The sequence below is a fragment of the Triticum urartu genome, chromosome 2 (genome assembly GCF_003073215.2).
Source record: "Triticum urartu cultivar G1812 chromosome 2, Tu2.1, whole genome shotgun sequence".
Classification (NCBI taxonomy): domain Eukaryota; kingdom Viridiplantae; phylum Streptophyta; class Magnoliopsida; order Poales; family Poaceae; genus Triticum; species Triticum urartu.
Genome location: NC_053023.1, coordinates 33949941 through 34022029, shown reverse-complemented (window position 1 = coordinate 34022029; position 72089 = coordinate 33949941). Strand labels below are relative to the sequence as shown.

Below are 72089 nucleotides of genomic sequence, written 5' to 3'. Positions count from 1 at the left end.
GAAGCTAACTGAAATAATTTGTTAACAACTTCTAATGAGTGATGATCAACAAGTAAACAAATCCCACAACAATTATTGAAAAATAAAATCACGCGGCCATTAGATTTGCGTGCTTATTCAGATCGATCAACTGCCTTAAGTTCTTGTTCATCTTCTTCAATTCCACCTTGAGTTCCGCATCCGCCACCATCAGAGGAACATTGGCATAGCCCTTATTATCCACCGCCGATGGCAGATCTGCCTCTAGGGTCGCCCCGTGCCTCAAATCAATGGGCAAATCAATTAAGCCATCCGTTTGAAGCCTCTCAACGTATTCATCCAGCCACTCAAAATGCTTGCATGTTTTCAGCTTCTGAAAAAGGGAAGGGAAACCCTAAATCCCAATTCCGAGGAAATAAATATATTAATCTGGGGTCAGAATTCATAGCAAAAAGACACAACAGAACATAGATTTAACCTTCCCCGCTTCTGGTTTGCTCTCGCATTTCACAAATTCCCACCCATGGTTTCCATTCTTCTCCGATATGGTTGTTAAACGCTTCAGTGGCGCGATGCGTGGGCAGTCGGGGCATCTGGTCATCGGTAGTGAACCATTCCGCGGCCATGATGACGGAGAGGCCGAACTGGACATGGACATCTCTCGTCTCTCACCGTCCGCCGGTGATGGCAGGCTTCGTCGCCGGAGAAGAATAACAGTTTGGTGGGGCAAGGGAAAGGGAGGCAATTGTGGGCGGCGGGTTGGCACGGGCACGGCGATGGCTCGGGCTTCTGTGATATGTGGTTGGACCCGCGGTCAGTGCACATGTTTTGGAAGCCCCGAAAAGATCACGCTCATTAAAAAAAACTTGCATCGAAGCGCATTACTTCAAAATAACTAATTAACCCTACAATCACGGATATATACCTTCCCATTATACCGCATATCTACCCTATCCTAACCACCCCCATCTACCTTGTTTCTCCTCACATAGCCATCGCCGGGATCGCGCCATCGCTTCTCAAGCGACCACGCCGACGCCGGATTAAAAAGGTCTCCTCCACGGCTCCTCCCATCTTCGATTGCAGTGCTGATCATTTTTTCCATTGATTCGACCAAGAAGTCATTTCCGAAGAGATTAGAAAATCCAGGTTTTGCCATAGTTGAGTAGTTCTGGTGTAATTGGAGTACAGGATGTCATGCAAGAGCTTTTTGATTGATAGTTTGTAGTAGTTGATCATACGAACTGGTTCTGAATATTTTTTCACGGTCGTATTGTTTCGAATTAGTTGGATGAGGTTGTGGATACAGTTTTCATACTATGGGTATATGTGTTGCTGTAGGGACCATGGTATCAGAGGCGCATAACAACCGTGCGGAGTACGACAAGTCTTTGCATGAATCATGCTGGGAGATCGACTTGAAGGTGCAAAAGGATCGCAATGAGGTAGATAAGAAACTGAAAAAAGAACGTTCATACGTGGACAGGATGATAAAGGAGGAGCGTGAGGAGTTTTCACGTAAGATGGCGAAGATGCGTCTTGAGATTGAAGAAAAGTATAAGCAGGACTGTGAGTACATGGAAAAAAAGTTTGTCCTTGGCTACAAGGAAATGCATCAAACGTTGCAGAAGGACCGGAAGCTTGTGGACAGTATTATACAGACAGAGCGAGCCAGGATGGATGCGTATGTGTTGCAGGCACGTGCGGATATGGATAGTAAGCTGCTACAGGAGCGGTCGGACATGGATTATAAGGCCATGCTGGAGAAGGTCCGCTTGGAAGGACATATGTTAGAAGACCGTGCGATCTCACGGCCACCCCGACAACATGTCTTCAATTATTCTCCCCCTGTAAGTATCTCGCACCGATTCTATATATTAAGGACCTACGTATTCTATGATACAAACATCTTCAATTTGTGGCAACTTTATGTCGGCGATTGTATGTAGGCTAAGCATCATGAGACGGCACAGTCGCCATTCACTCGAGACATTGCGATAGAGTCACCCGTTCAATGCCACATCAGTCCACCCCAACAAATATCGTCAATTATCCCCTTGTAAGTACCTCGCAACGATGCATACCCAAGATATGGTATGACCTTTCAAAACTTGTGTGTAAACCCACTGTCGATGTTTCATACGCAGGATAAGAAACCTGTGATGGCAGAGTCCCCAGTCACACCACATGAAGGCACTAGTGCAGAACCGGGCAATAGCACCGGTTCGTAAGTCCCTTTAGTGCCGGTTTAGGAACCGGCACTAAAGTTTCGGCATTAAAGCCCCCCCCCTTTAGTACCGGTTCAGCACGAACCGGTGCTAAAGGGGAACCACGTGGCACGAGCCAGCTCCGGGGGCCGGGAGCCCTTTAGTACTGGTTGGTAACACCAACCGGTACTAAATGGTTGTGGGTTTTTGTTTTATTTTGTATTTTTCAATTAAATTTGTGTTATCAATTTAATTTAGGATTGTTTTACGTTATAATGAGTTGTAGTCGTCATCATCATCATCATCATCATCATCATCGCATATTAATAAATAAATAAACTCTAGCTAGCTAAAAATCATCATAGTCGTCTAATTACCACTATTTAATCATCATAGTCATTACCGCTAGCTATCTAATCATCATCAACGCTGGCTAGCTTAAAGAGGAAACATTCACTTTGTAACAGAAGCAAAGATATCATCAAGTTCAACATAATCATCAACATCGAAGTTCAGGACACGGACATGAGACAAGTACTAATTAAGAGCATGAACTAGTAGCTACTGATCCTGCTGCTCCCTCTCAGGTAGAATAGCATAGAACATGTATAGCTCTCCTGATTCATCATACTGGAGCATGCAGATGAATCTGTCTCCTAATCTTGGGTTGCGCTTCTCCTTGCTGCCCCCTAGTACTTCTCTGCGATCGTTAACAATTTTGCTCCAATCTTTCACTATTGAGCATTCTTCGCTTTCAGAAATCCTGAATGCACTCATGTGCAATGTAGGAAATCTTGGTCGTAAGCTAACCATTGACATGCGACCTTTTGTCTCGATCCACTGAGGCACAACTGTCATCGGAAGTCCCTGTTGAAGAACATCGTATAGTAATTAATATACTAAGCAATGAAAGTTTAGCTTCAAAAATAATGTATGCAAAAGATGCACTAATTAAGGACAAATATTTAAAATCTTACCATCTTTCAATTATAGATGTGACCGTAGTTCAATACGATCACCATTGGTCGCACGTTTTGAGTACTAACATTTCTAAGTTTAGGAAAAAAATTTGTCTTGACAGTATTAAGATCCTCAAGCCATGAAACATAATGACTTATCTCCTCGCAGTTTAGTTGAGCCCCGGGGCAGTAGTAGGTCCTGTCCACCAAGCGCCGGACATGTTTGCTTGAACCGAAATAAGCTGACAATACAAATTAGTTGTCAACTATTTTTGAATAAACTGTATGAAAGACATAAACATATGCATGCATGGTTGAGAAAAACTCACCAAATGGTAGAACTGGAGGCGTTTGCACATCGACCCAGATGTCTATATTACCTTCAATATCATCTTCCGGACGAATATCAAAGGTGATAACCATATCAGGCTCAAATGCATAAGCCTTGCATAGTGCTTGCCAAGTTTTGCATTCAAAATGGGTGTATGTGTCTCCATTATATAATTTGACGTTGAAAGTATACCCATGCTCCGTCTTCAAGTAAACTCTCTTTACCTCCATATCATCTATAGCACTAAAACCTATCTTATCCAAGACATAAATTCTTGCATGGCAGGGGATGCGCTAGTAGAATAGTGAAAATTTAAAATTATAAGTTGAAGCAAATGAAGCATAAGTTTTGCATTCAAATAATAATTGACAAAGTGACTGTACTGTATCAACTTCGAATGTCTCATCCAGCTTAATGCTGAAGCGCCTACCATCAACAAGGAAATTTTGGTCGCACAGGCCGCGCTGGTCTTCACAGTGTTCGCACATAATGAAATCTTTTTCGTCGTCAGATGACATTTCCTATGCTCATATAGGTGAAACATTAAACACCTATATCTAGCCAAATATATATTCATCTAACATTTGACATTAATATATCTAACTATATTCATCTCTAACAATTGACATTACTATATATTTAACTTTTCTGTCGAATTCATCTAACATTCGACATTAATGTAACATTTATATAAACTAAAAATATATAAAAAATTAAATAAACAGAAAAACTCATTAACAAATAATATTTTAATTAGATCATCAAATCTCAGATACTTAATTTTTTTTACTAAAAATAAACTAGTTATATTAATTATTCAACTAGTTCAAATCTCATATACCTAATTAATATCTAGCTATACTCATCTCTAACAATTGACATTAATATATATTTAACTTTTCTATCTAATTCATCTAACATTCGACATTAATCTAATATTCGATCATCTAATTAACTTTTCTAAAAAACAGAAAACAGAAAATATGTAAAAAAAATGTGTGTGTGTGTATGTGTGTGTATGTATGTGTGTGTATGTGTGTGTGTATACTGCAGTGCCGCCCCGTACGCCGCCGCCCCGTACGTACGAGCGGGGACGCCGGCGTACGGGGCGGGGGCGGCGGCGTACGTACGGGCCGGTGCGCGCGGCGCGGGTGCGAGAGAGACGTACGACCGCGGCGATGACGATGGACGGCGGCGGCGTTCGGGGCGGCAGCGCGAGACGACGACGACGACGGGCGGCGGCGGGGACAGCGACGATGACGACGGACGACGGGCGACGGGCGGCGACGACGGGATTGAGCGGCGCGCGCGGCGATGTCTCGCGAGAGGTTGGAGACGAAGTGGGGAGATGAAACTGAAATTTTCGTAAGTGCTATATATAGGATGGGTCTTTAGTACCGGTTCGTGGCTCCAACCGGTAGTAAAGGCCTATTTTCTCCAGGCCAAGCGGCGGGAAACGAAGGCTTTTAGTACCGGTTGGAGCCACCAACCGGTACTAAAGGCCTTGCGCTGCCACCCCAAAGTTTAGTCCCACCTCGCCCGGCGAAGGGCAGCCGCACTGGTTTATAAACCCAGCTGCGGCTACCTCTTCGAACTCCTCTATATAGCAGGCTTCTCGGCCTAATTAATTAAGGCGCGTTGCCCTGTGAGTCTGCTGGCCCTTCTGGGCCTGCATTTGCACACCCTAGGTCTGGCAGGCCCACTGGGCAGCGCGCCAACAAATTTTTTATATAGTTTTTTCTTTTCTGCATTACTTATTTTCTTCTATTTATTTTTGAGTAGTTTTTTATATAGTTTTTTCTTTTCTGCATTATTTATTTTTTTCTATTTATTTTTGAGTAATTTTTTTGTATAGTTTTTTTATTTTCTGCATTATTTATTTTCTTCTATTTATTTTCTTCTGGAAATTGAATGTTGCATACTGAACAATTAGGTAAATGACCGAAAAACAACAAATGATGTCAGAACATGTTGGAAATTGATGACATCGCTTTAAATGCTGGATACTGAACACAAAAGAAGTCCGGAGTTCAAATAAGTTTAAAAAACATTGAAGTGGCCATGTAACAGATGAAGTGCGTCCAGTTTTTGCCGTGACCCTCTCTACTCTTTCGCGCATGCTATGCGGGTGATATGATGATACCATGCCAAGTTTCAACATTTTCAGGATTCATTTTGTAGTGATTTTCAATTTCACGGTCATTTAGCTCTCTAAACAATTAGGTAAATGACCGAAAAACAACAAATGATGTCAGAACATGTTGGAAATTGATGACGTCGCTTCAAATGCTGCATACTGAACACAAAAGAAGTCCAGAGTTCAAATAAGTTTAAAAAACATTGAAGTGGTCATGTAACAGATGAGTTCTCGTCCGAAACCCTGATACTCGGAAAGAGTTTGTCCAGTTTGTACACGAAGTGCCTCCAGTTTTTGCCGTGACCCACTCTACTCTTTCGCGCATGCTATGCGGGTGATATGATGATACCATGCCAAGTTTCAACATTTTCAGGGTACACGAAGTGCATCCAGTTTTTGCCGTGACCCTCTCTACTCTTTCGCGCATGCTATGCGGGTGATATGATGATATACCATGCCAAGTTTCAACATTTTCAGGATTCATTTTGTAGTGATTTTCAATTTTACGGTCATTTAGCTCTCTAAACAATTAGGTAAATGACCGAAAAACAACAAATGATGTCAGAACATGTTGGAAATTGATGACGTCGCTTTAAATGCTGCATACTGAACACAAAAGAAGTCCGGCGTCCAGTTTTTGCCGTGACCCTCTCTACTCTTTCGTGCATGCTATGCGGGTGATATGATGATACCATGCTTTAGACTGCACTGCACATAGCTCAGTGCAATCTATGCTATTCCGCAAGGCTTGAAGCTAATCAACATGTAGGTGAGCATTGCAACTCTTCGTCATTGTCTGTGCACTCACGGCTTATAAACCGCTCATACTGCCTCTCTCTTGGCGAAGATCACAAGATAGTTTGGTTAAATTGCATTACTTGTAAGTCCAGTTAACATGGATGCTTATGATGCAAGAGCAACAGCAAAAGTGAAAATTTGGCACAAATAGGTAGTTGTGTAACTAAAATAGGTAGGAGGAGAGATAGCTCTTATGTCACAAAAAAGAAGTTGTATCAAACCTTTTATGTCGGATCTAGAACAAACCAATCGGTATCGCCATCATACAGCCCAACCGTGGCTCGTGATGCATATATATGCATATCAAATGCAGGGTTGGATGTATGATGGCGAATCCGAATGATTAGTATTCAGTCGATGAACTGGTAGATGTATGCAGTCGATGAACTGGTATATGTATGTAGTCGATGAACTGAAAGACTTATGCAGGGAAGGCGAGAGGTGGGCTATATATAGGGTCGTCTGGCTCACAAAGTGATTGTGGTAGTTTCGATCCAACGACTCACATGAGCTAGGAAGAAACACACCCTTGATCCAACGACTCGCAAGAGCTAGAAAGAAACACACGATCCGTGTGATTCTTCCTGATTGGTGGGATGCACATTAGTACCCACTCCGGACTCCGAAACCCTGATACTCGGAAAGAGTTTGTCCAGTTTGTACACGAAGTGCGTCCAGTTTTTGCCGTGACCCTCTCTACTCTTTCGCGCATGCTATGCGGGTGATATGATGATATCATGCCAAGTTTCAACATTTTTAGGATTCATTTTGTAGTGATTTTCAATTTCACGGTCATTTAGCTCTCTAAACAATTAGGTAAATGACCAAAAAACAACAAATGATGTCAGAACATGTTGGAAATTGATGACGTCGCTTTAAATGCTGCATACTGAACACAAAAGAAGTCCAGAGTTTAAATAAGTTATTAAAAATAAAAAAGAGGTGCAATGCTGGTTAATTTGCTTCAAGCCATTCGGAATAGTGTAGACTGCACTGCACATAGCTCAGTGCAATCTATGCTATTCCGCAAGGCTTGAAGCTAATCAACATGTAGGTGAGCATTGCAACTCTTCGTCATTGTCTGTGCACTCACGGCTTATAAACCGCTCATACTGCCTCTCCCTTGGCGAGGTGGGACTAAAAATAGCTTGCCATAACCTCATTAGTACCGGTTCGTGGTACGAACCGGCACTAAATGGTGATGGTGGGGCCATAGCCTGACCGCAGGCTGACACAGCCTCTTTAGTACCGGTTCGTGGCATGAACCGGTACTAAAGGTTCTCCACGAACCGGTACTATTGATTGCCGCCACGAACCGGCACTAATGTACACATTAGTGCCGGCTCTAATTCAAACCGGCACTAATGTGCTTCATGTTTGACCCTTTTTCTACTAGTGAGGATACATTCCACATAACAAGGTGAGAAGGTTTGAGATGGCACAATCCCCAGTCACTCCACATGAAGGATACATTCCACAAAAGCAGGTAACAACGCCGCAATGTTGCTATGCAGATAAAAAATTATGTTTGCCCCTTTACTCATTGAATGTATTAACTCTGATGTGAGATACTAGGTGCTGGTCATGGAATTTTTTGTTAGTAGGGATGATGAGATGTCACATGTCCCGAGAGCATACTTTGATGAACACCCGGCAGAAGTCAGCATTTTTGAACCCGCCAAAGTGACCTACGATCTCATTATGAGTGAAATGAGAGATACTTTTGGTTGCAAACTGGGAGCAGAACTGTACTACTTCTTACCCGGGTCTGCGTGGAAGCTGCCAGAAGGAATGTTCTTGATTGCAGGACCAGATGATGTACAAAAAATGCTTTCTGATATGAATGGCAGCAAGACATGTCACCTGTACATTGTGTACAATAAAACTACGGGTTGTTTTCCCGAGGATGACATTGATTCAGAGGTTCAAATTTTACATGTTACATGCATCTAGTTTATGGCTACGTCTTTTTTGAGTTCTTCCTAATACAATTCCTATGGTTTTCTACAGGAAGTGAGAATCCAAGAAATGGAGGGTCTTGCTAGAGAGTTGGCAGAGAAAGACCAAGAACAACTTAAGTTGTATGGTTACATTGATGTTAAAGAGAAAAAGATTGAAGCACATGGGTCGTCACCAAGCCCGACGCAATCTCCAACGACGCAACGCAAGAGGTCACTGGATTTTGGCAGTGCAGAAGACAATATGGAGTAGGCTCAATTGTTTTTCAACCAGTTTAAGCTTCAAACCAGGATTATTTTGTTGCAAACAAACATTTTTTTTCTGTTTCACACTATGTTCGCAATTATGGTACAATTTATTCATGAGACAGTTCTTTGAACAACAATGCATGTGTTTTATGATCAATCATACAGTTGTTTCTGAGTTGTTTGTGAGATGGCATTGCATCTAAAGAAGTTTCCATCTATAAAACTTGGCACGCAGTCGCATCGGAATCACGTATCACGCGAGAGGCGTGCGTCGCACGGGAGCGCGTCGCACAGGAGCTTGTTTTTTGGTAGAAATCATAACATAGTTCGGATAGATAAAGTTCATGTCCGCCACCCGCGCATGCAAACCCACATCGCCACCATTCCCATGCATGCATGCCTCAGGCGCAGACAACGAGATGGCCCAAAGGTCCATCTAGCGACCCAGCGGGTGAGGCTGGCGTGGGATGGCCCATCCGAATTAGGCCCAAGCGAGCGTCGTGCCGAGCACATCCCAGGGGTGCAGGGAGTTTAGTCCCACCTCGCCGAGCGAGCGGAGCTAGCACCGGTTTATATAGCGGGCTGAGCTTTCCCTCTCAAGTTCCTTTCTAAAGCGGGCAGCACATTGCCTAACCGTCTCCGTCCCTGCCCTGTGGAGCCTACTTGCTACCTGTTATCACAATCTGACGGGCCTCTGCATCCTGGCCCAATAAATGATTGGGTTACTAGTCATATGCAGGTCGTTGAATTGTGAACTTTAAGCGGCAAGTTGGCGGGCTTTTTTGTCATATTTCATTTTTTGCATTTGTCACCATTATTTCCATTGCAGCCAGTCCATCATGCGGCATTTTGCACTACTAGGAAAAAGACTATAGATGGAATGGACACTAATGGCGCACCTGTCATGTGGTGCGCCACTACTATATAGCAGTAGCATCACATCACAACCATAAGTGTTCTGCACCAGTATCATAACAATCACATAACTACATAACAAAAGCAAACTTGTTCATCATTACAAAAGCAAACTTGTTCAACATAACAAAAGCAAACTTGTTCAACATAACAAAAGCAAACTTGTTCAACCACATAACTACAAACTGAGACACATAATACAACAAACAACTCAATATCCCCAGTAGTAGGGGTCATCCCAATGATCCTCCGCCTCTTGCCATTGCTTCAAACCTTCTTTGATGGTTTCGATTTTCTTCCATGCCTCGTAGGTGACGTACGCATCTTTCGTTGCGTACTCGATGAGGTTGTTTGGCAGTGGGCTGTCCCCCCATAGTTTGTGGTCCAATTTCTTGTTGATCTTCTGCTTCATTTCCTTGTAGGATGGGTGGATGAGGCTGGCTGCAAACTTAGCCAAAGACTGCCACTTCTTTCCATTGTTTGGAACTCTCCATTTGCGCTGCATGTCGACGTACTTGTCGGGGTTGATCTCCAAACCAGACAACTTCAGCTTCTCCTTGTCACTTCCAATGGAGAAGCCAACAAAGGTGTACAGTTTCTTCTCCTGCAGGAGCGGGCGGAGTTCCTTGGGCCTGCATCAAATTAATCTGGTGCATCAAATTCATCTACTTCAAAAACTTCAGAAACTACTAATTAGACAGAAACTTCAGAACTAGTATTGCATCTACTTCAGAACTTCAGAACTAGTATTGCATCTACTTCAGAAACTTCAGAAACTACTAATTAGACAGAAACTTCAGAACTTCAGAACTAGTATTGCATCTATTTTAGAACTTCAGAACTATTGCATTTACTTCAGAAACTTCAGAAACTTCAGAAACTACTAATTAGACAGAAACTTCAGAACTTCAGAAACTTCAGAACTAGTATTGCATCTACTTCAGAACTAGTATTGCATCTACTTCAGAACTTCAGAACTATTGAATCTACTTCATAAACTTCAGAAACTACTAATTAGACAGAAACTTCAGAACTTCAGAAACTTCAGAACTGGATGTTTTTACCATTTGGTTGCCGCGGTGATGTGGTATACCAGGACGAGATCCTCCACGCATAACTGCAGAACTGCAGCCATTTGCGGAGGTTCGTCTTCCCTGGTATACTCGACATCAACGCCGATCGACCGAGAAAGCATGCCGCTGAGCCTCCTCCTCATGTCGCGGATCCTCTTGTCGACTTCGTCTGGATTGCTGGTGCATATGACATCCAGCTTCTCCTTCAGGTGGATATCAACCATGAGCGGCACGGTGTAGTCCTGCTCCTGCCCGGGGAACGGAACGTCGTCGTCGACCACCAGCGGCTCCTTGCCAGACGCCTCACCACGGTGATGCTTGGCAGATGGAGGGGAGTTGCTCCACGATGCCTCCGCCATTCTCTTGGCAGAGGGAGGGGAGTTGCTCCACGATGCCTCCGCCATTCTCTTGGCAGACGGAGGGGAGTTGCTCCACGATTCCTCCTCCATTGCCCTCCTGGCCAGCGATGGTGGAGGCAGAGGGGAGTTGCTTGATGGTGGAGGCAGAGGGAGGAAGATGGAGCGGCAATGGAATGAGGAGGGAGGCAGAGGGAGGAAGATGGAGCGGCAATGGAATGAGGAGGGAGGCAGAGGGAGGAAGATGGAGCGGCAATGGAATAGGAGGGGAGTTACCTGCGTTGTGGTCGTGGGCCAGTGGAGGGGAGACGTGGGGAGTTGCCTCGAAAACTCAAACGTCCTGCCCTTTGGCCCTCGAAAACTCTGGAGGGGAGACATGGGCCCTTTGGTTTCTCCTGTTTCTGAAACAAAACAAAAAAATAACAGCCATATTTTGCTCTAAAATTAATGATCACTGCAACCATATTAGGAGATCAAAAATGGCACCAAAACAGTCACTGCAGCCATCCAAAATGGCGCCAAAACAGCACCAAAACAACATCAGCCAAAACAACATCCAGTGGCGCACCAGTAGTGTACCATTAGAAGGCAAAATCGGTGCGCCACTAGCATGCCTTTTCCTAGTAGTGTTGGCAAGAACAAGCTAGAGTTGTACACACCCTGATTTAATGCTGCATTTTCCAAGTTTTTGTATTTTTTTGAATTTTTTTGAATTTATAATGCCCTCTAGACTGACTGCTGAAAACATCGGTCTATGCCTCAAGGGGGCATTGTAAAATAATTTTTTTCAAAATTTTCTTTCATAGACATGTTTGGCACATGTGGGTCACCATGTACAAGAAAATTTGGATGATTTGGAGGTGGTGGAAAAATTCACCTTTTTTCAAAAACTGGCTTAAGTTAAATGGTCCCTCCGGAATGGGGGCATTTTTTCGACCACCTCCAAATCACCTCAATTTTGGCACAGATGATCTCTTCCACAAACAAAACTAGGTTTCCAAGTTTTTGTATTTTTTTGAATTTATAATGCCCTCTAGACTGACTGCTAAAAACATCGGTCTATGCCTCAAGGGGGCATTGTAAAATAATTTTTTTCAAAATTTTCTTTCATAGACATGTTTGGAACATGTGGGTCACCATGTACAAGAAAATTTGGGTGATTTGGAGGTGGTGGAAAAATTCACCTTTTTTCAAAAACTGGCTTAAGTTAGACAAAATGGTCCCTTCGGAATGCGGGCATTTTTTCGACCACCTCCAAATCACCTCAATTTTGGCGCACATGATCTCTTCCACAAACAAAACTAGGTTTCCAAGTTTTTGTATTTTTTTGAATTTTTTTGAATTTATAATGCCCTCTAGACTGACTGCTGAAAACATCGGTCTATGCCTCAAGGGGGCATTGTAAAATAATTTTTTTCAAAATTTTCTTTCATAGACATGTTTGGCACATGTGGGTCACCATGTACAAGATAATTTGGGACCTGCATGCAAGAGTCGGGGACCTGCATGCAAGAGTCGGGGACCTGCATGCAAGAGTCGGGGACCTGCATGTGAATAGTGATTCATCAAGGCCTTGACAGCTACTGGCACAGCGGCTGCCGCCCGATTTGCAGGCAGCGAAGATGAATGTGCATGGAGGTTTCTCAAAGATTTCCAAGCACACCCTAGTGGGCCCCGCTTATTTAAAAAATACGTCAGTCATTATTGCTCTGTAAATGAAGAATATGCATGACAATCATAGTAAGGGTGAAGAATCATATTCATCCTACAATGAGGACCAACGCTTGCTAAAATCACCTCGATGAAGGTATTTAAGCAGGTAAAGGAGCTGGTCGAGGGGCGAGGTGGGACTATTTTTAGTTAGACGAGAACAACGCGCGAGATCGTACGCGACGTGGGCCGTCCAGAGCTGCAACCTCGGATGGGCCGGTGTTTGGGTCGACGTAGGAAAACGGCCTGCCATGCATGCATGGCGTCGGTAGTCTCACCTAAACGATGGACACGCACCGAGTCAGCCATGCAGACCGTGGGATCGCGCGGGAGATCCGTCTGGCGGCCGTGTGTGCGTGCAGAATACACCACAAAAATTATTCTCCTCGACAATAACAAGTGCTCCATGCTAGCCCTTATTCCTGTTCGAAATACATCATCATTCTTAAAGTTGGACATCAAATGATACACACAGAAAATGGAAACGAAAGATGTCGAACTAATACAGTAACATGGCAGTACAACTGCACTTCACTAAATTACTGTCACGATGAAATAGAATGTAAAGACCACGTCACACAAAGCTGAATGGCACACGACTTTCTCTGGCTCATCGTCGGTTCATGCTGTATGTAGATATCACAGTTCAGCCTCGAGATCCTACACAGAAGAATACAATAAATCACATGGACATCAATTATGAGTAAAACACATGCAAAAAATAAATATGAACATATTTCGTACCTCTAGCAATTTAGCGCATTTACGTCGATTGTGACCTGGTTTCTTGCAATAGCCACATATATTCTGTGATCTTGACTTCTTTGTCTTTGTCTGTAGCCTTTTCTTCAGTGCACCTCGTCCTGGCACATGCACGGGATCCAGAACCTTATCAACTTTCTCCGAGTGCAGCATCAATGGGCCAAACCTAATGCTGTTATGCTGAGCATTAGTTGACTCCTTGCTGTCAGCTTGTTCAAAACTTGATTGCTTGCCATGATGTTGTGCTTGCAAAAGCATCTTTAGACGGTGATAGTCCTCATCAGAGTGGCATGCCTTGAAACTTGCGGCGTGACTACAATTCCGCAACTCGTGGTACCTCTGCAGGCTTACCGAATAGTCATACATCTGGTTTTTTTTGGTAGGTGCATATGCACATTTTGCATTCATAGTCCACCTAGTGGGAACGCAACAACCGGGCAGAATTGTTTGTTTTAAAATCCCCAATATGTAAAAAATGTGGGAACATGGTGTGCCTGCGCATTCCAGCTTACGGCAAGAACAACTCACCCTATGCAAAAGACCTACTTGCTCTTCAATGTGCACTCCAAACTTTTTATCCATTCTTTCCTGCTTGGACACAACATAAGTGGAATCTTCTGATCCATCTAGTATCTCTCTCTGACATTTGCTGACAGCATCTATGCTCCATAAGACCATCTTAAAGACACTCTGTCTGCTCGGCCGGCGTCTAGCAGTACAACCAGAGGCGGGAGGACATACAGATTCGGTCCTTCTCTGAAGAGTCCACAGAAGTTACCATACGAGAGGACCCCGGAGGAGAACGCGAAGATCGCGTGAACCGAAGTGGATGACTGGTTTAAAGGGCTGAAAGCAAAAAGACATCCACCTCCGGAGGAGAAGGTAGATCCGGTGAAAGTGAAGCGCACTCTAGCTGCCCTGGCAAGACCACCCAAGTCTCCGCCGAAAGGCAACTATGAGCGCATTATTGCAAAGACATGGGCTGAAGCGGAGCGGTCGGGAAGTACAGTCAGTGATCAAAGGCTGAAAGAACGACGAGCAGCTGGGAAACAAATTGCCCAGCTCGGCGAACAAGCGAAGCAATCATGCCCCCCGCTCAAGGTGCCTAGCGACATCGTCGATCTGAGGATGGTGCCCGGTTATTGCAATGTTGACGATTACCTGCCCGACGATGTACATTATGATCCCATGGAGGTGCAGATACACAGATACGAGTACGGGAAGCCTCTCGTCAAAGATGAAAAATCTTTAACAACGATGATGCGAAGATTACATGATTGGTACTTGAAAATCTGTAGAGAGTCTGAGGGGAGGAGTACTTTGTATGCGAGAGTTAAACCGGAGCATGACCTCGTTGGAATTGAACTGTTGCCTATTCCATTTGAGGAGTTCTATCAGTTTTTCAATCAATTGGCCCTCGATAAAACAACGGTCACCTGCTACTGTCTGTAAGTACTACTACTTCTGTCATTAAGTCTCTCTATATAGCTCATCTCTTTCATTGCATGTATTTATAATTATCCTCACTATATTATGCAGATTGAAGATCGCCGAATTGAAGAAAAGACAAATCGATGATATTGGGTTCGTTAACACATATCTCATAGATGCAACTGAGGTTGAACATCGTCCTGAAGATACCGAGGCCAACTTGCTACGATCATTCAAAAAAATGAAAACAAAGATATAATACTCTTTCCTTACAACTTCAAGTGAGTGTTACTATCTTGTGCATATTCGGTTTCCCTTATATATTAGTCCAGGTTATAGTAATGTAATTGATGAGTTATGCATGCATGCGCAGGTACCACTATATTCTCCTAGAGATTAGGCTTGAGCGGGGAGTAGTAACTGTCTTGGACTCTAAACGAAAAGATCCCCAGGAGTATGCGGACATGACTGAAATCCTCAAGAAGTAATTTAAATCGATCATTATCCACCATATCAGCAACTTTGTTCATTTCCTGATATCAAGTAATTGTTTTCTTTGTCCGGCAGGGTTTGGAGAAAATTCACCAGAAAAGTTCCGGGACTGCCGAAGGAGCTGGAATTTAGACACCCGAAAATAAGTACTATAGTAGCATGTTCCGCGTAACTCCTAGCTAGTGATTCAAGCGCTAGTTTCATCAATACCATTTAGCATTCTTGCTTATCAGTTTGATTGACCTCTATTTCTTGTAAAATGGTTGTGGCAGGAACAAGGGAATGATTTCTGTGGATACTACGTCTGCGAGTCCATCCGCCACACGACCTGTGAGCGAGGCGGGTACCCTGACGAACAATATGAAGTACGTAAATAACAACATTCACAATTTTATTTTATTACCATCATCTGTGTTGAGTTTCATTCATTCATATATATATGTATTGACCCCCTTCTTCAAATTAGATGTTTTGGAAGCGGGATGAACTCCTAGCACCAGCTCTCATGCGAGCAATTCAAGAGGAATTGGCGGCATTCTTTCTTGACCACGTGATCGCTGAAGACGGAGAATACTATGTGAACCATGAGTCCGTATGATTATATTTGTAAGAGATAATTATTGTATATATGTAGCCGGTAGTGTCGGATAGATATACGAGAACTTGTTGCTCAACCAATCTCTCGGAGAAGGAGAGGTGGTCGATATCACTTCTCTCTGTATGCATATATGTTCATGACGATCTTCTGTTTCCTTCGTTTGCTTACTAGCTAGCTAGCGTGTCTAGTCCTCTCTATACGTATGTATAGTACGTAGCATCGACCAAGCACGGACATAAGAGAGGACACTTCTCTCTATTAATTATAGCTACCTAACACAATATATGAAACACCTAAATTAACCCCCCAAAACCCCCAACCCCCCCCCTTTAAAAAAAACAAAAACCCCAGCCACAGAAATGCTGACGCGTGGATGCCTATTGGTCCCGGTTGGTGCCACCAACCGGGACCAAAGGGTCTCCTGCCTGGGCTCCGCGCACAGGCCACGTGGAGGCCCATTTGTCCCGGTTCTGGATTGAACCGGGACTAAAGGGACAGGGCATTAGTACCGACCCTTTAGTCCCGGTTCCAGAACCGGGACAAAAGGCCCTTACGAACCGGGACTACAGGCCCTTTTTCTACCAGTGGGTGTGAAAATTGTTGCGGCGTGTTTCTCAAGCGGCGAAGCATTTTCCTCTGTAAATGGAACGGACTGCAAGGCTTCGACGTCATGGAGAGCTTCGTTAATCCGTCGCGACGCAAGGCAACGCTCGTAGTGCTCTAGCATTTCAAACAACGACATCTTACCCTCAAGATGCGTATGTAGCACAGAGTTCAAGCTCTCACTCCTCCGATTGCTGCTCAATCCTAGGAAACAACGCCCCTCAAGATATGGAGCACACCACAACTTTCTCATCTGATACATTTGATGCAGCCAAGACTCCTCACTGGTTACTTTATTCCATTGTAAGAATTGTATCCATTTTATCTCATACTCTTCAATGGAAGAAGTATCATAAATGAAAGATCTGAATTCCTCCTTTACGTCGTCATCATGCAGATGGCGTACAATGTTCTGTTGAATGTGCCATATACATAGTCTATGGTTTGAGTCTGGCCAGACCACCCTTATTGATCTCTACATTGCAAGGTCCCCATCTGTGATCACAGATATCGGATGCTTCTATGCCATGCAATCAGAAAAGGTCCGCAACATCCACTCGTATACCTGGCTTGTTTCATGAGAAATTATACCACAACCAAAAATAACAGTGATGCGGTGGTGATTCAACCCGACAAACGGCACGAATGGCAGATTGTATTTGTTGGTTCTGTATGTGCTATCGAAAACAATGACGTCTCCGAAAGCCTCGTAGTCAAGTCGCGATTGACTATCAGCCCAGAACAGTCCCTTCAGATGGCCATGCTCGTCTACCAAGTACTTGAAGAAAAAATCCACATCTCGCTCTCGCCTCGCCATCATGTGCATGATCACCGTATTAGCATCACCGGCACTGATTGTCTCCTGCTTATTAGCATGGCAGAAATTATAAATGTCCCTCTTTATGCATCCAACCTTATCAAATCCACCGTATTGAAAGCACAAAATATCCATAATACGGTATTTGCGGATCCCACATTTTTCCATGTCCGCAATGTCCGCTTTCTGCTCATCGCTAATTCGTTTGTGCGAATGCAGCAGACAAGAAAGATCCGTGGGGCTAGAGGATGGCTGTGCTCATCGATGAAATCCTTAACAAACCACCGACCGGTTTCCTCCTGTCTCGTAATGACCAATTTAGCATTACACCCAACACGAGTTAAACTTCGTGGCCTCCTCTTTCTATCTTCCATATTTCTTTTCATGTGCTTCTCTTCGCGAAACCCTTGACGACTACACACAATTTTCCTTAAAATTATGTATTTGTTGGATCCATCCCACTCAACGTAGCTTTTCCTCACACTAAAACCTTTTTCAAGAGCATATTTGTTGTAGAATTCATAGCTTTCAGCCTCACTATCAAACATCTTGCTAACAACATTTAGATACTCGAACATACTCTCATCACTTGCATACGCCATGTCTTCCTGCATATGACATGTGAGGGAAACCAATCATCAACATCTTTCTGTTTATCAATGTTGCAGGTGTAAAATAGCTCATAGGCAAAGACAAGTGCATGGAAAAGACTTTGCTCGTTTGACATGTGAGGGAAACCAATCATCAACGTCCAACAAGTAGTATCTCATCTTCCTTTAAACTATATTTCATGCACTATGCAAACCTAAAGTGATGATGACTTTAATAAACTAAATTAAGTGAACTATGGAACCAGTATCTCATCTTCCTTTAGTATATCTCATCTCAAACGTCAAGTAAGTCACTTTTTTTCTGCGGTACCAAAGGAAGTAAGCAATACCCTCAACATCTTACTTAAACAAACATGATGCGATTAGCTCAAGAGAAACTATGCCATGATGAAGCTTTCCATTTGTTGTTCTAGTCCATACCGGATCTTGTGGGGTTGAGGTTGTACTGCATGCACGGTGGAGGGGCGCAACGGCCAAGAGAACAAGCAGAACGCCAAGCCGAACTCATACCTTAAGGATGGTACGCGCGAAGAGATGGGATCGCCCGCCGCGGTCGCCGCCGATTCAGCCGGCGCAGATCCGGCCTTCTTCTTCTTCGGTGACGGCGTGGGGGGCTGGGGTTGGTTGGGTGGAGGACGAGGACGATGAATTTATTCCTCTCGCCGGGCAGGTCGAGGACGGAGAAGGTCAGGAGCGGAGAGCGGCGCCGAATAGATCGGAGGAGGATTCTGAACTGGATCGAGTAGACATGGATCTGGTCCTCACGTGATCGGTTCAAGAAAAGATATTTCCCCCTGGACCATTATGCCCTTATCGCAATTAACATATTAAATTTAATCAATTAAAATTCCCCGCAAGATCTGACGGCTAATAAAAATCAGACGTGATCAGACATGTAAGTACTGCTAAGTACTCTGAGTACTAACCCAATCATCGTAAAACAGCTCAAAATTCGAAGCTACAAGTAGTTGGATAAATTAGATCCCATTTGAATATTCAACCTATACATTTTTAGCTATAATCAAGAAATTAGGGCTTGGCTAGTTACTCCCTCCCTTCTCAAAAGGAAGGCATATAACTTTTGGCTCAAGTCAAACGTTGCAAAGTTTTATCAAGTTTGTAGGAAAAGCTACAAACAACAACTACAATACAGACTTTTGGCTCAAGTTTTTATCATCAGCCGACTTGCCCGTGGATGATTTCTCTTGTTTTTTGTAGACAGCAGAAAACGAGGCTTTTTTCCCATTGTGTGTATATCCTTGTAGCCTTCATAATATGGATTAGTATTCATATCCCAAGATGAATTATTCTTCTGCTCATCAAGTTGCTTGTTCAATTTTAGGCGTGGGAACGTCTCCATGTCATCATCAGTGAACCCTCCCCGTCCTGGCATCGCGGCCGACTGCCTCTCCTCGCCATGCATGTTCACCTTGCACCTACATAACTGGGGAATTACATTTTACATCAGGCTTGATCTTGCCGGATTGTACCACACATATCCTCATGTGGCTGGTGGCCCATTTCAGACCTTAGAGGAGGCTTACTCTGCTATCCATTGCGACCTTCAAGACCGACGGGATCCAAGAATGTAACCTCCCTCGAATTTGCCCTATATTTTCATCTTCATCAGTTCATTCATCTCTATTTCCTTGTACACTTGCAGTCAGTTATCTATGAACAGGTCTATGTAGTCGCTTGCTTCTATGATGTAAACCACGCAACATAATCCCAATTTTTACAACATGAATCAGAAAAATTACCCAAAAACCAAATTTTAACTTAGAACTATGACCCAGCCTGCATTAATTTTTGGATTCCATTCCTGGGACCACTTGAGAGTTAAGAAGGCATTTTGTTTCAACTATGTTCAAGAGATTATTGTTAAATAGTTCATAAATTATAAGCATAGCCAAAAATTAATAAAGTACTCCCTCCGTCCGAAAAAGCTTGTCCCTCAAATGGATGTACTTAGCATCAAATTAGTGCTAGATACATTCATTTGAGAAACAAGCTTGAGACAAGTTTCCCAGACGGAGGGAGTACATGGCGATATGTTAGAACTTTGTTACTGTACAAGTTCAAAAAAATTGTTACTGTATGATTACTTGCTTTTAACCTGTCACACCCACATATCTCTGCTTCCTTGTGTACTAAACTAGACGATGGTGACAGTTTTTAACCATGTATTGCAAATTTATAGGCTTGTATACCATGAACTATGTTGAGATAATTCTTAAGTTGTTTGATGCATTTAAAAACCTTCCGCACATAATAGTTTAGTCGCCCTACGTCTCGCTTATATCATCAACATATTACTGTCCTTAGTATATATCACTTTGTTTTCGCCACTTTTGAGAAACTAAAATCTACTAACCACATTGAATGCTCTGATCTAAACTAGGTTCATGTGTCGGCCTAACGATTCTCAAGTGGATTATGTTGTACGGCAATGTCTTCACTGGCCTGATGGCACAAGGAAGAAGCTTTTGAAATCAGAACCAATTGATGCAATACGTGATCACAAGCGTCAGTTGGCTCAAGCTTTGGTGGACAAGTATAATGATTATTTAGTGGTTCGCTCTCAGTCACTCCTTCCCACCTCTACTCTATGTCCTGATACCACGGTTGCAATGCATCTTATTGTCTTATTCATGTAACAATTAATTAATTACTGACGGGATCCAATTTTCTTAATTTTAGGATACTGCATATGTACTCAAAGATGTTGTGCAGTACACATCAGTTCGCGTGCCCGATTGCTCTAAAATTACCAATCATATCAATTTCACCGCAAGGGCTAAAGAAGCTGAAGATTCTGAGTGTTCCATGGATGATCTATTCTTTGCTGAAGTCACGTCTATGATAGGAGATGACAAATTGGTAGTCAGCTATTTCTGCAGGGTTAAAACTACTGACAATGGTATTATATTATCTTATCCTAAGTCACATTTTGTTCAAATAAAATTCATGAGTCGAACTAACTTGAACTTATCTGATAGACAGTTCTGTAAAATGTTTGTAGCTCTAGTATGTTCAAAATTCAATATGGCTCGTAGATCCCTGTACTCACATTAAGCCCTAACACTGCGTCCATAGCATGTCATATTTGCTTTTTTGCTATACTGACATGTTTGTTTTCTCACATGATCCATTATCCTCAAGCTTTACGTCTGTCAACAGATTTATGCATAGCCATGTTGAATGTACATTTTTGTACTGACAATTATTCATGTATAGTTATGTGTTTGTGTCTGATTATAATTATTTGGCCATTAAGTCACAATTCCCCCTCGCATTGTTTTCATGAAAAAAAGGTCGCTGCTATGGTTGTGCTGCGAAGCACCCCAATGTTGCTGTATACTTGAGTGGTGAAGCAGGCTCATCTCCATTTGGTGGACCTAGTATAAAACGTAAAGTCGTTGATGAAGATGTAAGTATGATGATTTATTCTATGCTAGTGCTTGTCACCTTTTATTGCTTCACCTCACTTTCAGTTTCATGTCTTTTAATAGTTGGAAGCTGAGGAGAGAAGGGTAATACGTTACTACGAGAACCAGGTAATTGCATGTCTCGGTGGTATAGTATCATCTGAAGTAACATGGTGTTGGTTTACTTGATTGATGATTCCTTGTGTACTTGTTTCTTTGTAGGGCCTTGATGAGCCAGGATGTTTTGACAAACTGAGAGCAATCATGTCAGGGGGTGCGATTATGAAGGAAAACTAAGAAAGTTTAGTGGAACTCTCTTGTGTCGTGACTAAATTATTATGTATGTTTTTATTGTTGGACTTGGCATCTGTTGTAGTCAGATATTAGTTTATATATAGCGAGCGAGCTATACTTTCTGAAGTAGTTTTTTACTCTCACATTTAATGTGTTTTTTTCAGAGAGACACCTGTAATTTTACTAAAGGTACATTGATTTAGATCTAATTTCCAAGAAAATACAAATTAACTCCTATGACTAAGAATTACAATGAGATATCTTTGAAACACCTTCTCCGTTGTGTCAATCTCTGCTAGACTAAATACTCCTAAGACATCGATAAAGTGGTCCCACATTTGATGTGTTTTTAAGTACTACTAGATGACTAGTCATCATGCTACAAAAATCTGTTTGTAACACAGTGAGCCTGGTTGGAACCAGTCTGTCAAATTTGGAACATACAAGGGGATTGCAATGAATGGCGCGGCTAATTTAGAAATGGAAGTGACTATACAGCTCCATCTGTCCAAATAGCCAGCATTTTCACCTGATTGACATATAATGTAAACCTCTCTTTCCAACAAAAAAGTAAGAGAAAGATATAATGATATAAACCCGGTGCCAAGCTATGTTGGATGAAATACAAATATGTTGTCATTTCTCATTTTTATATAAGAAAAACAACGCCGTCATCCTAAAGAATGCATTTCATGCATGTGGAGTCAAGATTCTTAAAAGAAGAAAAAAAATGAATTCAGTTACATCAATATTATGTACGTCACAACTCACTACTGAGCTGGTATAAGTCAAGATGAGGGTCCCGCATAAGGTTCTCGAACATGAGGGTCCCGCATAACTGAAATTAGTAGGGATGAAGACTACGGCGTGTCCGCTTCTTCCCCATCATGTCCGGCCTCTTCTCCACCTTGTTCAGCCTCTTCTCCGCCACCATGTCCGGTGCCCTCTTCTTCGGGTCCATTATCGGTCATCTCTTCGTCTGAACCCATGTCATTATTGGCTGCCCGTCGGCATCCTCATCATCATCTTTGCTTATCCACCGAGTATAGCCATCCATGAGCAGGTGTTCCTTCACATGGCCATCCTTAAAGGGGTCAAGCCAGACTCCTCCTTTGCATCTTCGACACGGACATAAAATTGCCTTTGGTTATTTTCATACATGTCATGCACCGCAGATCCCAAGTATCTTTCCACCATCCTTCCACTGACCTTCATGATCGCCTGCGCGGTATAGGCAAAAGAATTATAACCACGCACGCATGCGTGCATGCATGCATCAAAGTAATACAAAAACTCGACATGACCTTCCCTAAAAATAGGACATATCGAGTTTGCCCGAAATTTCGGCAAAACGTAGGCAACTCATGTCACACACACATTTCGGCAAATCCACATAGGCAACTCATGCCACACACAGTTCGGTCATATCGCACAATTCGGTCAAATCACAACACACACACACACACACACACACATATTTCCATTCATGCAAAAAATTAATTCTTACTCACGTATCTAGATAGGGAGTTGATGAGGCCAATGTCCTTTTGGGATCAAAGTGGACAAGGATATTTAACGCTCCTTCGTTAATGAGAGTGAGGTAGCTAGCTTACTTCATTTAATGAGTAGATCTACTTGGGGAGGAGATCAATCTAACTAGTGGAGAGGGAGAGGGAGCTAGTGAGTGATGGAGTGGAAGGGGCAAGAGATGGGAAGGGAGGGGGAGAAGAAAAGCAAGTGAGGAATGTGAGCCAATAATGAAGGGAGAGAAGAGAGGGGGGAGGGGGAGAAGTAAAAGCCAAGAGAGCAAGTGAAGAGCAAAACAATCTATGGGAGAAGGAAGGAGGAGGGAGGGGGAGTGGCTGCTTTGGCTGGTGGGCCTTAACAATAGCACGGAGTAGAAGGCCCGCGCTACTGCTACGCCTATTACCTATAGCGTGGGTCATATCCCAGCGTTGTTGCTAAATGGGGCCCACTAACTGGCCCGTTGTAACAGTTGTGGCAGTTCCGGGTATGTGCCCCGTGCTACAGCTACCATGTTAGTTGTAGCGTGGGGCATATACCCGGCGCTGCTACTATGGCTCGGCCCAGGGGGTCTCATGGGGCCCACTTATCAGTAGTGTGGGATGTGTCCACCCATGCTACAACTAATATGTACCTATAGCATGGGGTTTGACCCACCCTACTGCTACTTAATTGTAGCGTGGGGCACTTATCCGACACTACTACTAAGCATCTACCTATAAGGCATTTCCTAATAGTGCCATCTTATTAAACTTTTTTATGGTATCTTATTATTGTTTTCCACACAATAAGAGATTAGGACATATGGTTAGTAACGTTGTCACAACAATCGTTAGTAGGCGGTGTTAATTAATAACACCACTTATCAAAATAGTTCATATAACAACGCCCTCCCGGTAGATAACTAAATAACAACACCATGACATGAGTTCGTGTTAGAAATATCAAAGATAAGAGAAATAAAATTCAAGAAAATATCAACTAAAAGAAAAAAATATGAGGGCTGAGAACAAAAATAAGAATCCTAATAATAACACTAATCAAAATAATTAATAAATCTTGTTAGGAATATCAAGCACCAAGTGAGTTGATGTTAGAAATACCAACGAAAGAGAAAACCAGCAAAATAAAAGAAACAAAATAAATAAATAAGCCAAAACAATGACTTGAGGTAAAAAATGAAACAAAACAACTAAGAAATGGAATTGCATGACATGCATAGTAGCTCTTCTAATATCCTAAACTCTGTGTCGGCTGTTGGACATGTTAACTAGCCAGGTGGTGACTGCTGAATAAATAGGCAATTTTTTGACTAATTTAATCCATAAATAGATGACTAGCATGGCATTAACAGAATTAGCAACATACTGATACTGATCTAACGAGCACGTGCTACGCAAACAGTAGACAGGTCTACAAATAATGCTACTACTGCTAATACGGAAATAATCAGGAGAGGGATATACGCTTTATACCCTCCAGTAGGCCATGCAGAAGCCGCCGCGGCGATGGTGGCAGCAGCGGTGTCCTCGGCTGCCTTCTTGTTGGCCTCGAGCTTCTCGGCGGCGGCACGTTCGGCGTCGGTGGACATGGTGATGATGAGGGCGACGCGGACGTAGAGGAAGCAGACGAACAGCGAGCAGTCGCGTAGTCGCTTCCCAAAAACCTATTCGCCCCTCTCCCGTACAGGAACCAGCAAAGGAACGACGGTGGGCAGTGCGCGTGAGCAGATGTGATCTGTTCGTGGCGGCTAGGGTTGGGAGACACCGCACACTTATATAGGCGCAGCCGCGCAGCCGCATGGAGAGACGTGGGCTCGACCCACGTCCGAGTCCGTGACAGCCCACAATCCGGCGAAGGAGGAGTGCGCCACGACCTCTTCTATTCTCAAGCTTCAATAGTATGTAGAAAAGAAACCCTTATAAAGAGGTCCAACTCTTTCTCCATTAGCCGGATGGGACTAACCTTTCCACTACGCCTAGTGTCATATACCCACATGGCCCCTTAGAAATTTTATTAGAAATTGCTAGGCAAGCACATCCCAAATTTCAGCAGTGGCGGCTGACCTCCGTGCCACCCCCACCCCCAAGGCGAAGGGACAAAGCGAGCTGTATACTGATTGGGTTCGGATGAACCCAATGAACTTGGCCATATCCCTTTTATAATTGGTACTTTAGTACTCTTTCCGATCCAAAATAAGTGTCTTGATTTTACTAAATTAAACTTACTTTTACCACATAATGAACCCAATGAATTCAATTATGTTTTTTCGTTTTAAAAATGGATATTTTTTTTTACCTACACACCCCTGCCAAGGTGCCAATTACAGCGGCACCTAACCCCTAGGGGGTGGAGGTGCATATTATTTTGGCCGAGGCCATTTGGCCAACTTAGTTGTGGGAGATGCCATTTTGAACCCAAAAATGGAACTCGATATTGCTCGAGTATTTGGTAGACAAAAAACTTAATGTGTGCCTACTATAGTTGATCATATTTAACATGTTTGTAGAAAAACTAGCCAGTGAGTTGACCTCGTACTATACTTGTTCGTGGAGCATAATGGACATACTGAAACAGTAGAAATTTGTAAGCATAAATCTCAGGTGTCACAGAAATCATGAATACGTGGTAGCAAGTACTCCCTCCGTTCAAAAACTATTGTCATAGTTTTAGGTCAAATTTGAAATGAAACCACGACAATAATTTTGGAACGGAGTGAGTAATTAAGTTAACTGCTCTTTGCTTACACAAGTGAAGCGCGATCCAGATGTCGTCCTAAGCTTACATATGTTGCATTGAACAAAGGTGAAGCACATGAGATGATCGAGCTGATCCCTGAAGTCTTCTTGGTAAGATGGCATCTAAAGAGGAAGGAAGAAGGACTTAGAAGTTGCAGATCGCATCGTTACTTGCATGTGGTATAGTCAACTAAACGCCACTTAAGCTCCATCGGCCACTGTACTTTTTTAAAGCCTTCTCCTTGCTACCTCCACACCACGGACGTACGTGATATTACTAAGATATTAGAGCCATTACACGGCCTTAACCACTATAAGTACCCTTGCAATCCTTCTCTTAAAACTCATCACATTTACACAGACGTCTCACAATGGTGGGCACCAAACCCGCAGCTCTTGGGGTCTTTGTTATTTTGAGCATTGGATTAGCCAGTGCTGCAAGAGTGGCCAGATACTCTAGTGCAGCAGAGACCAGCATGGGAGGAGAGGGAGGGGGCGGTGGGTATGTGACTGGCGGCGGCTCGGGGTCAGGGAACGGTGTTGGGTCTGCCGAGAGTGGAGGTGGTGGAGTCCGTGCAAGCATTGTTGGCGGTGGAGACGGAGGCGGCAGCAGCCAATATGGTGGTTCGGGATACGGCGAAGGATCTGGCTCGGGCATGAGCTCCGGTATGTATAACAAAGGGTCTCATTATGATTTTGGTGGATATTCAAGCAGTGCCGCGAATGGCGGTGGTGGCGGTGGGGGACAAGCTGGAGATCGCGATGGATCAAGCGGTCATGGTGTCGGCAGCGGCATTGCCTCCGGCTCTGGTAAGGCGGCCGGAGTTTCAAGAGGACATAGTTATCTAAATGCTAAATCCGATGGAAATGGTGGCGGCAAAGGCAGCGCTCAAAATGGCGGGAGTGGAAGTGGTCAAGGTGGTGGATCTGGGAATGGTGACGCACACCCGTAGGTTTTTATAACTAGCTAAGTACGAAGATGGTTTGCAGCCTCTAATGTTTCACATCGGCATCATCGCTATTTATTCCCTTTTATTATGTTCTTGTTTCATGTATTAAGGGGCCCGAATAAAGGCACATTGTTTGGATTAAATGTACTAGCTAGTGCATCTCCATGGGACTATGCATTATATGTTATTGTATGTTACTACTATATATACCACCCGTTTTCATTTTGTGAAAGTTCCAGTCTATAATCAATAATAAAGAAATAAAATGAAATATATGAACACTTAATAAGTCTGAATTTGATGTTTAAGTGTTAAGAGAGCAAATGATGTATGTATCATAACTTGATAGTAAAGATAGCTTAGATACCTTGAAAACATATCACACTCCTGTGTTTTAAGGGTGATGAGGCGTCTCACATGTGCCCCATGCAGCTTGTCTACCAAACAAGAACAATACTAATTGAGTATATATACATGGGAGTGAGAGTAATATCAGCTGGTCTCCGTGTATAATCAATGGGTGTACATCATTTTCTACCCCATATCTGTAAATTTGTGACCCCCATTATCCCATTTAAAATCCTGCCACACTTTACCTCATAATTACTTGGAACTTTGTGACCATGGCTTTTGTCAATACATATTGCTATTTTTCTCAAACCGGCAAATCAAACCAACAAGTCAAATGACGTGGTAGATGTCAGGGTGGACAACCTGTACTTAAGGGAGTACGTATAGGAGCAGTGCAGTGCAGCTGGCTGAACCATGTTCACCAAGATTTGACACAATTCATAGACTTTGACATAACTTGATATGCCACCAATGAATACGTGTACTACCACGTCAACCTAAAAGTGGGCGCTGCTTCTCAGTTTTCAGAAATTAATAGGAAAAGGTTGTCATAAACTCACAACTAACGAGCAAAATATGGCAAGCTAAATGATGTAAAAAAATCGCAAAGTCACGACATGAGGGGAAAATATGGAATATATATACTCGTGAGATAGTATACTACTAACTGCCAAGATGATTACATTCTATCAGAACCGAGTAATTAGATTGTTTTACCCGCATATGTAAACAAAAAAAGTTAGAATTCTTTATGTGAACATGCACTTGTAGTATTGTAGATAATATAAATGAGATTAATAGGGTAATACATGTTGTAAGAGCATCCTTCAGGAATACATAAGCTTCACACATCAAAGCATTTTTTCTGCAGGATACAGAGTTACATCAACATGAGCTTGGAGATGTTGCTATCGCTAGTAGAATTGATGTTACATTTCACTGAGATATCAGCGCTGCAAAGTAATTTAGAAAACTAAGATCCAAATGACCTCTGAGGACAAAAAGGCAAAAGGTTGAGATACGAAACAATAGGAGATAACATGCAGAATACAAAGAGATAACATGCAAAAATGCATAGTTAAAGGAAATATATTCATGATGTATTCAACTGAAGATGACTACCTAATAAAGTACAATTTTTCATGATGTGGTCTCAATTTTTATTAATTTGGCCATCCAAAAACATAATTTGACACTCTTATCCATCAACAAGGAACAAACATAATTAACCGGTTTCAGTAAATGGACAGTATACATATAAAATTAGGAAATGCATAGCTGCTTTTTTTAATGGAGGCAAAAGTTTGGCCTCATCACATTAGTTAAGAAGAGGTTTACAATTACAGCCAACAGACATGTCATATGGCCAAACAACAAGCCTACTCCCATGCGGTGTGGTATATAGCTCAAGTGTTTTTCCCAGCGATACCCAAAATAGCGGCCTCGCTCTTGATCTTGGCGGCTATGGAAGTGGCATGGAAAGAACATGGTGAAAGCAACATGCATTTCTCTCATTCCAGAGAATCCGAGGAATAAGCATCTACACATCAGTTGTTACTGTCATTAAAACAGAATCCAGAGAGTGGCTCAAATGTTCACATCTACTAGAAAGAATAGGACCAATGCATAGACTAGTTAAGCTAGATTGCCTAGATCCACTAACCATTATATATAATTTCAACGCTGTGCATTTGGAAGCAGCCATGAACACACGTCACAGATTGAAACGGCGGGAAGGATGGATCTTGTTGGCCATGAGGAAAATTTGAGCATCTATTTTGTCAACTATAATCGTGTACGTCACTAAATCTGGGTGCATGTGACGTATGGATGTTTCTCTTATGTGCAACACAATCGTACAAGGAACATAATAAACTAAGATGTATAGTAGTACGATGTATAGTAGTACGTACTCATTAGTAAGTAAATGAAGAAAGCCTCGGTGTCACAAATATCGATGCGATTATAATTTATAGTTTGAGCCTCGAATTGTTTTGTTTTTTACTGTGGTTATTTTTTTATGAGTTTGACTTTGTATATTGCTAGCGATGTTTGTTGGTAATCCTCAAGGCTCCATTTATGCCTTTATATTACCACTTTTCCCTATGTTGTTGGTTCACGCGCATGAACAATAGTTTGCTCATTTTTCACATTCTCCTAGACGACAACTTGTTTGTTTCAACGGAATATATGTGATTTTGTCACCAACCTATCAACTCGGTACATTTATGTTAATGTCAATCCAAACTCCCACAACTCATGTATAAACTATCGTATGTTGGTTTTAATTATTTCTTACGGCACACGACGACCCCCCCCCCCCCTGCCAACAAAAAGAGAAGGCTGACCGCGTCCTCATGCATGACGACGTTGATGTTAAAGTGACAAAGATATTTCCCATAGGAAGGTTGGGTAAATGAAAGATTTAAAGATAGCAAAATCAAAAGATGTACATGATAACAAAAATCAAAAGGAAAAGGCACCTCCATCGTATAAACATCACAAGTGTATTGTGTCTTCATGATGTGCTCATTTAGTGTGTAGGAATTTACATGATGATTTCTTGATTATATTAATTTGGCAATTCATAGCAAAATAAACATAGAACCTAAATCCTAAAATAATAAACACATGATGCACCAAGTTTGGAACAATCGGTACACATCATATGGCATTGCTATAGATGAATATAGAGTGAAGAATGGCTGACTGTCCCATAGTCTGATAGTCAGGGGCGGAGCCAGGATTTGGGTATAGGGGGGGCCAAGCCGATATTTTTTTTATTGGTTGATATAATTCTATACTTCTATACTATTATAGTGTATCAGTTTTAAACTTTTGAATCACAAAACCGGGAAGCAATATGAACTATCGATAGAAGCCATTGGAGAGTTCAAATCACTGGGATTCGCAGCTATAGTATCTGCTACAATGCAACGAAGATACTATAGTTTTCTTGAAAGATTGACAAGCTTGATGTTGGAAGAAAAGTTCACCTGCTCAGCCTATCTGTGCGGGTAACTATTCTAGCGAGCCACATGGATCTGTCAGTCCTTTCGTAAGGATGTCAGCGCACGCACCAATGGTGACAGCAAGGCTGGGTTCAGCAATGGGTCTGCAAAACTTATCACCCACCCTCAGTGCATGGTTTCATGTTTTGCATTTACGAACTTTTGACAATGTACTAGTAATTATAATTGTATTTGTTCCATTTAGACTCTACAATTTTCCATAATGCTTTAATCACACACAAAAAGATCAATATATTCCATTAAAAAATATCAATGATATTTGTAATTTCATTGGAAGAGAACTTAGCATCGCAGATTTCACAATTAAAAGAATAAATTAAATTGAAAGATGCATATAGATGGGAACTGATAGAGATTAATAAAAATAGTGCTAACCTTGGGGTAGTGAGCGGGAGCTTAGTAGAATCGATGGTTGTAGCCTACATATTCTCCCTTGCGAGCGGAGGCAAGCGGACGTCAAGGACACGGAACAGCGGCGACTAACTTCCTGCACACAAATCCCACGTATACGCCAGTTACCGTAGAACGCAACACGCAGGGCAGGGACTAGATCCAATCGGCTGGGCTTTTCACTTGGGCCTTTTTCTTTCTTCAGTACTCACGTTGAGAGATAGCCAGATAAGGGGGGCCGAATACATGTGTACGTGTTTTTTTATCGCTAATTGATACTAGCTGTTCGATGTTCGGTCGATCGTTAGGTGTGTGTGTGGGGGGGGGGGGGGGGGGGGGGGGGGGGGGGGGGGCAGGCCCCTGCTCGCCCCCCCTTGGCTCCGCCACTGCTGATAGTCACATGCTGTACAAAGAATAAGAACAACACAAACACTAAGCGAGACTAACTAGATCCACTACCATCACATATGAGTAGTTTAAAGGATCCAAGCGAGGAAACCATGCCTTTTGAAAGCAGCAAGGAACACCTAGATCTACTAATTCATGTTACCTTGCCTGCAGAATCGTACCCTTGGAAGCATATATAAGACTGGAACATCGGGAAGGGCGGATCGAGTCTGCCACTAGGAAGGAAGATGCGAGCATCTATTTTGTCAACTTCAACTACATACATTGTCAAATCTGGGTGGGTGTGAGATATGTCATTTTTCTTATAGAACTTGATTGTACATGGAACATAAGAGACTGAGATGCAGTATGTAGTAATAGTATAGTAATACATATTAATTATCAAGGACTATGGAATCCATGATGTGTTGTAATTATCAATGTAGTTAGAACTCACACACCTTTGTTTTCCAATTGGATAAAATCTCAAATAGTTTCACTTTTTTCAAGAGTAATTGATCTAATTTGATATGTGTTCGACTTTACTACTAGCGATGTTAGTCGATGATCCCCAAGATACCAGTTACCGGCAAACTCCCCCCCCCCCCCATTTTTGTATGTTGATGTGTTGGTGCTCCTAAACAACGATTTGCCAATTTTCACATTACTTTTAGATGACAACTTGGTTTTTGAATGGAACATATGTGAGGTTGTGAAGATACTCCAACATGCCAATTTAGTACCCTGACATGATGCTAAGTGCAAACACCCGCGCTTATGTACGAACCAACTTATAATGATTTCAATTAATTATATGTATACTTGTCTAATATCATATTGAAATTGTATGCCCGGTGATGAGATATTTTTTCGAAAAGGTGGGTAAACCTTGACCTCATGCCAAGCAGTGATGATGTTGTTAAGGTGACTAAAGATATTTCCAACGGGAGTGTGTGGAATACTTTGCTAGATTTGGTAAATGAAAGATTCTAGGAAGGCAAAATTTAAGATGTACACAACAAGAAAAAACACATTATTTGTGGTATAAACATCACAAGTTTATGGTGTCTTCATGATGTGTTCAGTTGAGAGTATGCATGATGAGAGTCGGAAACTACATGGTATGTTTTTAGTTTTATTAATTTATTCATTCAAACAGAAAAAATAGAATCTTAATCCATCAAGCAATAAACACCCAATATCCGATTTTGAAACAATGGGCAGTACATATAAATCAAGAAATATTGATAAATTTCCACTGTTATGAAAATATATTGAGTGAAGAATGACTCACAGTCAGAATAAGACTAACATATAGACTTAGCTAGACTGCCCCTAGATCCACTAGTTTAAACACTCGGAGCGAGGGAACCAGGCCTTTTGAAAGTAACAAGGAGAGACTAAACCACTGATTTGTGTAACTTTGCTTGCAGAATCGTACCTTTGAAAGCATATACAATATTGGAATGATGTGAAGGGTGAATCAAATCTGCCAGTAGGAAGATGCGAGCATATATTTTGTCAACCACAGTTACGTCACCAGATCTGAGTGTGTATGACGTATATATGACCCTTTTAGTACAATTCGACCATAGAAATAGTTAGATTATTCAATGTACTTAATCCAACCCAAGATTGGCTTGACTAATTAGTCGGTGATCGTTGGCATCTCTCTCCCCATGATACCCCTGTCTTGCCTAATTATCCCGAACTCCTCGTACAAACGCATGCAATGAATTTTTATTACTTGTTCCCAATGCTCATATGTGGGACGATTTCTAACAGTCTGTGTAAAATATCTTATTGTATAATATATAATTAATAATGAGAGACAATGAATGATTTTTATCATAAATATAGTCTCTTCACACAATCCAATATTGAGGTCATTACAATAAATACTCATTATCCCATTAAACTGACATAAATAGATCAGTAAAAGTGGAGCTACTGCATTAAATTCTGCCATATATAGGAAAACATGTCGAATTTGCATAAAACTAATAACTAGGCTACCTTTTGGGATCGACCTATGAGGAGTAACTTGTACCTATGTTTCAAAATATATAGATGACATTAGACCTCCTACGGTCGGGCATCATAACATCGCATGATACATTCTCATGCAATGGCAACTAGGCAATTGATAACATGACATAAATTAAATGAGGGTATCATAATAAACGAGTTGCTAGTATGACTCATACATAGTAAAAATGAGTTCATCTAACATACCAACATATATATGACACTATGCACACTATGAATATAGTATATTATACACTAGTATCATATATGTATGTTACTAAGTTATTATACTTCTGAATATCACAAATGTCAAGATGCAACTTAATTTGACTCTTGTTATAATTTTTTGATAAATGATGTTTTTATTAACTCATTATATACCACAAAGGTGATACAAAGCATGATGAATATACACCGGGCCTCTACATGAATTGGATGCACACAATCAACATGAATTCAAGCACACAAAATAAAATAAAAATGTCGGCAAGAACAATATCATAGTGGATCAAAACCATGCTTAATTAAGGCGAGGAGGGTGGAGGGTCTGTCTGTAGACTATGTCGAACGTCAGTGGTCACATGCTCCAAACGCGTACAGACCACTGTGACTAACGATTAGTGTGTCAATCATTGTATAGTATACCACGAACGAAAATAATGTACTTACCGGTAGATAACCAACATAGGAGATGAAATTTTACCATTAAAAACTATGTCATTTTGACATAGTTAACGTGACCATAATAAGACAGACACTTCCACTCATATAAGTGTACTAAACTTGTGAGATATACCATGGAGCCAGCGGCCATACATATTGACTCCGGTCGTGCGTGCTCATATTATCAGCCAACACGGCCTCAAGAGGGGGCGGCGCGAAGCTTCGATTTCTTATTGGTGTCATGGGACATGTCTATGTCAAGATTCCCAAGGCATTGATAGAGGTGTGGAGAAAGTCATGGCGGCTGCGATTGGAGGTCTTGAAGCTTTGGTGGAAGGGTGTATTGGATGCGATGAAGACTGTGTGCCAGGTGTTTGGTGACATGCAATAGCGTCCTCGGCAAGCGGGGGTGGCAGCACTTGAGGACTGCATTTTTTGTGGTGCTCCTCGAGTACCGAATCTCAATCTTCAGGGTGAAAACCCATGGTCTGGCCTTGGTTGTACCTGGCAATGGCCTTGTTGAGGGCATTGTTTTTGGGTGAACTCGGACTTTCTCTAGGATGAAAACCCAAGACCTTCGACCGGGCAATGACAACGTATGTGCATTGTTTCTTCTTGAAGGTGTTGCTTTTGAAGAACCTCTTTTGTAATCCGGGTGTTGTCTTCGTTTGTAGTAATAGAATGTTGTTGATGCTAGTCCTCTTCTCTTCTTTCTATTTATATTTTTGGTTGTGTGTATCTTGGATGCCTTTGGACATCTTGTTGGTACAGAGGCCGGGTGTAATTGATATCTTCGCAATATTAACATACGAGTGTGGTTTTCTGTAGCTCAGGCTACATGGTACCCTTTATCTTTACCATCCATTTCTGCATCGCGATCCGTGCAAACACATTTGTCTTTTTTGTTTCTCTCAAACGACACAACATATGAACTTCAAATTTTGCAGAACAACAATACATTCTAACTACAATCTGGAAAAAAACTTTCAGATTTTTTCATGCATTTTAAATACTTAAAATAATATTTTTAGTCAAACAAAATCTCATTTTATATATTTATATCAGATCAAAAAATCTGAAAGTTTTTTCACACATTGATGTTCTAATGTTTTTTTGATCTGCAAAGTTTGAAATTCATATGTTGTTTTATTTTAGAGAAATAAAAAAGAGAAATCTTCTTGTTGTAAGTTAGTTGGAGAGTACGGATCTGAAAGCAAGGCTGGAGGGTTGAGAATAAGAGGTTCCATGTAGCCTGAGCTACAAAGGAACTTTGTGTTAACATATTCCCTTTGTCAGAAAAAAGAAAATACCTAGAAATAAAATATATACTAAAAATATTTCCCATTACAAACCTAACGTACAATTTGTGTTAAAGAAATTTACACATTCTCTTGTAGTTTTGTTAATAGCTAGCTCATCTCATCCTGGTCATTTTTCTTAATTGTATGATCTACACTCAAGTCAGGAGAGTACTTCCATCGACAGTCTAGCTACCTCGCTTCCACACCAATTTGCTTGATCACCGATGCAAAATTTCCACAGATCGTACAGTTCCACCGACATGATTGGCAAAAAATATAGTACAAGTAAATTAACCACTTCGCAGTTGCATCGTTTACTTAAGCATTATATAAAGTACACGTCCAACCCTTCACACTGAGCACTCACCTCCTCTTACACTCAGTTTAGCAAGCAAGCTTAACAATCAATGGCAGGCACCAAAGTTTTAGCTATGGCTTTTGTTGTTCTCTTGGGCATTGGATTAGCCAAGGCTGCGCGGGTGTCCAGGCTCTCCGATGCTCAAGGGAGTGGAGGGGGCGGGGGTGGTGGAATTGTGGACGGCAGTGGCTCAGGATCCGGGAGCGGCACTGCGTCCAGCCGGGTCGTCCCAAACGAAGGCCATGCGAGTGCCGGAGCTACCCATGCAGTCGCCGGAGCTGGAGGCAGCGGCGGTGGCGCGAGCCAGTACCGTGGATCCGGAAGTGGAGCCGGGTATGGCTCCAGCGCCGCTTCTAGCGAGTCAGCTGGAGGAGTATTTGTTGCTTTCCCTGGATATTCTAGCGCTGATGGTACCAGCAGTGGTGGTGGCGGAGGACAAGCCGGAGGTTATGATGGATCTAGCGGTCATGGAGAGGGCAGTGGCACCGGCTCCGGTTCTAGCTCCGCCAAGTCTACCTATTATGGAGCAGAGGATGCAAATGCAAGTGTTAAGGGTAGTGGAGGTGGCAAAGGAGGTGGGGAAAATGGTGGGAGCGGCCGCGGCAGCGGGAGCGGATCTGGAAATGCCGAAGCAAACCCTTAAGTTGCCTTTTCGATATGGATGAATGTTTCAAGTTGTCGCAATCATTTATGTTTTGCTTTTTATCTCTCGCGCTAACAAGGAGAATATGTTTTCCTTCATGTACACTTGTCTTATGATAGTAGAAATGAATAAAAATGTTGCCTTTGTTTTAACTATGAATCTGGACATGCAATTTGAAAACGGACAAGAAAGACAATGTTAATCTAATGTTTCATATAAATTATCAATAGGTGATGACTTCCAATGAACTGTTTCCAAAAAAGTAAAAAATACTCTCTATCGTAAGTGAAAACATGGTTCCACTCGTATGTGACAAGTGATGAGCGTCACCTTTCTCACGAACTACTCCAGCCTTTCCACCCTTCACCCTTGTTCTCTCCATCAACATCTTTTGTAGCCTTTTTCGATAATGCGTCAAGATAATATGAAAGGCACGCCCAGTTTCTATATCCACACACAATGCCAATACCATATGAAGACATTGAATATTTTTTTAAAAATGTACAAAATGATGGCAAAGTATTATCATGGAATAGTGAACACTGACACCTAGTGACAAACTTTAACTTCAAAACCCACCTTTCATAACCGAGAAAGTGCATATTGCAACCCCGAACTCAAGGCTGTAGTTGTTGTAAAAGAATCAAAGAATTTCTACCGTGTTTTGAAATCTGTTTGTCAAAAAGTGTGAAATTTCCCCATATAGGTCAGCATGTAGTGTTGATTTTACAGATTTATTTTATTTTTTCTGAACACTTTGAATTTTTGGTCAAAAATTGAAAAAATGGGCTGAAATTGTATTTCTATTGTGTATCCAAATATGTTTGTCAATAAAGTGTGAAATTTTCCCAGATTGTTCAGCATGGTAGTATTGTTCAAATTTTTCTGGGACTTTGATTTTTTGATCAAAATTTGACAAAAAGGTCTAAAATTGAATTTCTATTGTATTATTAAATATGTTTGTTACGAAATGTGAAAGTTTTGATTTGCATAATTTTTTCAACTTTTCATGTACACTTTGAATTTTTTGTAAAATTTTGACAAAAAGTGAGTGCTGACGTGGTTGCTGCATCCCAATCTATTCGATCAAATATTTGCCACGTATGCCAAAACCACCTTTAGGCCAAGTGAGAGGGGTAATTTGAATGGATTTGATTTGAGAGTTGAGTGTTGTGCTCTAACCGGCATTGGAGTTCAGGGTTGTAATTTAAACTAGAGCGAGTTCGGGATTGAAATATATACTTCACTCTTTGTAACCCTGACTCCTTGCAAAAAGGGATAACCCCAAACATCGAACCGCATGCACCATCGGCGTCATATCCAACCACTGAATGCCATATATCAGAGAATCTCACCCCGTTGAACATGTTCAACAAAACTTCAAACAATTAATGCCTTCAACTAAAAATTGACACGTGCATGCCTTTATTTGAAATGAATCAAACATGGGGTCTTCACCCCCAAGGTTCTCAAACTTGTCCTTGAAGATCATCACTATCCAGAAGTCATGTCTGTGTTGTCACCCCTGTCGACACTGTCATACTTCTCAGACTCAACCAATTGTAGCAAGACTCGAAACATCGGAGATGCCCTAACATATATCTGGCGGGCGACTGGTACAAGTGCTAGACAATACGGGTGTGTTTGGTAGCATTCGCAACCTAGCATGGTTGTTCTCCTCTCATACATGTTGAGTGTTGACATGCCAAGTACATGCATTTGATGTTCTTTAGTAGCGGTGTATGTGCTCAGACATGCTCAGATGAGACTTTATTTGGCAGCCTGCATCTGTTTAGCCATGCTGAACAATTTCGAATTCTGAATAATTTTTGAATGGTGACCGAAATTTGGAAAATGTGAACACTTTTTTGAAAATTTAAACAAAACTTGGAATTTTGAACATTTCTGAAAATTTAAACAAAATTTGAATATTTAACCAAAATTTGAAAGTATGAACATATTTGAAATTCAGAACATTTTTTGAAAATTTAAATAAATTTAGGAAATTTGAAAATGTTTGTGAAAATCTATTTTTTTGAATTTATGAACATTTCTTCAAAATTAAAACAAAAGTTGAAAATTTAAACAATTTTTGAAACTCTGAACATTTAAAAAAAAGTTAAAACATTTTTTAAAATTTAAAAAAAATATGAAAATAAAATAAAATCCAAACATCTTTTTTTTTAAATTTATACATTTTAGGATTTTTGAACATTTAAACAATTTTTGAATTTCTGAACATTTTCTGAAATACGTTGTTGCTCTCTTCGCTCGTGCATGCTGACTAGCAAACGAGGGTGTTTTCTCTACGTGCATGTTACAAGGGTATTTGGGCTGAGCTCATGCATGCTGACTAGCGAATGACTGCGGGGGTGTTCTCTTTTCGTGCATGTTACGAGGGTATTTGAGATGAGCTCATGCATGCTGAGGAAACCCCGTGCAAACTACCAAAGTGGGTTGAGTAGGGAATTTTTACCCTCATGCACCATCCATACACCCTACCAAACACATCCTAAGTGTTGACTAGGAACGTAAGCAATTCAAGAAACCTTACAAGAAATGGATATGTGACAACAAGAAGGGCTTGAAACATGCATGACACAGACACATATCTGCCCGAAGTGATGTACCTGTATGCACTCATGCTCTCTGGAGATATGATCTGACACACACCATGGATAATGGACAATACAAAGTCCAAAAGGGCATGGTGTTCAAGTAGAATATTTTCTCATTTTTCCTCCCGCAACGCGTCATACAAAGTGCCTATACTCGAAGCGAAGACTAGGAGAATTAACTGCTAGCGGAGTTATTAACCCAGAGAGTCACAAAGCTAGTATTATTTTTTGCAAAGAAAACCTCTTGGGAACTGTCTTGCCCAAGATTATGAAACAAAAGATGAAAAACTTACACTAACATATATTGCTTACTTGGATTGGAGGTATGATTTTTCTGAACTTATTTTTGCGCATGTGTGGTTCTGAATTTTTGTTGAGAAAGTTCAGTATTGAAGTAAATACCCAAACTTTCTTCTTTACATTTTTTGAGGCGTTACTTTGTTCTTTTACATTTTTTGAGCAAATGTTCTTTTACATGGAAACTTTACCAGGAAGGGCCTGCCATATTCTAAGCAGGCTCTAATCTTTTTTTTTCTAGTACAAACAGGCTCTAATCGAACCGGGCCGCACGTACCTTGGGTCCAAGTCCGTTGCCCACCAGCCTTCCTCTCGCTCGTCGCCTTCGTCTTGCGCCCCCCCCCCCCCCCCCCCCCCCCCCCCCCCCCCCCCCCCCACCCCACCCCACCGCCGCCGTCTCCATTTCCCCACCGTCCTCCCTCCTCTCTCCCGGCCGCTCGCTGCTCCCATACAGCCTCCTCCGCTGCCGGGGCAGACTGGACTGGAGATCTGCACTTGATTCGCCTGTCTCGCCGGTAAGCACGCTCCGCGAACGCTTGATTCCAAAGCATTTTGCTCGTCGCGTTCCTTTTCCCCGCTCCCGCCAAGCAGAAATCGATGGACTGTGTTAGGGTTTCGACATTAGGGGGGGAATTATACAGGAGGCGTTGATGTAGTGTCAGGAACTTGCCGGTCGGGGGAATGGATCACCCCGCCTGTGCAAAGATGAAAATTTTGGGGGAACAATTGCTTGACCCAATCCCCCTACTTGTTAGGGCCTGTTTCCGCCAAGCTCCTGCAGCCGCATACCACCGTCTTGCCGCAGGACAGGATGGCCTCCGTCTCCCAGGACGAGCTTGCTCTCCTCTCTGGCAGGGAGCTCGTGGCCCACCTCGCCAACTCCTGCCACAGGGCCGACTTTGAGGCGGTCGCGCGCGTCCTTGATGCGCGGGACCGCAAGATCGCCAAGGACAAGGCTGCGCTAAAGGCCGTGCTCGCTGACCTAGACGCTGCGAGAGCGCAGGAGCGCGAGGTCGCTGAGGCCAAGTCCAAGTTGGAGGCCACCATACTGTGGAAGAAGTACAAGGCGGCCTTGGACTCGCGCCGCCGACCGCTGGACAGTGCCAAGGAGGTGGCGCGCCTGCTTGGGGACTCGGTACGTCGGGATGAGTCGCGTGTCGAGGAGGCGAATGAGGGGGAGGTGGAGGACCTCGACGATACTGACCTCTACGTGCCTGACTGCGTGTGGGAGAGTGGCGGCGGTGGGATGGAATGCGACGGAGTAAGGAGAGGCACAATGGCGGCGAGGCGGAATGCGGCCGTGGCAGGGGAGGCGCGAAGGCGGGCGGCTGTCGCCGTGTTGGAGGAGATGGGCCCTGCTCAGCTCGGGCGGGGTGAGGGGTGAGTCATGTTTCTGCTCTAAGTTGCCCAGTTTGATGAATTGCCATAAGGGCAAGGTGATATTTTCACTTTTGTGACTAGTTAGTCATTGTACTTAAAAACTGCTTAAGCGTGCAAATGTGGTTTTAGCCAAGTGGTAAGTGCTACTCCCTCTGTTCACAAGTATAAGATGTTCGAACTTTTTTCCGAATTGGATGTATATAACATGTTTTAGTATGTTTATTCGTTCATTTCAGTCTGTTTCTAGTCGATACTGCAATATCCAAGATATCTTATATTTCTGAACGGAGGTTGTATACTTTACTAAAACAATGTACAAGGATATGATCAAGTGCCAAAGTAGAAAGTGATACACGATCAAATTCCCCTATCAAATACTGTTGTCCACAGAATAATTACTACAATGAACAGTCATTTTGCTTCTTTTAGATCGAACAGGAAGACAGCAACGGGTTTGGAGAACCTCAAGAAGAGCAGAGAGATGTCGCTAGGCTATGCAGAGAAGCTATCTTACCGAGAGGATGTGGGCACTGTGGGCATGCCTGAGAAGTTCGACTCCCCCAAACTCCTCCAAGGGAAGGTTGATCATTTTGCCTACGTCCAAACCCTTTTTTCATTTTGTTTGCTCAGGCTGTAAGTGACCTCTTGTTTATGGCTTTATGCTTCCCTTTTGTTAGGCTAATTATTTCTTGCCTTTTTTTGGGTGTGATTAGTTATGATTGGCTAAGAATAAAGAGAGAAATATTTTTTACCGCAGCGTTCTTTTTTGTGGTTTGTGCAATCAAGACCCATGTGTGCCACTGCTATAAATTAATAGTGTTGGAGAAGTTGTGGTTAGTAAGTTCTATAAAAGATTATCAAATTTGAAAACAATTATTTCATGAAAGAACCAGTGTTTTGGGGAACTGAGTAGCTACTGCATTGCAAAATTATATCGCATTACCATTATATTGGTTTTATAGTTGAATAAATGAAGGAAATAGATATTGAGGCTGTGTGAAACTTGTCGGGCCTACAATTTCGTTGGTTGCGGGGTTTCTAACCTCGTGTGATAATTTCAGGCAGAACATGCCCCCTGCACACCTTTCAGTATGGTCTGTAGTGCATAATACTATTCCTTCATGCTGAGGAATTGTTTGTAGTCTAATCTAGGAGTCTAGTTACTAGGTACTGAAGGGCATAAAGTGTTTAGAGAACAGGGAAAGCTAACTTCAGATCTCATTGTTATTTTTACAAGGGCGTTTTCTGATGTTGAGGAGAAACCCCCAGATTGAAACCATTATTGTCAACAATTGTGGCAAATGTATTTTTTTTGGTGGTGGGTGGGTGGTGATTTTGTCCTATTCACTTGTAAAATTCCGTGTTATGACATGTAGTTATTATCTTACTACTTAACATTCTTTTCTGAAGAAAACATTTGTTTAAATGTTCATTTTGCTGGATTATGGTGCAGATAGAAGAGCTTGCAGTTATGGTGCAAAAGGTTGGGTTGCCATCAATGGATGCCAATTAAATTTCTAGTCGTGTTTTATATGTAGCATTATCAGTGAACTAGCCCTGATTGTTTCAGAGTAAGCATCTAGTGGTGTTTACCGGAGCAGGAATATCAACTTCATCAGGCATACCTGATTTCCGAGGCCCAAAGGGTGTGTGGACTCTGCAGGTAGGCTCTGTTGCTTCTTATTATTATGGTTCCCTTCCATGCTTGAATCTATTTCTCTTTAGATTATATTTCGATGCTTGACTGCAAACGTGATATATTTATTTGACTTGAGTGCAGTCTATTTCATGTTTTAATGCATGATTTGTAGATCAGTTAGTTTCCTTATTGTTATCCAACTTAGGTACCCCCAAAAGCTTTATGTAGTTATGCAGTTTTACCATGTTAGCGAACCATACTTATTCATGTAGTAGTTATTATCATAAGCCAGGTGCTAGATTTCATGATAAACCATTGTTTGAATAAATAATCAGTTGTATATATGTCACATTTGTTTTGTAGCGTGCAGGAAAAGGTGTTCCTGATGCTTCACTCCCATTTCACCGAGCTGCTCCAACCTTGACTCATATGGCATTAGTTGAATTGGAAAGAGCAGGTCTCCTAAAGTTTGTCATAAGCCAGGTGCATAATTCAACTGAATGTACTGTATATGGGCTTTTTATTGGTGTCTGTCTCCACTACCAATGACTTGCTATTATAAGGTTAATTCTTAAGGATTTATTTGCTCCGAGTCACTTGTACAAGTTTAACTTTAGGGAACTTTGCTCCAGTTAACTATTATAAGGTCAACTCTTAGGAAACGTTTGCTCTGTTGCAAAATTAGTTATATGAGCTGCAGATATTTATTAGTACTAAAAGTAGACTTATAATATACCAGTTTGAATATTTTAGCTCATGTTTTGTGTTTCACAGATTTTGCTGCTAAGTATGTCCTCTGTTACAATATTCTTTTTGTCGTAAACAAATTGCTTCATTTACCGCAATCGTATTTATGCTATCCATGTAATTTGAGCTTGTGGAGGTTGTGTTTGCCAGAATGTTGACAGCCTACATTTGCGTTCTGGCTTCCCAAGGGAGAAGCTGGCTGAATTGCATGGAAATTCTTTCAAGGAGGTCTGCCCATGCTGTAAAACGGAGTACGCTTTATCTTACCCTACTTTTATTATACTTTCTTAGGGGAACACCACAAATAGTTCCTTTTTCTTCTGTTGGTTTATTCAGATAGCTCTTCCTGAATCCCTCCTCTGTATGAAGGTACCTTCGTGATTTTGAAATAGAGACAATAGGACTGAAGGATACTCCAAGGCGTTGTACAGACAAGAACTGTGGAGCTAGATTAAAAGATACAGTTCTTGATTGGGAGGTACACACTAAGAGCTACAATGTTTTTTTCATCTCGGCGTGTTTTATCAAGAAAATGCTTATTTGTGAACGAAAAATTCTGTTAGACAATACATGATATTACTATTTTAGTGTTGCACTTGCTTAATCTCTGCTACAAGATTTGTGTGTCTCTATTCTAATATGGTTATAATTGCCTCAGTGCCCACAAATATCCCATTTTGAAATCAATCACTAAAGAAAGTATTACCTCAAAATTACCTTCGAGATTCACAACTAGGATGATACTTGGTGAATTTACTTGATTATTATAATATGTTGCTAGAAATATTTGTTTAGGTGTTGTGTTCTCAAAATAAAATGTTTAATAATGGAAAGGTACTTATGTCATGCTCTCCAGGCAAAATGTTTTAACAATGAAAAGAGAGAGACATGAACTGTTGTGCATCTTCTTTGAAGTTGTCTCAGTTCATTAATAATTCCACTGATTTCCAGGATGCGTTACCCCCTGAGGAGATGAATTCTGCCGAGGAGCAGTGTCGAACAGCTGATCTTGTCCTATGTCTAGGAACTAGGTTTGTCATGCTACCCTCACACAATAGATGCAGTTTTCTCTTCAGTTTCCTTCTTCATTATGGTTACAAACACCGTCACTTGCCAACAAATGTTACTAGTTTAATGATAAATCCTCCTAACTCTTTGCCACATTATTATATATACCATGGAGGCAAATAACGAGGGGTGCATACTTACTGTAGTTAGTACTTCTCTTTTTTTAGTTTGGGAAACTCTCCAGGTGCCATTTGCTTCAAACTGTTTGCAATACACCAACAAACAGTTTTTAGTAAGCATGATTCTCATGTTTAATATGGGAAAAATCAATTGCTCGATTAATAGCTGTACAAAAGTCTGTAGATGCTTCAAAATTTAAATGCACCATTAGTTATATGCATGTATGATTAAACATGCCAGAAACTGCAAGTTTAGTACTATGTCATAGTGTTAGAACTTACGATCCCTGTTTCTTTGCCGAAGTGCTTGGAACAGTGGTTTTGTGTAGTTCATCCTTTCGTGGAAATCTGGCGCTAGGATTGATCCCGAGGATGGTGCAAGACTATTGGCTTTAGCAAACGATCACATGTACAACACGCACCATCCTTCACCTAAGTTGCAAAGATGATCCAGTCATTTGGCACGGCTAAATAAGCACCCCCAACCACCATCACCAAAGTGTCTGGAGCCGAGAAAGATGGGAAGTGAGAAAAACAGTAATTCAGTGGGCATGGTTGTAGCCTGTCCCAACTGTGTCAAAAATGCTTGTCAGCGATACATGTTTTTTTCTCTCTTGAGAAAGCGCAAAAAGCTTTGTGTCTTGATGCATAGATAGGTAAGGAAAGTTATTTACAAGACCAAGATGGGCAACAACCAGAATGAAATACACAAACCTTTCAAGAATGGAAAGCTTTTAATCAGGCCGTTGTATGTTGAAGCTGCAACAAAAAGACATCCTAGATTTAGATATAATGGTCAGTGACCTAAGCTGCTGCATGAGATCAACCGATACCAGTCTGTGCATCCCTAGTTCTACTTCAACGAGCGATCTAGTCCTTGCTCCTTTAAAGAATGGAGCTTTGATCTGGATGAAACGATTGTATGACTAATATTTTCCAGTCACTTTTGATGCATCAAAAGATAAATGCATGGTTGAGTCTCAACATTCTTCATGCACTGCCATGTTGCAGTGCAGTGCATATTTAGCATATATAGTAGTCAAGAATTTGAGATCCTCTATCTCCCCCCTTTCTGTGCATGGACTGTGCTACTGCTATTGCTATATACTTGGTTGTTTTTGCCTATGATCCAGTGAGAGGCATTGTGTCCTATCTCCCTCTCATTTGATCAGTCTGACCATTGTTGCTTTCTGTTTGTTCATTGTTAATTCGCAGGTAGCAGGTTGAACATTTTTTATGATAATAACGAACCATGATTCTGTTCTTATTTCTTTTCTGATATCCAGTAATGTGCAGCTTGCAGATTACTCCTGCATGTAATATGCCTCTGTTGTCAATCAAGAATGGGGGAAAGGTTGCTATTGTTAATCTTCAGGTGCACACAACTAAATACAAGCATATTGTTGTTTTTCTTTTAAGTATGGACCAAAGAGAAGCACTAACTTGCATGCGTATCTCTGTTTTATATGCATATTGTACTTATGATATAGGCAAATTTTGTTGCAAATCTGTCAAAAATATTAATGCTACGTCTGCACTTTTTGAAGTTGGGAATTTTTTAAGTAGCACCAAACTATGTTTCAACTCTTATATGCCACCATATACTGTTTACCTCTGAATGACTGAGACACCGTCAGACCATTTTTAGAAATTTTAAGTGTTGTTTATTTGGCTGTTTCATTAGGCCTTACTAAACTTTGTGATTTAAGTCACTCAAATATAAAATCTGAACAATTCAAAAATTGAGGTTTTGAATTCAAGTTTGACTCTGGAACTTATTTTTGAGACATGGCATTTAGAACTTCGATTCCTGATTCAGTTCAAAGGTGTGAACTGAAGGAGATGATTTTCCATGTTTATGATCTCCTAGGAACTGGTTTTGCAGCCTTAACAGGTGCAATATGCCGATTAAATATTTAAATTTGAACAAAGGATATTTACCTCATTTAAAGTTTAATAAATAATGCTCTAGAATGGAATATAATGATTGAAACACTGTTTGCTTAAGCATTTAAAGAACACCAGCGCAATATGGGATAGTAAATCCAAAATACTGCAACTTTCTAATGGCATTTGATAAACCCACAATAAGTAGCATTCTGATTGCTTTACAAAATCTTCTCTTTCAGGCAACTCCGAAAGATAAAAAGGCAAGCCTTGTCATCCATGGGTTTGTGGATAAGGTGGCTGTTTCTGTTCAGTTTCCTTTGTTGCTATTATATGTCTCCTTGCTATTGTAATTTAACCACGTCAACACAGGTCATTGCTGGAGTGATGTGCATTCTGAGTTTGCGCATTCCTCCATATATACGTACTGACTTCATTCAACTTCTTCTTCGGCACACAGTGAAAAGTAGGGTTGTCTCACCATTTCTTAAATCTTCATCCTTACCTAGCTCTGTAAAATTCTAGTAGATACATAAACCAGTCAAGGTTAGTGACAAAACTGAATGTTGGCATCATCAAAACTGCCTCATTAACAAGATTTTGAGCAGCTGAAGATGATAAAATTCCTTGCAAACCTTATGGTCACCATATAAACAGTGAAACTACGAAGTGTGGTATATAAATTTCTGTATGGTGTCCTTCACAAATTGGAAATGAATTTTGATTTCTCATTAAGTTCCTTGTGTGCAACTATCATTGGACAGCTAAATGCTTTAACTGGCTTTGTATGAAAATGGGTTTAAGCACCTGCCTCTCATACTGCATTATCTCTTTCTTCTATTCAGAGAAATGTGTAAGATGGACTCTGCGAGTAACTAGCGTTCATGGCATGCGAGCACCATTGTCATTTCTTCGGTCAATCGAGGTTATTCAAAATAATATGTCCACACTGTTGTGTACTAGTATGCTTATTTTATGCCATTAAATGCTCCTGTAAGGACTAAGGAGATAATATTACATCAACAGGTTGATGAAAATCTAGTTTTCATACTTCTGTTACTGAATATGCTAAAAAAAATCTTATTCATCAACAGGTTTCCTTTCCAGACAGATCTGACATGAAGCCTGTAGTGCTTATGGAGCAACCGTTTTCTTTGCAGAGGTATATTGGAGATTGCAATGTCCCCCGGCCAATATGTGCCAACTGATCACGCAGAGAAAGAAATGTTTCAATTTTCAAATATTATGTGCTATGTTTCACATCAGGAAATTGCCCACTTCTGTAGGGAAACATCAATGACTAGCATATTTTCCATGTTGCTGACATTGAACTTCAGTGATGGTTGTGGCTGCTCAAGCTCGTCAATTGAATGCCATGTTAATTTCCAGGTTAGCAGCTGCTGGAAACCTTTATCTTCTAACTTTGCTGCCCAAAGTTGATTGTGTAGTTTAAAACTTTAGCAACGAACTAGGAGCAGGAGGTGTTAGGCGGTTAATGTGATAGTGCCTTTGTTTTTTGCGTGTTCTGAACTTCTGATGCAACATGGGTTATCAAAACCCTGCCGTCCTTATGGACAGCCATCCTATCCCTCACTTACTTGTGGACATGTGTTTAGGGAAACAGGGAAATTGAAAACTCTTATTTCTCCAATCTCCATATTAGCATCAATATTCCATGCAATCCACAAGAGTTTGCCCCCATTCCTTTTGTACTGCATCTTGCTCAGATCCGGAGGATCAGTAACTGGCGGAAACGCTGGTGCTATTGTAAAGAGGTGTAATTTAAGAAATACTATCGCAATTGTACATGACTGATCATAGCTACTCCAGAGAGCTAAATTTGTCGAAATACCCTCTTCGTCCATTTTCTTTGGTGTGTGAAATGATCAAATGAACCTAATTTTCTCGATACTTGGTACCTCTCTGCATATTATTAATTTTTAGAGTGGTTATTTTGCATAATGCCCTGTGAACTTGTGAGTGGATCTACCATTTTGCTTACCATAAAATTCCAATGGCATCCGTGCAGAAGCAAAAGGAGAGTTTTGTTAGAGATAGAAGCCTAGTCCTGCAGGAGTTGAAGTGCACTGCAGAGCGCCAGTCTCGTGCCGGGCAGCAATCGATTCTTGAAAGGGAGAGTCTGCCAAGAGCCGAGACATCTATACACGCGTTTGTGACCAACATTATCAGGTACGACGCTGCAGATCTCAAGGTGGCTGATCATAAGGGTAGTTGGATGAACAGCGGCAGCAGTACCAGCAGCAACCTTGCAAAACGGCTCGTGGAAGGTGCTAGTGGCTACTCCGCCTCGACAAAGAAGCTAAAGTGCTAGGACTGGCTGCGTCAAGTTTTCTGATACTTTTGTTTGGAGTAGTTATATGACTTGGTACATGTGTGAGAAGTTTACAATAGCAAGAGTGGTGCAGAGAGTTAGATGAATGGGTGAAGGGAAGGTGGAACATCTTTTCGGTGATAGCGATGCGACCAAAAATGTAAACTGGTTGAGTCTTGGTTGAATCTTTTTCTTGTCTTTTCCTGTAAAGGAAGTCGAGAAACTTGTGAAATGCTGATATCATTGATATCCAAGTGGAACTGGAGGTCAGGTTAATGGTACTGGATGAAAACGGAATTTTCAGAACAGTGCCCGTGAGCATATGTCACTTGATCATTTGGCATTCACTAGTCAGCATTGTTGCATCCTCTACAGTGCTTGGTGGAATTCTTGTGGGTTTATCCCCTATAGGTCCAACTTGTCATGGCACTGTAGTTCTGTGTTTTTAGTTCCATATTGCCTTTTATACAAGCCTGTTGTGGTTTCGCAAACTTTGGTGTCGTACTTTCACTGACCGAGAGAGATTCAGTCAACTTGAAGATTGCTTTGACAACGAGCTGGATTGGTAAGGAATGGTTATCATCTCCCGTGAAGCAAAGTAGTTGATGCTTACTCGATTGTGTTGTTCTAATCCCGAGATCAAACAATGCAAACTTCACGCACGTTGTAACTGTCAACTTCTCGTTGGAGAGTAGCCATGTCGCTCCTCCATTCAAAGCTAAGTTGAGCTTTCGACGAAGCTTTGCCACCTTACATCATTCGGATGGCCCTGAGGACTTTTGCTCCAGCCATAAGAAAACTTGCAAATTCTTCTTCCCTAGTGTCATAAACTTATAACGATACCCATGAAGTTCCACGTATTTGAGATGCTTATTTAGGCAGATAATCGTATCAACTTCTGGTTGCCACCGTCCAAACGCATGGTTATCCTTCCAAGTTCCAACCATAGGTGAGGCACGGTGATCCAGCTCGTATTTCGTCCCGAAAATTTACACACTTGTATCCTTTCAAAACAAAAATTAAACGTTTTGATCATTTCAAATTCGACCACCATGGAGGCTGTGCTCCATTCACATTTACCCTTGCTACTATGACCAACACCACAAAGATGGAAATTATAAATGTTCTCTTTCAGGTGACCTAATGCATGTTTGCTAGGTGCTTGAGCCTGATCAGACGCCTGTTCAAATATGGAATGGCTATTCCCCGAGGTTTGTTTACTAATTTTCCGATGTGAATGAATAATTTCTGTGAACCTTTGCCACGAAGCAATTATTATTTGTCGTCTTTCCCTATACCAACCTAAGCTGTTTGCTTGTTCGAGTATGACTTATTTTCTGTAGTTTGTGAGTACTGCTAGCAAGACCGCGGAGTGGTGTGGTGCATACACACACAAGTGGTTAAGATTAGTGAATATGGGAAAAGAGAAAGAAATATGTAGAGCTAGCTGCTTTCGACGTGGCCGTACTCAGATACAAGCTGCCGCCATCTATGAGGACGGGGAGCAAGAATACCTGGTGATCATGCATCGAGATGACCGAGTTAATCCAAGCACGAAAGGGGAAAGCAAAGCCCGACGATGGATATTATTATTGATTGCCTGTCATAGATAGCTTTACAAAACAAAGGCTTATCTTTTGCCAATCATGGTGCTATCTATGGTGGTGTGATAGCATTACTACATAGAATTAACATTCAGAGTGTTAGTGTTACGGGCTCCCCAACTCAGCATCCCGCTCTTCTTTGTTGAACTTCAGAAAAATCAGATTTCAAGAATTCCATCAAAATGGCAACGACGGTGGTGATCTCGCCGCCACTGCTCAGCTGTCTGGCATGAGAATCTGGCCTGCACCGGTATCCTGTGTAGCAGAGCATCTCCACCCACACTTGGCTGATCAGATCAAGCATGGCATCAGGTGTTTCCAGCCCTTTGCTAATCAGCTTCGAGCCAAGCTGACATGCTCTGTCAAATGTTACACTACTCTCTTTGGTTGTAGCAGCAGGCATATCGACTACTAGATTTTCCACCACAACGGCAGGCTGAGTTTGTTCAGCATTGAGAGCATCTCCATGCCCCTGCATTAACTTGATCAAATCCACGGCCGAGTTGTATTGGAGATGATAGATCACCTTGTTGCACAGTTCAATATACCTTTGGCGACTAGCATTGTCAGGCAGCATGTAGGGACGTGCTGCGAGCAGAAACATCATGTAATTGGAGAGCTCCTGGGTTACCTTTGCAGGATGTGGCAGGCGTTTATGTTCCGCCTCGTACCAGCTGAGGTAGACATCAGTGGCGATGTGCCAAACCAGGATGCTCTCATCCAGCTCAGAGTCCACACTCCAGGCCAGCTCCTCATGCAACCCCCTCTTCTTCAGCGCCGCCCGGCCCCTTGAGTTTTGGATGTGGTCTCGATTCTCTTTGTCGACGCCCACACTTGCCCACAGTTGTTCCTTCAGCAGCTCGCTGAAATCTAGCGAGACGGGGACAGACAAGGACGTGTAAACCAGTGTGTTCCACCAGTCCTCTCTTCCTATCCATCTCGCGATTTTGCTGCCTCGGCTGTCCTTACAGTGGCTGCACATGTAAATGAAGTTGTGTTGCCCCATGGAGCCTGACCAGTACCTCTTAAGTATTCCTACTTTCTGTATTGCCCGTCTGACGAGCTCCCCAGATTGAAATACAAGTTCAAGAAGATATAACAATGGACGACTAATAGGAGGCATACAACAAGGAAGAATGCGGATGCGGGTGAAACACAGGTACCTCCAGGTGGAGGACATGGCCCTCAGCACTGATGTGATCTCCAGGACGACGGCTCCAGAGAGCCAAACATAAGTGGCAACAAGATCTACTTTGCTGAAACCATCTTTGTCACCTACTCGACGGAACAGCAGCAATGCGGTGACAGTGGCCGGCAGCAAGGCAACACGGATGCAATACCCGTACCAATTGTGGATCAACTCATTCTTCCTGTAGAAGATGTCGTGCATCAGCGAGAGTTGGATCTCAGCAACATGGTACATGTCCTCCCAGCTAAAACAACCTAGTTTCGAGTCAAATGCCAAAAGAGGTAACGGCCCCTTAAGTAGATGCTTGGGTACGTTCAACAAGTCATGAGCTAGAAATTGTCCATCCCTCAAAGTTCTGGTATAAGTGAGGTATTCAAAAATGCAACCTGCCAAAACTGTTGTAGTTCTTCCCAGACAGGGCACTACTGCTGGCAGACATGAGTGCCCATACTCTCTCCCCGTACTTGACAACACCAACCACGAACATGAGGATGGTGGCCTGGCCGAGCATGATCCGGCGGCCACCTACGAAGATGGATGACTCGTAGAGGACATAGGCGGCCGCGAGGACCTGCACAACGAAACTCTGCAGGTGGCGCAGCCACAGATGGTTGTCCTCGATGGAGTAGGCGGTGATGTTGTCCTGGCCACCAAGGTGCAATAGCAGGAACGGAGCCCAGAACGCCACTAACTGGTGCTCCGGCGACCTGCTGGTCACCGACATATGGCCCAGAGTGTATATGGCCGTTGTGTCAGCCAGTAGATATGCCGACCACACGACGACCCTTAGCACGCCGGAGTCTTTGCGACGGCGGATCTCCGCCGTGATGAGGAGAGTTACCTGGAGTGCTAAACTCAGCAGCACCAGCACTTGGATCCCCCACTCTCTCCAGAGCGCCACTAGCTGATCTAGTCCTCCTGCCATATCGTTTTCACCGCTGGAAATGGACATGCAACGACGACGACTTTTGAGTACACTTCCAGAGCTTTGTCACAATTAAACAAAGCTAATAAGAATGCGACGATATAACTTGTATTTACCTGCCGTGGTTAGCTGGTGGCTTGATCTTCGATCAGTGAGACGATCTGCCAGCTCGGCTGTAGGGTGTAGCTAGCAGAAGACAAACAAAATTGGTCGATCGAGTAGGGATCAACAAATGAGATCTACTGCTGACCGGCTGCTGGAACCTGACCATATGATGCGACATAACATGGTGTAGTGTATATAAGCACATATGCTCAATCATCCACGTGAAAAAAGAAGAAAATGAAAAAAAAGGGAAAGGGAAAAAGAAAAAGAAAAAGGAAAAGAGAAAAAGAAAAAGGCCCTCTTCTTCTTTGTTGCATAATAAAGTAGATCTATCTCATGACTGTCTTTTCTAGCATAAATATGCAACGGTTTTCATTACCCCGGCCTTTATCTATTTTTTTTTTCTTTGCATGATTAGGCAACATTCAGAAGCAGTCCAGTGAAAGGTAAACAAGTACTTGATATCTCTGGGTACAAACCTCCTGTCGCACATCAAATAAGGCCTAAGATGTATTGGGATTGGGAAGCTCCTGACAGAGAATATGCAAAACTGAACATTGATGGGGTGTTTGTCAAGGCGGATGGTACGGCAGGTGCCGGGATGATACTGAGGGTGCAGTCATCTTTGTTGCGACGCGGTCGCTGTTCAATTGTGGTGATGCCCTCGAAGCTGAGATGGCTGCGATGAAGGAAGGACTACAGTTGGCCCTTCACTGGATGAACCGATCACTGCTCGTGGAGACGGACTGTGCAGAATTGTTGCAAATGATCAGTGCGCGAGGCGTGGTATTGACTTGGTATTATAGATGTTCCTAAGATTGTTCTGGAAATTTGGTCAAAATTTATGAAGTTTTGACTTGAAAAATCTTATACGCATTGTACCTTGAGACCAAAGGAGTATACAGGTTATGAGGATCATTTGGTGAAGACCTTCATCCTTTGTCGATGAGCATCTTCAGATGGAACTCATAAGCGCATGAGTCATATAAATTGGTCAACTTATTATCAGAAGAATCGATCTCCTTTTATAATATGGATTCACACAAGTATTGCAATAGATCCATTTACAACCTAATGACAATCTCGACTCGCATCACAAGAAGTCTTCCATCCTTCATCACAAGTCGTGGCTGAATTTCCGCTGCTCCAGAGGAAGGGGAAGAAATTTGACACCATTGGTACTCTTGCAACAACCAATTAATGAGGTCCACGGTTGGTCGAGGAGTCTCACCAAGCGTCCGCTTGTAGAGATGGACATGAACAACTTATCCGCAACCCCCTGGCCCAGCCTCAACCCGAAACAAGTATGAGAGGCCTTTCTGGTGTTAGATAACCCAGATCACAGAAGACGCCATCAAAAGATTGAGAAAGCAGAATGCTTCCTATAGGATCTACTACATTATTATGCCTTTTGATGGTGTTTTCTGATGTTGAGGAGCTAGCGGCCATCAAGTAGTTGAGACCTTTATTGTCAACAACTATGGTACCCGTTTTAAAAATGCAGATGATGGGTTCAATGCTGTTCATGAAAATATGTATGTTGCAAAGATATCTGGTCAGAATCAAATATATGACAAGGTTGCCAAGACATTGTGATTATCCTTGACCAAAACAAAAGGTATAGCTCTTTAGATTTTGCCATTTTGGGAAAGCTGTTGCAAATGTGCGAAGTAAGGTGCTAGAACTGTCTACGTCAAGTTTTCTGATCTTTTCGTAATTAGGAAGTTGTTATCTGATATAGTAAGGTTGGGATAATTAGATGCATGAAGAAACTATAGAACAAATTTCGGTGCATAGCGAAGTGACCATCTTGAAGGAAAACTGCTGGTCGAAGCACCAGACTGTATCCAGTTTTTTTTTCCTTTTTGTAAGAGTAGCTCCTGAAGTTCAGAGACTCCTGAAATGTTGATATCATGTTATCCAATTGAGAACTGGAGGTCAGGTTAATGGTGCCGGATGAAAACAGAATTTGGAGAACAACCCCAGTTAGTTTACATCTCTTGATCGTTGACCATTGAATATAGTCACTGCTGCATCCTCTGTAGTTTGTGGAGGATTTTCTTGTGGTTCTTTCTTCCTTTTCGTGTTTCGTTGTGATTCTATCTCCTGTAGGTTTCAACACACCTGAGTTGTTTCTAGAATCCTACTACCTTCTAAACGAGTATACTGTGGGTACAGAGAACGTCCATGGCTGTGAACCTATGCTGATTAAAGTACGTTACCGGACACTGATTCCTTGAGCACACGTACGTACGTCGTTCAAGAACCTCGGCATCATGCCCGGCGTTGATGGTTTTATCTGGCAATGCATACCTGTGGACACAAAGAACACACTGACCGCTTGTCATGGAAATTTGGAGAGCTGACTTTGTGCTCGGTTGCTGCAAGACCACAACACATCTGTCAGCTTTAAAAAAAAAGAATTTCAACATAAGGTTTGTGGCAGACGTTATCGTGTCGAGTTTGAATCTCCAAATTTAAGAAAAAAATCTGTTCGTTATTTATTTATTTTTTCACGTGCAAGGCTGGAGCTCCGTAGATTTTATTAAGAGAGAGAGAAAAAAAATACAGAGGTTACCAAATTATAAAGGAAACTGACCAAAAAACATTCAACAATAAGGAAAAAAAGAAAGAGAAAAAAACTGCAGATGCCAACCAGCCTGACAAACTGCTCATGCGATAGTTGTTCGTGCATCTCCACTAGCCAGTTTTTTGCATCTGGATTCACGTTCATACTTAACTGCTGTACCACCTCATCTTCTGAGAGCGCCCAAATGCATCTTGACATAGTACACTCTAGGAGAGCATGCCTCCATGAATCCTCCCTTCCGCACAATGAACACAAATGAGAATCTGACATGTGCCGATGGTGTAAGAGATCCGCCGTTGGCATGGAGTGCCTCGCCAGCCGCCAAAGAAAGACCCTGAGTTTTGAAGGTACCCTGATATTCCATAGCATCGCCCAATCCCCGCCATTTGAATTCAGTGTCGAGCCCCCAGGATTGTGTTCTAGCCAGTTTCCTCTGTCCTCTTTTTTGGACATGATCATCCTGTATGCTGATCTCACTGAAAATCTGCCGTTCCTCTCGGCTGACCAGGCCCAAAAATCTTCCACAGCCCTAATGCATATAGGTATGGACAAAATGGCTTCAGCATCAAAAGGTACAAAGGTAGTACGAATTAGCTCCTCCTTCCATGATGCTGTGGTCGTGTCTATAAGAGCAGACACTAAGTGTGGCGGGTTGGGAATGAGAGAAGTTATCGGTCTCAAGGGTCCCGGCCGCTGTAGCCAGTTGTCTCTCCAAATATCTGTTGTATGCCCATTGCCAATCCGCCTAACAATGCCTTGCCGCAATACATCTCGCCCATCCAGAACAGCCCTCCATATTTGTGATGGGTGACTGCCTAGTTCTGCTTCGAGGAAGTCTATATTTGGGAAGTATACTGCTTTTAAGATTCTTGCATTGAGAGAGTTCGGTTCATTCAGCAACCTCCAAGCTTGGCGAGCCAACAAAGCAAGATTAAAAATCTCCATGTCCCTAAAGCCCATACCACCAAGATATTTAGGTTTTGTCATAACATCCCAAGATACCCAAGCTGGCTTCCTCTTCCCTTGTTTACCCCCCCCCCCCCACCAGAACTGACGGATTATGGAAGCGATGTTTTCACATAGTCCTCTTGGTAATCGAAAACACGCCATTGAGTAAACCGGAATGGCTTGCGCCACTGATTTGATTAGCACTTCCTTTCCTCCCACTGACAGGAGTTTTTTCATCCATCCTCTCACCTTGTCCCAAATTCTGTCCCTCAAGTATTTGAAGGTACCCATTTTAGATTGACCAACATCCGTGGGCATCCCCAAGTACCTCACTCAAAGACTCGTTTGTCACATTCAAAATCTGTTTGATCTCATCTCTCACCGTTTGTGGGCACCTTTTACTGAAAAATATTGAAGATTTTTCATTGTTCATCCTCTAGCCTGAAGCATTACAATATGTCTCCAATAATTCCGAAACCCTAGCAGCCCCTCCCGCACTTGACTTGAAAAGCAACAGGCTATCGTCCGCAAAAAGGAGGTGGTTAACAGCCGGAGCTGTCGGAGCCACCTTGATCCCTTCCAAACTAGACGACTGAGAACTGGATCTTAAAAGGCACGAAGGGCCCTCTGCTGCAATCAAGAAAAGGTAAGGGGAGATTGGGTCCCCCTGTCGGATGCCTCTGGTGGGATTAAACTGTTCTAACTTTTCACCGTTAAAAAACAGAAAAGGATACAGATTGTACCATGTCCATCACTGTATCAATCCAGGGGTGTGCAAACCCCAATTTCTCCATCATAGCTCGAAGGTATGGCCACTCCAGTCTATCATAGGCTTTCATCATGTCTAACTTCAATGCACAGAAACTGTTGGATTTAGCTTTGCTTCTTTTCATAAAGTGCAGGCACTCGTACGCACAGATAATATTATCTATGATCAATCTTTCTGGGACAAACGCTGATTGTTCCTGAGATATGATGTCTGTGAGGATAACTTTGAGCCTGTTTGCAACTACTTTGGAAGCAATTTTATATATTACTACCCAAAGCTAGACTGTCACACCACGCCAACGGCCTGAGCCCATTGGATCCGAGCACGAGGCCCATGATCCACCACCCTACAGCACAATCACACCTTCACCGTGAAGAGAAGGGAGCGAGAGGGGAGAATGGGCTGGGGTGCGCCTCGATTCACAGCCGGATGACCCTAATGACCCTAGCAAGCTCGTTGGGCCGCCACAGAATATAAGAGCCAACCCATAAATGACGAGCTCACAAGCAAGTCAGCGGTGGGAAAGGACACTGTATAATGGCTGACATGAGTGTGTGGAGGCAAAGAAGTGTAGTACGAAATGAGAACGTATAACTGCTCGCATGTGTGCATGGAGGCAAAGAAATGTACTGGGAATTGACATTGTACAACGGCTGACGTGTGTGGAGGCAGACCTTGTTGGGTTAATCTTGTTGCACCATTATTTTGTTGCATGCATTGTTAGTTGGCTAGGAGTTTGTTAGTTTGGGCCGGCTGCATGGGTGCTATTCTGGCTGGGTTCGTGCGGCCTTTGTGGAGATGCTGCACAAGCCAGGATGTGTGTGTACTTGCAGTTAGTGGAGAGCAAAAAAAAAAAAAAAACGGATCAAGCCGTTGTGTGTGACAAGGCTGGCGTCTGTTGCATGTTTCATTATTTAAGCCTTTGGTCACTGCTAGGATAAAGGAGGAGGCTCGTATTTGGGCGATTGCAGGCGCTAGACACCTGTGTAATGTAATGCCGCGAGAGTAGACTCCTTTCCCCCGCCTTGTGGGTACCTGTTAAAACTTCTCTCTTAATCAATGAAAATGGCAAATCTTTTGCCTTGTTTCAAAAAAAAATTATTTAAGCCTTTGTAACGAGTTCATTTGTGTCCCATGAGAAATAGAGAAGGAAAAAAAACACTCCGGCTAAGAAGCGCCAGCCGAGCACCAAAAAATTCTTGCATGTGTGTTCTTCTTATGTCCATAAACTTTGTGTTGATCCTTGGTCAAAGATGAGAGATCTGGCTAGTTCTTCCATCTCGGCGAGAAGCTTAGAAAACTTGACCTTATAGAGAGAGGTATTGTTACCTACTTACCTTGTATTCGTTACACATCAATCTGAAGACGACTACCCTGATCTCTTTCTGTGAAGATCGGATGGCCATAACGGCAACTTGTCTATAGAAGTCACGGGCACGGATACTTTAGCCCCGCGTAAGAGTGACTCCCTTCATCTCATAATATAGTGCACATTGATTTTCATGAAAATCTATCTACACAAAGTTTTACCAAATTTCTAGAAAATATATTTATATATACAATACCAAACATATATCATGTGAAAATATATTTCATGATATATGTAATGGTATTGTCTTGGTAGTATAGATGTTTCTAAATTTTTCTATAAACTTGACCAAAGTTTATAATGTTTTGACTTGAACAATCTTATACGCATTGTACCTTGAGACCGAAGCAGTATACTGGCTATAAGGATCATTTTGTGAAAGGTTACATCCTTCGTCGATGCACAACTTCAGCTCATACGCACATGAGTCATATAAATCGGTCGATTTATTCTTAGAGCTGTCAATCTCCATTTATATTATGGAGTCACGGAAGTATTTCAATATATCCATTTACAACCTAATGACAATATTGACTCTCATCACAAGCTCAAAGTCTTCCATCCTTCACCATGTAACGTCACATCGTGGCTGAACTTTCGCCGCTCCAGAGGAAGAGGAAGAAATCACATCGTTGGTACTCCTGCAACAACCAATTAATTAGGTCCACGGTTGGTCGAGGACTCTCACCAAGCGTCTGCTCATAGAGATGGACATGAACAACTTATCTGCAACCCCTAGCCTGGGTGTCTACCCGAAACAAGTATGAGAGGCATTCCTGGCGTGTTAGAAACACGAGATCAAAAAGAAAAAAAGAAACACGAGATCAAAGAGACGCCATCAAAAGATCGAGAAAGCAGAATGCTTCCTATAGGATCTACTAATTTATCTTAATATAACGTTTGCTGATTTTGATGAGCTAGCAGCCACCAGGCAATTGAACCTTTATTGTCAACAAATATGATAGATGGCTTTGGGGGGATTTTCTTTTTCTTTTTCATATTTTGTGCAATCATGCCCATTTTGAAAATGCTGGTGATGGGTTCAATGATGTTCATGAAAATATGTATGTTGCAAAGATATCTGGGTAGAATCAAATACTCCCTCCGCCACAAATTGCTTGTCGCAAATATGAATGCTAAAACTAAAATACATCTAGATACATCATCCATTCCCGCGACAAATAATTCCGGATGGAAGGAGTGTATGACAAGGTTTCCAAGACAACATAATTATCATTGACCAGAAAAATGTATATAGCTCTTCAGATTTTGCCATTTTGGGAAAGCTGTTGCCAAATGTGCCAAGTAAGGTACCAGCCGGAAAGACTGGCTAACTACCATAAAACCAACAATCAACAATAAATGTGCCAAGTAAGGTGCTAGAACTGTTTGCGTCAAGTTTTCTGATCTTTTAGTTTTCAGGGAGTTGTTATCTGACATAATAAGGTGGAGAGAATTAGATGGATGAAGAAAAGGTAGAACAAATTTCGGAAGCGTCCATCTCGAACAGAAACTGCTGGTCGAAGCACAAGATTGTATCATTTTTCTTTTCCTTTTTGTAAGAGTAGCTCCTGAAATTCACAAGCTCCTGAAATGCTGATATCGTGTTATCCAATTGAGAGCTGAGGTCAAGTTAATGGTACCGGTTGAAAACAGAATTTGAAGAACAGCCCCAGTGAGTTTACATCTCTTGATGGTTGACCATTGAATATAGTCACTGCTGATCCTCCGTAGTTTGTGGAGGATTATTTTGTGGTTCTTTTTTTTTCCTTTTGGGATTCATCGTGATTCTGTCCCTTATAGGTTTCAACACACATGGCATGGCACGTTTCTAGATTCCAACTACCTTCTAAACGTGTATACTGTGGGTACAGAGAACGTCCTCAGTTGTGAACCTACACTGACTAAACTAAAGTACCTCACCAAACACCGATTCTTGGAGCACACGTACGTCGTCCAAGACACAATGCATACCCGTGGACACAAAGAACACACTGACCGCATGTCATGGAAATTTGGGGAGCAGACTTTGTGCTCGGTTGCTGCAAGAGGACACACCACATGTGTCAGCTATCTCCCAGGAAAAAACAAATGTGTCAGGTTTTAAAAAAAGAATTTCAACAGACGTTTTGTGACAGACTGTCGAGTTTGAACCTCTAAAATTTAGGAACAAAGATCTATTCGGTTTTTTTCTTTGACGTGCAAGGTAGGAGCTCCACCGACTTCATTAAGAGAGATAAAATACAGAGGTTGCCAGTATATAAGAAAAACTGACTAAAAACATTGAAAAAAAGAAAGAGAAAAAAACAACAACTGCTGAAGCCAATCAAAACAGACCACCACCATCTACCGCGACCTTGTCGCAGATTGATAGCAAACAAGATCTTCGGAGATGCCCTCAAAAATGTAACTACGCCTAAGGACGTCGCCGTCACGGGCATCGATCACTATCGATCAAAATGTTTTCTTCTAGACCCGCGCACGATCACCCCACCGAAACCCGGCATGGATTTGGCCAATCCACAACTTCCAATGCCACATCCCCTCCGCCCGGTTATGTCCCAATGGAAGGAAGTACTCTTCGACAATGCCTCAAGGAGGAGGACACCCATGGGGACCAACATCACCGGCAACGACCTCCGCCGAAGAACAAGGCTTTCCCCCTAAGCCTTGTGCCTCGCCATCTCTGACCCTAGGGTGAAGCCTGACCGCAATGAACAAGCCAGATTGCAATGAACCTTGCGAGCCATAGCTCCGCTTGGATTCCGTGACGGCGAGCCAAACCAAAAAAAAGGAATGACGTCAACGGCCACATCACCATGGTGGACCGTCTGCATTGACGCCAGCACCATCTCCACTACTGGAGCGAAGGGTTTGGAAGCCACACCGACGCACACTATGCTACCACCACCGCGGCGCCAAGCCGCTCCCGGATAGATCGAGAACAACCGCTGCAAATTCGCCTGGAAATGAACGCCACGCACCAGGGCCAATGCCCTGGCCACCACGCGCCGCCAACCCCCCTTCCACACGACCTAGAGCAGCCAATGCCACTGCCAGACCAGCGCATCACACGCCTACCGCCTGAGCCCATTGGATCTGAACGCGAGGCCTCGAAGAAACCACCACACAGCACAATCGGACCTTCACCAAGAAGTGAGGGGAGCTAGAGGGAAGAATGGGGCGGGGTGCACCTTAATTCATGGTCAGCTTACCCTAACAGGTGCGTCCGACCGAGCTGGTTAACGGCCGTCAGCCACTTAGCCCAGCCCCGTCATAGTTTTGCCACGTCAAAAGCAAGGGTCAACATGAGTCCAGTGTTTTTGTCACCGATTAACATTGCGTTCGGTGCATTGTACGGTGAGCGTCTCTATTGTGTTAAAAAATATAAAATGATGTTTTTTTTACCGATAACATAATTGTTGTGCTTTTATGGATTTAACTCAACTCACCGGTGCAGCCATTTTACACTCACTTGCCCCCGAATTATGAACCTATGCTCAAGTATCATATACAACTTGATCTGATAATACACGAAAAATCTCATGATCGAACAGTAGGGGCGGACATTGGTAGTGGATAAACCTAAACATCCGATATTCATATTCGAGAAAATGCATTATTCGTATCTGAAACATCTGCATTCGAACTAAAATGGAATTGAAAATTACCCGTATCCGAATTTATTTTAAAAAATAAATAGGGTATGAGATTTTGACACAAATATGGACATGGAAGTGGATATATCCGTATCGTATCTGAATTACTCCAGATTATGGGAGGTAATTTTTAAAATTCTAGCCCCAACATGCCAATTATCCAACATAAAAGCCAAATAAGCAATCAAATTGTACTCATAGCTATCGACTAAAATTCTTAAGCAATATGTCCCTATTATTCGCATCTGTTCCGAATCATGTAAACATCTGATATGTATTCGTATTCGAGTAACATCAGATCCACACATTCGTATCCGATAACATCCGAATCCACAGTCATATTCGTTTTGAAAATAGGAGAATGCATGCAAGTGGTAAGAGCACTGAACCTATCCGTATCGGATCCGTTTCCGCCCTTAATCGAACACCACTATGCAGCCGATCGGACCGTGACGTTTATCCCATCATCGCGTACGTGCCATCGCGTCCAAGAACCTCCGGGTCACTCCCAGCGATGACTGCTCGCCGTCGCCGTCCCTCGCCGCGTCGACCACCTCCTTCATTTCCGCGCCCTTCCGCCTCATCGCAGCGCGCACTCCGGACGTCTCGCCGAGCACCCTCTCCACCGCCTCCGCCACCTCGTCCCTCGTCACGGCCGCCGACGCGCCGCGCGCCAGCTCCACGCACATCCCCATCTCCTCCGCTAGCAACTTGGCATTGTAGAACTGCTCCGCCGAGAGCGGCCACCCGACCATCGGCACGCCGCAGGCGAGGCTCTCCTGCGCCGAGTTCCACCCGCAGTGCGTCAGGAAGGCGCCCGTGGCAGGGTGCGCCAGGATCTCCACCTGCGGTGCCCAGCACTGCGCCACCAGCCCGCGCCCTGCCGCCTCCATTCTCTCCACGAACCCCTCCGGCAGACCCGACGACGGCGACTCGCTGCCGTTCATGTCGGCGGCGGGCTGGGCCACCCACACGAACTTGTGCCCGCTCTTCTCGAGCCCCATTGCCAGCTCCGTCACCTGCGACGCAGAGATCGTGTACAGCGACCCGAACGACACGTACAGCACCGAGCCTGGCGGTTGCTCGCCGAGCCACGCCAAGATGGGGCTACTCGTTGTCGCCTTCTCCGGCAATGCCGATCTTGCTGCCCGGAGCAGCGGCCCGACCGGGAATACCGGGACATTGTTGAGCCATTGCCTAAGCATGCTTAATCCCTTTGGCTCCAGCTTCTCGGCGGTGTTGACGAGCAGCGCGTCGGCACGGGAGAAGGCGGCGATCTGCCTGCTGATGAAGGTGGACCACGCGTCGCCGCCGTCGGCCGCCGCGAGGTGATCGGTGAGCTGCGAACGGTGGACGCTGATGTCCGGGAAGCTCGGGAGGAGGAAGCACTCGTCATCGTCGCCGTTGGGGACAAGCGGGACGCTGTTCCAGAGCGAGAAGTAGAGCGCCGAGCCGTAGCCGCTGCAGGTGAGCAGGACGGAGTGCGTGACGCCGGGGTCGCCGCGTGCGACGTCCACCGTCCAGGCCAGGAACATGTCCGCCACGACGTGCACGTCGGCGAGGGGGTCGGAGCGTCTGAGGCCCGCGATGAACTGGTGGAACGCCGGGCGGAGTGACTCGGAGGCGTGGAAGAGGTCGATGAGCTGCTGGAAGGAGCGGACGCTGGCGTTGGCGGGGCTGAAGGGGAGGGCGTGGACGGCGATGCCTTCGTCGTCGAGGTGGGCGCGGAGGGATTCGGCCGTGCAGGAGGTGGCGACGAAGGTGACCCGGGCGTCCGGCCGGCAGCGGCGCACGAGGGCGGCGAGGCAGCGGAACGGCGCGAGGTGGCCCTGCGCCATGAACGGGAACAGCACGACGTGATCAGCGCGTGGGTGGTGATCGGTTTCAGCTGCCATGGCGATCGAATCGGCGGTTAGCTTGGTTTGGAAGAGAAGATCAGACGAGGGTAATAAAAGCTCTCTCGGAATGGGATGCTCTCAGTCTCAGCGCTCAAGTGTCAGTCGCTGAACGTGCAATTTCTGGGCTGCCTCCGTGGCTTGTTCACTGCCGCATGTCTGTCACGTCTTCCCATGCACACGCAGTTGCAAATTCACCGCGCTGTCAGTTGTCAGGCAATTAAGCATCTTGCCTTTCACGTGAGTGAATTATATATGGCCTAAGCTAGTCTCTAGCAGACGTGCTAAATCTCTAGCTGATGTGCTAGATTACCAACCCGTAAAATCGCCATGAATCGATTTTACGGACATTTTTTCCCAACGCAGAAAAGATACCATAGGATGTTTTTGAACTTTTCTATAAACTTGATCAAAATTTATGAAGTTTGGACTTGAAAAATCTTATACGCATATTGTACATTGAGACCGAGGAGTATACTGGTTATGAGGATCATTTTGTGAAGAGTTACATCCTTTGTCGATGAGCATCTTCAGATGGAACTCATAAGCGCATGAGTCATATAAATTTGTCCGACTTATTATCAGAAGAATCCATCTCCTTTTATACTATGGATTCATACAAGTATTGCAATAGATCCATTTACAACCTAATGATAATCTCGACTCGCATCACAAGAAGTCTTCCATCCTTCATCACAAGTCGTGGCTGAATTTCCGCCGCTCCAGAGGAAGGTGAAGAAATTTGACACCCTTGGTACTCTTGCAACAACCAATTAATGAGGTCCACGGTTGGTCGAGGAGTCTCACCAAGTGTCCGCTTGTAGAGATGGACATGAACAACTTATCCGCAACCCCCTGGCCCGGGCCTCAACCCGAAACAAGTATGAGAGGCCTTTCTGATGTGTTAAAAAATCCAGATCAAAGAAGACGCCATCATAAGATTGAGAAAGCAGAATGCTTCCTATGGGATCTACTACCTTATTATGACCTTTTGATGGTGTTTTCTGATATTGAGGAGCTACCGGCCATCAGCTAGTTGAAACCTTTATTGTCAACAACTATGGGCTTTGGGTGGGGGGGGGGGGGGGGGGGGGGGGGGTAAACTTCATGCAATCATACCCGTTTGAAAAATGCAGATGATGGGTTCGATCCTGTTCATGAAAGTATGTACTATGTTACAAAGATATCTGGTCAGAATCAAATATATGACAAGGTTGCCAAGACATTGTGATTATCCTTGACCAAGAAAATAAGGTGTAGCTCTTCAGATTTTGCGATTTTGGGAAAGCTGTTGCCAAATGTGCCAAGTAAGGTGCTAGAACTGTCTACGTCAAGTTTTCTGATCTTTTCTTTTTTAAGCAGACTAGTTGTTATTTGATATAGTAAGGTGGAGAGATTTAGATAGATGAAGAAAATATAGAACAAATTTCGGTGCATAGCGAGTGACCATCTCAAAGGGAAAGTGCTGGTCGAAGCACCAGATCTGGGTGTCTTTTGTTCTCGTTTTTGTACCTGAGGTTCACAAACTCTTGAAATGTTGATATCATGTTATCCAATTGAGAACTGGAGGTCAGGTTAATGGTACCGGATGAAAACAGAATTTGGAGAACATAACCAGTGAATACACATGAAAACAGTCCCGGTGAGTTTACATCTCTTGATCGTTGACCATTGAATATAGTCACTGCTGCATCCTCTGTAGTTTGTCGAGGATTTTCTTGTGGTTCTTTTTTCCTTTTCGTGTTTCGTTGTGATTCTATCCCCTGTAGGTTTCAACATGTCATGCCACCTGAGTTGTTTCTAGATTCCTACTACTCCGTCCGTCCGAAAAAACTTGTCCCAAATCTGTCCCTCAAATGAATGTACCTTCTAAACGATTATATTGTGGGTACAGAGAACATCCTTAGCTATGAACCTATGCTGATCAAAGTACGCCACTGTTTTTTTTTGCGGGAGAAATAGCATTGCATTACTCAATCACAACGTCTTTACAATCGTAAGATGATATTTCCACTACTTCATCTTGACCAGCTCCTAACCAAGTCAAGGTCCTGCCTTGGGTTCAAGCAATCACTAGCTTTATTTTGAGATCTAACTATATGAGAAATACAAGTCTTCCTTAAACCCATTAAGTGCTTAATCTCTCTAACAATAGAAGAGTTAACTGAGCGATCCGCATCCAAGCTTGATATGAGAGAGATCGCTTCGAGAGAGTCCATCTCCACCACGATCGGCAACTCGCTTCGCTGCAAGGCAAGGGACAAGCCTTCCATACACGCGCACAACTCCGCCTCAAGGGAGTCTCTGCACGAAAACAACACCCTGCATGACGAGAAGTTGATAGCCCCGCGATGATCACGTAAGATCATGCCCGCACCCGCTTGTTCTGACGCAACAAAAGATCCATCAGTATTCAATTTGCACCACCCCGGCTCGGGCGTAGTCCAACTCCGTTCGTCCTGATCACCAACGCTTCTCCCCCTTCTCACTGTATCTTTCCATTCGATATAAGTTTTGCCTTTGGCTGGGTCAGCCTGTGGATTCTGCTTGATACCAACCAAGGATACCAGATAGCTTTGCAGAAATCTTAGAGAGACTTCCATAGGCGGGGCAGGCTTAGCATGAACTAGCTCGTTCCGGACAAACCAACTCCTCCAGAAAATCATTAGTAACATTGTTCGTTCAAGGTTTGTAAGAGGATCCAGGACGTGTAGCAGCCATTCTTTCCCGTTGTTAAGTATTGATGTGACATCCGGGAGCCTCCACACCTTGGCCATGGCCACAAACAGATCACGCCCAAACTGGCAGCGCACGAACGGATGAAAGTTATCCTCCTCTTCTGCTCCACATACCGGACACATACCTGTGGTTTCCAGCCCAATACGGTGCTTCCTCTGCCATGTGGGTAGTGCATCATTCGACAGGCGCCAAGCGAAGTGCTTCACCGTTGGGGGGCGTCACACTTCCATATGAAGTCCCAGCAAGCACGGCTTCCCGAAGGCGCAGAACTCGACGCCACCGCAGAACTGCGATGAGCCTCATCGAAAGCCAATTCATAAGCTGATTTAACTGTAAAAATACCATGTCTGCCGGGGCCCAAAGCGATCACATCTCCCTCCATTCTAGGAGATGCACGAATTTTCATTATTTCATGTACATCTGTAGCCACAAAATATTCCCGAAGGAGCTCAACTTTCCAAGACCCATTAGTGTTTAGCAGACCAGAAACAAACCGAATACGGCAACGCCCTTGAGGAGAGATCGGCTTATATGAGAAGGGTCTCGGGATCCAGCTATCTCGCCACACCCTTATGCTTGCCCCGTCCCCTACTCTCCATAGCAGCCCCTTTTTCAACAGTTCCAGGCCATGGCATATAGCCTGCCAAGATGATGACCCGTTCCCAGCAAAAACAGTGTCTTCCAACTTGCCATCTGGGTAATAACGTGCTTTTAAGACCCTAGTACACAGGCTATCTGGCTTCGTTAAAAGCCTCCACGCGTGCCTAGCCAACAAGGCCTGGTTAAACAGCCGAAAATCGCGAAAACCAATTCCTCCTCTGTCCTTGGGCTGCAAGAGATGGTCCCAATTCTTCCAGTGCACCTTTCTTTTATCCTTTGCCGATCCCCAATAAAAATTCCGCACCATGCGTGTAAGATCATCACAAACTGAAAACGGTAACTTGAAGACGCCCATAATATAAGTTGGGAGCGCTTGCGCAACCGACTTTATCAACACTTCTCTCCCCGGTTGCGCCAAGAGGCCATCCCCCCATTGTATCAACCGTTTAGTGAGCCGAGTCTGTAGATTCTGAAAACGCCCTTTAGACATCTGCCCCTCCGGCGTCGGCAGGCCCAAATATTTCTCCTCGAAGTGAACGCTCGTGATATTAAGTACTGACCTTACTTCCTCCTGAACCGCTACGGGGCAAGCCTCGCCAAAAAGAATGGAGCACTTGTTAGGGTTTAGGCACTGCCCCGTCGCCTTCCCGTACAAATCCAACACCACTTTAACCTCATCTGCTTGTTCTCTCGAAGCCTCAAAAAACAACAAAGTATCATCAGCAAACAATAAGTGTGAAACGCCCGGTCCTCGTCTAGAAACCTGCACCGGCGTGATGTCACCCGTAGCCACTTTGCTCTTTAGTAGAGCTGATAGACCATCTGCCACAAGCAAAAAAAGAGACGGAGAGAGCGGATCTCCTTGCCGAAGACCACACGTCGGCGCAAACGAATCCAAGAGGGTTCCATTAAGTTTGACAGAGTATCTCACCGACGTGACACACGACATTATCCAGTCAACCCATCGCTGAGAGAAACCCAACTTCTGCATCATTTGCCTCAAGAAGACCCAATCCACTCGATCATATGCTTTTGATAGGTCCAGTTTGTAAGCACAGAAACTTTTTGTGGGATCCTTCTCCTGCTTGATATGATGGATACACTCAAATGCAACTAGTGCATTATCTGTAATCATCCTTCCTGGGATAAAGGCGCTTTGCTCAAGAGAGATGAGATCATCCAGCAAAGGCCTCATCCTATTCACTAGGCACTTGGAGATGACCTTATAGATAACATTACACAGACTAATGGGCCTGTAGTCCGTGATTTTTACCGGGTTGGGAACTTTGGGAATAAGTACAATAGATGTAGAATTCACTCCCTCCGGCATGACACCAGTGCTGAAAAAATCCTTCACCGCAGCCAACACACCCTCCTTGAGAGTGCTCCAATTCCGCTGAAAGAATCTAGCGGGGAAACCATCCGGACCTGGAGCTTTTAGTGGTCCGATTTGAAACAAAGCATCCGAGATCTCTTTATCTATAAAAGGAGCACACAACTTGGTGTTATCCTCCTCGGTCACCACCGAGTTAATTAGTTCCAAAATAGGCGCTGCATTAAGTGTGGGATCAGCTGTGAAAATATCATGAAAATAACTGTTAGCCACTTCCCCCATAGAGGCAAGATCAAAGTGAACTACACCGACACTATCCGTCAGCTCTCGAATCTTGTTCTTCCTCGCCCTCCAGACTGCTTTGCTTTGAAAATATTTTGTATTTCTACCCCCCTCCTTCAACCACGTGATACGCGATCATTGTAACCAAAGCATCTCCTCTTGGTACAAAAGCTCGTTCATCTTGTCCGTTACTCTTGCGATATCTTGGCGGTCAGCGTTCATATTCGTCAACTCCTCTAGCTGAGTGCGGGACTTGGCAATCTCTCTGGTGATATTACTGATTTTTTGCTCCAAACCCTGAGAGCTATCATTGTTTTAGACAGAGCGTCCCGCAACTAAGACATATTATGAACTCCCCCACTGCTTCCCAGGCCTCCTTTATCACCTCAGGCAGTGACTCATCACGCTCCCAAAACACCTCGTACCTCCTCTGCTTTCCACCTAGCGGCCCCGGATCGGCCGAACCCTTTAGGACAAGGGACACATGATCTGAACAAGGCGAAGGAACATGCACCACCGTAGCATATGCAAACAAGTTCCTCCACGCATTAGTTGCAACTGCCCTGTCCAGCCTTACCTTCACATTACCTCCTCCTCCCCTCTTATTATCATATGTGAAGGGAACACCAACGAAGGCAAGGTCAACTAGGCCACAGGTCTGCAATCATTTGTGGCTCTCCACGCGGTGTAGCAGATAGATGTTCAAAGTCCCACATGGCCTCGTTGAAGTCGCCGACTACAAGTCAAGGTAGGTCATTCACAACTTTTAACTGCTCGATTTTTGACCACATGATGTGCCTGTTTTCTACCCGTGGTTCACCGTAAATACAAGTGATCCTCCATTGCGCCGACCCCTCCTGGACACGGACCACTGCATCTATAAAGTGTTCTTCTTCATCCAAGATCTCCACTTCGTAGTTCTCATGCCAAAAAAGAGCGAGACCACCACTCATACCATTACTGTCAACCCCAGCAAAACCCTTCAAACCAATCCTCCCACGCACCTTTTTTATTTTCTCAGCCTTCTGGTCTTGTTTCACACAAAAACACCATACTGGGGGAATGCGGCTGACAGATAGTCGCTAACTCACGAATTGTCCGGGTATTCCCCCCTTCCCGGCAGTTCCAGCTTAAGACATTCATTGGGCCCGGCGGTCCCCCTTGAAGGAGGCCGCCTCTTCAGTCATAGTTGTGTCACCATCATCCCCATCTTCCCCTTGCTTCCTTCTCTTCACAATGGGCACCTTGCCCGATGTAGACGTCGATTCCGGCCCATTATTCGCCCCTGAACCACTCCCGCCTCCAACATCAGAACTGTGTTCGGGACTTTGCCCGCAAGGTTTGGCACTGGTTGCCCTCGCACCATAACAACACCGTCCACCCCCATCAGCCTCTTGCGGGCCGTCCGAACATCGTCATCACCAATATTGGGAGCTCCCGGCACGGTGTGCACACCACCACCCACATACTGAACATCAACATCTACCTTTCTTCCCTGAGCTTCTTCTGAATCGCCCTCCCTCCTGAACCTCCTACGCCTCTGCCTCCACCTCTACCAGCCCGACTCGCTCCCCCCACACCTTGGCCTGCTGACCTCCCTCCTCTACCACGCCCTACACCACCTCCCGCCATGGCCGGTTCACTACTCCAATGCATCCAATCCCCCCATTCACACTCGGCGGGATCATGAACCCCGTCCCCGCATTCCTCTACCACATGCCCCATACAGCCACAGAAAAAACAAAAATCCGGGAGCTTCTCATACGTAACAGGGTACCTTTTCATCTCCTTAAGGGTGATACTCACAAACCTCACCAATGGCTTCTAGACATTCACAAAAACCCTCACCCTTAAGTGGCTAGCTGGGTTAATCCTCCCCTCATTAACTACCACCGTAAACGGCGGGTCTCCGACCTTCTTGGCTACCTTCTGTTGGAAATATGCCCTAGAGGCAATAATAAAAGTATTATTATTATATTTCTTTGTTCATGATAATTGTCTTTATTCATGCTATAACTATATTATCCGGAAATCGTAATACACGTGTGAATACATAGACCATAATATGTCCCTAGTAAGCCTCTAGTTGACTAGCTCGTTGATCAACAGATAGTCATGGTTTCCTGGCTATGGACAATGGATGTCATTGATAACGGGATCACATCATTAGGAGAATGATGTGATGGACAAGACCCAATCCTAAGCATAGCGCAAGATCGTGTAGTTCGTTTGCTAGAGCTTTTCCAATGTCAAGTATCTTTTCCTTTGACCATGAGATCGTGTAACTCCCGAATACCGTAGGAGTGCTTTGGGTGTACCAAACGTCACAATGTAACTGGGTGACTATAAAGGTGCACTACAGGTATCTCCAAAAGTATCTGTTGGGTTGACACGGATCGAGACTGGGATTTGTCACTCCGTATGACGGAGAGGTATCACTGGGCCCACTCGGTAATGCATCATCATAATGAGCTCAGAGTGACCAAGTGTCTGGTCACGGGATCATGTATTACGGTACGAGTAAAGTGACTTGCCAGTAACAAGATTGAACGAGGCATTGGGATACCGACGATCGAATCTCGGGCAAGTAACATATTGATTGACAAAGGGAATTGCATACGGGGTTGCTTGAATCCTCGACATCGTGGTTCATCCGATGAGATCATCGTGGAGCATGTGGGAGCCAACATGGGTATCCAGATCCCACTGTTGGTTATTGACCGGAGAGTCGTCTCGGTCATGTCTACATGTCTCCCGAACCCGTAGGGTCTACACACTTAAGGTTCGGTGACGCTAGGGTTCGTTTACTTAGAACGACGGTAGTAAGTAAGATGATCCCTCATAATAATTTCAAGAAAGTGTTCCCCCTAACTATGCACCGTTGCGACAGTTCGTTGCTTCAATGCACCACGTGATGATCGGGTGTTTGATTCAAACGTTCACATACAACGGGTGTAAGACAGATTTACACATGCAAACACTTAGGTTGACTTGACGAGCCTAGCATGTGTATAGACATGGCCTCGGAACACAGAAGACCGAAAGGTCGAGCATGAGTCGTATAGAAGATACGATCAACATGAAGATGTTCACCGACGTTGACTAGTCCGTCTCACGTGATGATCGGACACGGCCTAGTTGACTCGGATCATGTTATACTTAGATGACTAGAAGAGGGATGTCTATCTAAGTGGGAGTTCATTGAATAATTTGATTAGATGAACTTAATTATCATGAACTTAGTCTAAAATCTTTACAATATGTCTTGTAGATCAAATGGCCAACGTAGTCCTCAACTTCAACGCGTTCCTAGAGAAAACCAAGCTGAAAGACGATGGCAGCAACTATACGGACTGGGTCCGGAACCTGAGGATCATCCTCATAGCTGCCAAGAAAGATTATGTCCTACAAGAACCGCTAGGTGATCCACCCGTCCCACAGAACCAAGACGTTATGAACGCTTGGCAGACACGTGCTGATGACTACTCCCTCGTTCAGTGCGGCATGCTTTACAGCTTAGAGCCGGGGCTCCAAAAGCGTTTTGAGAGACATGGAGCATATGAGATGTTCGAAGAGCTGAAAATGGTTTTCCAAGCTCATGCCCGGGTCGGGAGATATGAAGTCTCCGACAAATTCTTCAGCTGTAAGATGGAGGAAAATAGTTCTGTCAGTGAGCACATACTCACTATGTCTGGGTTACATAACCGCTTGACTCAGCTGGGAGTTAATCTCCCGGATGACGCGGTCATTGACAGAATCCTTCAGTCGCTTCCACCGAGCTACAAGATCTTTGTGATGAACTTCAATATGCAAGGGATGGAAAAGACCATTCCTGAAGTATTTGCAATGCTGAAATCAGCAGAGGTAGAAGTCAAAAAGGAACATCAAGTGTTGATGGTGAATAAAACCACTAAGTTCAAGA

The 72089-nt window shown here is 43.3% G+C and overlaps 5 protein-coding genes across 6 annotated transcripts; 3 read left to right on the top strand and 2 right to left on the bottom strand.

The window, feature by feature from the left end:
• Nucleotides 1-26341: 26341 nt before the first annotated feature.
• On the top strand, nucleotides 26342-26923 carry LOC125540867 (glycine-rich cell wall structural protein 2-like). Its single transcript, XM_048704404.1, has one exon. The coding sequence runs from the start codon at nucleotides 26342-26344 to the stop codon at nucleotides 26921-26923; it is 582 nt and encodes a 193-aa protein (XP_048560361.1).
• Nucleotides 26924-35452: 8529 nt separating this feature from the next.
• LOC125540866 (putative glycine-rich cell wall structural protein 1) lies at nucleotides 35453-36073 on the top strand. The gene has a single exon (XM_048704403.1). The coding sequence runs from the start codon at nucleotides 35480-35482 to the stop codon at nucleotides 36071-36073; it is 594 nt and encodes a 197-aa protein (XP_048560360.1). The 5' UTR covers nucleotides 35453-35479.
• A 3282-nt stretch (nucleotides 36074-39355) lies between these two features.
• Nucleotides 39356-48468, top strand: LOC125535439 (NAD-dependent protein deacetylase SRT1). Of its 2 annotated transcripts, none has more exons than XM_048698491.1 (16): nucleotides 39356-39503; nucleotides 39744-40368; nucleotides 40807-40948; nucleotides 41822-41851; nucleotides 41939-42031; nucleotides 42371-42490; nucleotides 42905-43005; nucleotides 43124-43232; nucleotides 43706-43785; nucleotides 45238-45316; nucleotides 46071-46124; nucleotides 46201-46294; nucleotides 46674-46753; nucleotides 46923-46990; nucleotides 47115-47217; nucleotides 47858-48468. In XM_048698491.1, the coding sequence occupies exons 2-16, from the start codon at nucleotides 39800-39802 to the stop codon at nucleotides 48158-48160; spliced, it is 2025 nt and encodes a 674-aa protein (XP_048554448.1). In that variant the 5' UTR covers nucleotides 39356-39503; nucleotides 39744-39799; the 3' UTR covers nucleotides 48161-48468. The 2 variants fall into 2 exon arrangements, with proteins under 2 accessions (XP_048554448.1, XP_048554447.1); XM_048698490.1 differs by having other exon boundaries at nucleotides 40798-40948.
• Nucleotides 48469-49596: 1128 nt separating this feature from the next.
• On the bottom strand, nucleotides 49597-52135 carry LOC125540865. The gene is made up of 2 exons (XM_048704402.1): nucleotides 51995-52135; nucleotides 49597-51891 (listed from the first exon to the last, which is right to left on the bottom strand). The coding sequence occupies exon 2, from the start codon at nucleotides 51185-51187 to the stop codon at nucleotides 49886-49888; it is 1302 nt and encodes a 433-aa protein (XP_048560359.1). The 5' UTR covers nucleotides 51188-51891; nucleotides 51995-52135; the 3' UTR covers nucleotides 49597-49885.
• A 9397-nt stretch (nucleotides 52136-61532) lies between these two features.
• Nucleotides 61533-63543, bottom strand: LOC125540864 (UDP-glycosyltransferase 92A1-like). The gene has a single exon (XM_048704401.1). The coding sequence runs from the start codon at nucleotides 63211-63213 to the stop codon at nucleotides 61783-61785; it is 1431 nt and encodes a 476-aa protein (XP_048560358.1). The 5' UTR covers nucleotides 63214-63543; the 3' UTR covers nucleotides 61533-61782.
• Nucleotides 63544-72089: the final 8546 nt, after the last annotated feature.

Excerpts from the sequence above, each read along its gene's own strand:
- LOC125540867 (XM_048704404.1), top strand. The coding sequence starts at position 26,342 with ATGGTGGGCACCAAACCCGCAGCTCTTGGGGTCTTTGTTATTTTGAGC.
- LOC125540866 (XM_048704403.1), top strand. The coding sequence starts at position 35,480 with ATGGCAGGCACCAAAGTTTTAGCTATGGCTTTTGTTGTTCTCTTGGGC.
- LOC125535439 (XM_048698490.1), top strand. The coding sequence starts at position 39,800 with ATGGCCTCCGTCTCCCAGGACGAGCTTGCTCTCCTCTCTGGCAGGGAG. Across the intron at positions 40,949-41,821 it reads CCAAACTCCTCCAAGGGAAG|ATAGAAGAGCTTGCAGTTAT; the intron begins GTTGATCATTTT and ends ATTATGGTGCAG. Across the intron at positions 43,233-43,705 it reads ATACAGTTCTTGATTGGGAG|GATGCGTTACCCCCTGAGGA; the intron begins GTACACACTAAG and ends ACTGATTTCCAG.
- LOC125540865 (XM_048704402.1), bottom strand. The coding sequence starts at position 51,187 with ATGTACCATGTTGCTGAGATCCAACTCTCGCTGATGCACGACATCTTC.
- LOC125540864 (XM_048704401.1), bottom strand. The coding sequence starts at position 63,213 with ATGGCAGCTGAAACCGATCACCACCCACGCGCTGATCACGTCGTGCTG.